Raw genomic sequence first — 61,590 nt, 5'->3', positions numbered from 1 at the left:
CAATGAGCTTGCGAAGTCTGAGAATTCACCCATTTCAGTATACAGTGCAAATGAAAAGCATGATTGCATGCTCCCCAAACTGCAAGATGTAAAAAGAAACAGTTAAATTCCCCCCCCCCCAAAAAAAAGAATAATAATTAAGGAACAAAAGAAGAACATGATGACATCCCCACAGGAACCTAAAAAATAAAGATAATACATATTCATCAAGTGTGCAACAAAACAGGCCAATCTTTCTGCAACACTGAGATAGCAACACCTTGAGGAAAAACCATCACAAGCTCCTTTAAAGTAAGTTCAAGCAATTAGTAATAGACTAATTAATTTTGAAATTCTGGATCCAGTCATGACAGGACTTGAACAATAGAACCACTAGACCAGCAATAGACTTAAACTCTCGATAAGATTGACACCGGGAGGTGTGCAGGTCACGCCCTTTCAGAAGGACTTGACTAATGACTATAGCTCCGTTGCACCACAGGTATCTCTACACCTAAAGCCACAGCACAAAGTTAAGTCCTATAGGTCAGGCAGGAACCTACTTTTCAACCACATTGGCGAGTTGGCAGCTTGTTACTCACCAGTATCATGAATCAACCTACTGCCTATCTGATCTAGAGTCCAGGGCAACTTTAAACCAAGTATATACCTTTTCTTTTGATGCTCTAAACCAAGTACATATTAACACAGAGGAGAGATGCAGATAGAAAAACAACTAACAAGCGCTTCTGCTGTGTGGAGTGAAGTTTGAGGAGGAGGAGAACGTCAGTAGCATTTTAATCTATACACAGTTTTTGGGGAGAATCAAAATTAAGTCCCAAATAAAGAAGTTAATTATTTTCTTAGTCCCATTTACAAGCGGTTGGGACTTGTGGGTGATTTACTTTCTTATTTGGAACATGTATGTAATTTTCCCTAATTCTTTTCAAGTTGTATTCAAAGTAGGAAAAGATGAAGGTGGACTCCCAGATAATCAAATAACCAGCAATCAAGGCTATTGCCTCAGCTGCAGGTCTGAAGATTCAAATTTAAAGAATTCAATCATAATTATTTAGCATGAGTATGAAGAAGTAATAAAAACCATATGCGATATCATTTGTAACTTACTCAAAGGGCAGTCATCCCCAGGATGTTTACAGTCTGGGCAACAGCCATCAAAGGCCATCCTACAAATCCCACATGTTTCATCCTGAGCGTCCCAAGTCCATGACGCAACAGCATGCCATCTATAATCAACACAAGGGGCAGGAATGTGAACATTTTAAGACAGGAAAACCATCAACAGTTAAATATGCCAAGGAGCTTCCATAATTAATTAATAGTCCCTAGCATTTACGTGCAAATATAAATTGCAACTACATATGACAAATTAAAAGCTAAAATTTTACATAACAGATCTTCAAGATAGAAAGAAAACATACTCTTTTTGGAAGCCCAGGGGAAATCCAGACAGAAAACTAAGTCAAGCAAAACATTCCGCAGAACATTTGATATACTTACAACAAAATTTTTCATAATTAAACACAAAAACAAACATGTAAATTCAAAACATGGAAATTCTGCTACAACCCAATATAAGAATTTTAAAACTAACTACATTGAAACCTTTATAGTTGCCTGCATCAGATGGGAATCTCAGTTTAAAAGTTCCTGATGCAGTTTGTGATAAGCTATTATCTGGCATCTCAGTTCTAAAAGGAGGTCATTTTACAAATCCCATGGTTCCCTCAAACAGATTTAAAATTCCCAATTTACATGCAGCACCAGCCACAGTGAACTATCTATATCTGCACTGTAATTTCAACATTCCAATCTAAAAGTAGAGTAAAACCACTCTCACAACTATATAAGACCCCAGAGAGGAAATAAGACTACTAAAATTCACAATCAAAAACGGAAAAAAAATAAAAACTGAAACAATGAACACAACAAAAAGTAATAATAAGACTAGCATTGCAAGGATACGCAAGACCTTGACTTTCATCTTCTTTCCCCGCAATCTACAAAAGGAAGCACAATCAAGGTTGGAACTTGAATTTATGAAAAATAACGTAACCAATGAAACAAAATAAAACGCTTACACAAGCCTATACAGTATATCTCAAACCTGTCCAAAACTAGTCTCAATCAAAAAGTGACCAAATCAAGAACTTAATATTTCCTAGCAACGGCGCCAAAAACTTGATGCTACCAAATATTAACGGTGTACAGGCAGTAAGAAAAGAGATAGTGGCATATCAAGATCGATTCCATGAAAAACTCAGTTAACCAATGATTAGGCAATAAAAATCCTCTTTTTGTTTGAGTTGAAAAAGTCAAGATTGAATTTGAATTAAGTGAAATAAAATTCAAATTAAACAATGCAAGAATTATGAAATTAACAAATACAAACGTCAAAAAAAGAACAACCCAGAGTTACAAATTAATTATTTGCTTCTTAGATATTATCCCTACTGAATTAATTGTACTTAAACTTAATTAGTTAATCTAGAGTCTTACTAGTTAAAAGTGCCTATCATCAACTTATAACTCTATCTCAATTAATTATGTAATCTCTCACAATTATCCAAGGCGCAAATTAATCCAATTTCACTCTAACTTGATTATGTGGAGCCTCTAGGTATATGTCTATCCAAGGTGCAAATTAGTTTAAATCCAATTCCACATTACTTAATCACAAGGCCTATTTCAGATTCCCCTCATCAAGTTCAATCCTAAATTCCCAAAACAAGCTCACTGGTGCCAAGCACTGAGCAAGTTAGAATTAAAAACAAGATTAAGTAAAACAAATTAAAATTAAGATAACTAAACAGTGGGAAGAATCTCTAAATCACAAACAACTTCATAGTTCCTCTAGGTTGCAAAGCAAACTAGCCACACATGACTTTGATCAATCTCAGCTCAACAACATTAACTCCAAAATCAAACATCATACTGGATAAAGAGAAAAGGAAAGCGAACAAAACACTGATGCAAATCTCTCTTCCTCAAGCTCCTCTGGTTCAGTTCGACGGGTTTCTATCTTCACGCCAGCACTGCTTCTCCTCCACCCAAGGCCGTCGTACTTGAAGAAGAAGATGAACAAGCCAGTCGCGCCTTCTCTCTCTTAATTCTGAACCAAAAACAGTAGAACTCTCTCCCAAACTCTCCTCCGTCGAGATCGCGTTCTGCAGCGAAGAAGAAGAACCCAACGGCGTCTCCTCCCACGCAAACTCGCCTTCGAAGGTTGAAGACAAAGAGCTCGAACCAGTCCCGTCCGTCTCTCTCGCTCCCTGAACCACTCAAGCCGAAGAAGATGATCGATGAACACTAATTTGAGTAATTTCCGCCTCCCCTCTTCGATGAACAGCGCTCCCTGTCTCTCAACTCGATGATTTCGGATTTCCTTCTTTGGTCTCCATCAAACGCTGCGTCCCCTCCCGAAGCACGTGTAACTCGTGTTTAGGATTCAAAACCATCAGCCCCAAACGGTGCGTTCTACTTCTGAAAGGAAGAAAAGAAGAGAGAACAAATAAAAGGAAAAACTGAAAAGAAAAGACAGATAAAATAAAATAAAAAGAAAGGAAATAAACTACTCCCTATCTTTCAACTCAGTGAACCAGTCAACTGGCCGGTTTGGTTGTCCCCTATAAGGCAAAAAAAAAAAAAAACCAAAATGACCTAGAGTAACCCAATTAACTTGACTAATTTGGTGGGTTAATTTGGTTGTCTCTTTTTTTTTTTTTTAAATGCTATTTTGATGACCTTTTTTTTCTTTTTTTAGGTAGTTGATAATTCTTATTTAGTGATTGAAGGGTTGTGAGGAGGAATATTTTGTTGGGAGAATTACAATCAAGTTCTAAGAAAGGAAAATAATTACTAAAATGTCCAAATAACAACCTAAGCAGTCTATAATAACAAGTTCTAAAGTAGAGAATAATAACCTCTTAGACTTGTTTTGTAATTTTTTTTTCCTTACTTAAGACCTTATTGTAATTCTCCATATTTTATTATCATTTATCTATTTTGATATTTTGCTTGGATCAATACCTAGTAATTTTAGTAATATGATATTATGATTTCAATTTAGGGAAGGCATTGCATAAAAGTTGACAAGAAATTACAAGTATATGATTATTTTATTAATAATTCAATGTATTAAATTGACATTTAATCCTGGGATGGTTTGGTGAAAATTTAAATGTTTTTTTTATTTTTTTATTTTTCACCCATTTGACTCTTGGTTGACTTTGATCTAACCTAATGACTCTTGACTTACTGTCTCGACTGGTCTGTGTCTTGATTATAATCCTCCAAAATCACTCAAAATACTCTTTAAATATATTAAAACTTGAGAGTTATCAATTTTAACACAGAAGAATATCACAAGGCACAGACTTGGGAATATACAAATAGTAGCCAAACCATATCAAGGTCAACATTTTACCCCACTAATTTAAATACCAAAACATATCGTTGGCAAGCAAGAAGATATTGACAAAAAAAAATCAAAATAAGCAGTCAAATAGTTAGACCCATACCTATTGCAAGAAATACCCCACACGCTGGAGCATTCATTGTTTAACATGTATTTTTTATCAACTTTGAAGAATACATGATGAGTTGCTCGCAACGCACAACATCTTAATCACATAAAATGAGGCGCGGAGCACATACCAACAAACTAAAAATTGTGATTATGCCTATTGGAGTAATGTGTGGAAGAAGAGGCGAGAATGGAAGACTTTTGCAACAAAATGAAGAGCTGTCAAAGTAGATTGGAGCAAACCGGATAGAGACGATGAGGATTAGAGAGCGGGAGTAGGAGGCTGAAGGAAATTTCGATCTGGCCTTCCTCCTGCCCTCTGTTATTATGGTCCACTACCTGTCCTCTGCCAGGAGGCTGAAGCGTAATGTTTAGTGAGTAAAATGAAAACTACAAGGAAACAATAAATCATGCAATGACAAAGTTTAAAAATTTTTATTAGGGAGCAAAAAAAAAAAAGAAGAAGAAGAAAAAAGTCTGGCATATATTCTAAATAAATACTAAAATAAATCTTTCTTGAGAAAATATAACCACAAATTTCTAGATAGAAATAGTAATTAGTAGGATTAAAAATATCGGGATTCAACATTTTATATATATTATTTTATTTTTTTAATAAATTCATATTCTTTTCATCTCTAACCCTCTGTTTGGACTGGGGAAAAAATTGGAAGGAAAGAAAATGGAAGGAGAGAAAATAGGGAAAAGAGAAAAAAATATGATCACCTCTCTTCTATGGATAAACAAGAAAAAATAGAAAGGAAAAAATGAGTAAATATTGAATAACTAAAATACTTTTCCTCTTATATCAAAATGTATCATGATTGAAATCAAATTAAATATTATAATGAAAAATCATATTAACATTAACATCATCAAATAATTTAAAATCATATTATTTGATAAAGATATTTTATCATGTTATTATATTGTAATATCAAATAGTTTTATAAAAAAATTATTTTTTTAGAAGAAAAAATAGTATTTGTTTAACGCAAAAAAAAAAAACAACATCTCTCCTTATTGTCCCTTTAACTTCATTTCAGAAGCATTTTTGCAATTTTAGTTATTTTACTGTTCAATCAAACAAACTTAGGAGAAAGACATGAAAATAATAAATGAAGTAAAAAATAAATAGGTATTATTTTACTAAAAAAACAGATATAGCGGTAGAAAGGAAAAATGTTTTTTTCCCTCATTTTCTCTTTGTATGTGGAGAGCAAAGTTTGGAGGAAAATGAGGTGTGAGATCTACATCATTTTCTCCTTCACTTTTCGTTCCTCACACTTTTTTCCCTCATCTAAATAGGAAAAAAAATCTTTTTTCATTTTCTTCTTTAGTTTTTCTTTCTTCATTATTTTCTCTCCACCCAAACATAGTATAAATCTACACATCCTATTAAAGTGAAAAAAAATAAATATTTCTTATAAAAATGTAATAATTATTTTTTTAAAGAAAGTATTGCTTTTGAGTTTTTTCCTTCAAATATTTCAGAGGGTAAGTAGTAAATCAAGAAGGTTGTTGTTATCCAAATCTTTCCCTTATATGTACTTCTAATTAAATATGGGTATTTTAAAAAAATTGAAAAATTCATTGAAAAAAATATATTGAATTTTTCATTTTAAATATATAACAATTTTTTCTGAATATTAGAATGGTATCAGATTCATTAAAATTCAAATTAATTATTTCAACCCTGTCACTATTAATTAGAATTACAATTAATTCTATAAATAATTCCCAATAATAAGGATAATTAATCTTAAGGTCCTTATAGTTTTATCTGATTTTTAATTAGATCCCTGTTAAATTTTTCTTTTTCTCATATCCTTTTATTTTCTCCTGTTTTTAATTAGGCCCATCTATTTTTTTTATCATGGCCGTCATCAATGCAGCTGATGGTCTGAGTGCGGTAAGGGTCAACACCTCTATCCATTATTGTAATATCCTAAATTAATTTTTAGGATTTATGTAAAAATATATATAATAATATTTTATTATAATATAAAAAAATTCAATAAAAAAATAAAAAAATATTTTATTATTATAATAAAATAATAATATTTTAATATATTTTTTTTTAAAAAAAAGGTCACAGCTTTCCATCGAATTCGGTGGAAAGCTGAAACGTTGAAAAGGGAAGGAAGAAAATGGGGGAGAGGAATTTAATGAGGGAAGAAAAAAATGAAAGGTAGTTGGGGAAATGAAGAATACAAGAAAGAGAGGGAAGTTGAAAACGTGAGTGCGTGCTACGCAGGAGAGAAAGAGAGAAAGAGAGCTTAGTGTGTGTGCAAGAGCGAAAGGAGCTTACCGGTGAAGGAAAGAACGAGTTTTGAAGATATTTTAGGTACATAAAATTCCTTCTTTCATCAAACTTTCTTTACAAATATTTCCTGTATATTTTAAGCTTCCTATTTACATTATTACTATAGTGATTGGAGAAAATTTTGAGACTTATATATATATAAGTATTGAGTTTTGATAAAAGATGACTATAGAAATTTAGAAGTGAATGAGTTGTTAATTTTAATTAGTTAGATTTGTCCATTTGTTAGTTTTTAGTATTTAAATTAATTTTTCTAGTTGAAAAATCTGTTATATATGATTTATATTATGTTTTTACCGATTAAATTCAAGTTAAGCAATTTATTTGGATTGTTTGACATATTATTAAGATTTTAATCGGTCTAGTTTTATTTATTGGGTGACTGGAGGTTTTAAAATAATTATTGTAGCTAAATAGTTTATTATTTACAGAAATATATATATGGTAGTTATACCATTAAAGTTTTGACTATATTATTTAGTTATAAATATTTAAAGTATTATTAAATTTTTAAGAGTTTGATTTTGAGGTTTAAACTTAAAAAGAGAGTTTTTAGAATTTAGAAAATAATAATTTTATATATTTAGAATTGTGGAAAATCCTTTTTATTAAGGTAAATAATTTGGAGGTGGTAAATAAATAAATTTGGGTTGTTAGAAATTTTAAGTTGTTTCTAAAATACTTAATAATTTTTGAGTTATGAGAGTTGCGGGAATTTAGAGTAAAAATTTAATTAAATTAGAAATTTAAATAATATAGAGAAGTTTAATTAATTAATTAATTAATTTATATTAAATGTGGTTATATTAATTGTGTAGATTAATTATTGGTTGAGCAAAGGATTGACCTTGTGGTAATCCTTAGTATTGCTTTGGCGAGAGGTAACCACTTTCCACTTGTTATATGTGCTAATATGTTGTTTATGAGTATTTTGTTATTTTTGAATAATATTTGTTATTTGGAATTCGAGTAGAGAAGTTATATCTTTTGAGCTATGAAAATTGTCTTGTGGGATTTTTGGAATTGTGATTGAGAAGTTTGGAAAAGATATATGGTTTATATTTATGGATTATACTGGGAAAAGATTGAGATATTTTTGTTATATTGTGAATGGTTGGTTGTTATTTGGATTTTGGATTTTGGATTGAGTGCTATCCGACCACGTGGTAAGGCCGCCATTGGTGCACATTGGTTGGCTTCTTCCTTCATTCCTAGAGTAAGGGATAGACCCTTGTGGCTTTTTATTCGTCCCCCAAAGTGTGGGATAGCCTGTAATAAGGAATGGATCTTTGTGACTATTTAATCGTCCCCCAAAGTGTGGGATAGGCCTATAGGTCGGTTTGATCCCCTATAGTGAGGGATAGACTTATGTGGCTTGTGTGTTAGCTCCCGTAATGAGGATTTGGATGATTGAGATTATTTGAATATACATATTTGTATTTTCATTGATATATATATTAAATTTAATAATTATCCCACTTGACACCTCACGAGCACATGTTAATATGTATGATGAGTTGGAAAGTTGGTTACTGAGGCGTTTGTCTCACCCCGTGGTTTAACATTTTCAGGCGATAGTTCAGGTGGTGGCCCATCAGGGAAGGCTCCAGAGGCATAGTGTGCTGTTATAGCTTGTATAGCCTCCCTGCTTTTGTTCTATGTGCTGACTTGTTATATATTGCCACATAGGGCTCATCTACTATCATGATGTAAAATAATACTTTTAATTACTACTATTTGGTATGACAAGGCCGCGAGGAGGCCCGAGACATCTTAGACTCTGCATGTAACGCTCCTTCGAAAGTGTTGACTTTTGACTAATGAGCTCTCTAGTTTATATTAAACTGATTTATCAGTTCGTATGTTTGAAAATATAAGTTTGGGTTGGGCTAATGGTTGAATGATATTTCTGAACTTTGAAAGTCCAAAGCCCAAGTGAACGATCGATGTGACTCGTAATATAAATTTATTCCTTTTAACCATGATAGCGATTTTAAAATTTTAAGGTTTTTTCTTTTCTATCATGGTTAATCGTTCGAATAGATTGAAAATTTTGATCTAAATGGGTTTTAAAAGAACGGTTGTCACAATTATCCTACTGCCACAGGTGCGCGATGAAACTGATTAGTTTGAATTTATTTTTCAGCAAATCTTGACACGATATTTGGTGTAGTGACTTGAGTACAGCCTCTTTCTATTTTACAAAGAGAAACAATGTTTGTAATGTGGATAAACCCGCCATCGGAGTGTAAACCCACTAGCAATTTTGTTTCACTTTCATAAAGGATCACCTTATTTTGTCATTGTCGTCATCAATACCACTGATGGTTTGGGTGCGGTAAGAGTCGACACCCCTTTCCATTATCTATACATTGAAAAATTTGAAAAGGAGATTATGATAGATGGTGTAGAGACTTGAGTACAACTTGTTTCCTTGGTGTATATAGAATGCATTTATATAAACATACTTTATTAATATAGAGTAGTAATATTCATACATTGTGGATAAATAAAGCCGCTAACGAGGTTTAAACCCACTATAGTACACTTGTTTCTATTAAGAATCACCTTGTTTTGTCATCGGTTATAGTTTCAGGAGTAAGACACTTTTGGAAGAAAGTCATTCTTCCTTCTCTGAGAATCTCAACTATGAACGCTTGGAGTTCATCGGTGACGCCGTCTTGGGCCTCGACCCTAGCAACTATCTCTTCTATGTAAACCCACTCTTCTGCGGGTGTAGTTAAGATTCTCAGAGAATGAAGAATGGCTGAAATTACCCCACACTACACTGTACTTCCCCTCCATTTTGACATCTCAACTCTATCGTGTGTTTTTTTTTTTTTTTAACCTGCCTCTATCGTGTGTTTGCACATAGCAAAAACTACACCCGCTTTAGGGTCACGTGAATGGCTTAAGAAATCAGAAAGGGTGGGTTGCACAATGTGAGAGAGGAAGGCTCCAATTAAAATATAAATGTGTGTACATTACACTCTGTTCTCATTAGGGGCATTTTTGTCAAAATACGAGTCAATCTTTAGAAAAAATTAATAGTCAATGCAATGTAGAGAGAAAAAGATGAGTCTATTTTTACAAATCTGGGTCTATTTTTAATTTTGTGTCATGCTTGGATGAAAGAATATTAAATAGTGCCTCTAGTCTAAATTAATTTGTGAATGTTAAAGAAGTTAGTTAACTTAGTTATTCGTAATAAACAAATATTACATTTTTTAAAATATCCTTGTTAATCATATATGAGACAAAGGGTATGTTTGGATTTGAGATCTTAAATTTTGGACAAAACTTAATCTCCAACTACTATAGTACAATTATTTTAAGGTAATATTACATAACACGTTTTCCTCCTATTGTTTGAGAAGGTTTCTTAATGATAAGCAGCTTAGTGCTAGGATGTAAGATGACTAGTTTTATAGTTTTTTATTCAAGTTGAGGTTGCCTTTGTAATATTAAAAAAAAATTTCTGTAATAAAATCTTAAGCATCTTGTTTTTGTTCAATAATTCCATAAAGGATCACCTTATTTTGTCATTCTGTCATCAATGCCACTAATGGTTTGGGTGCGGTAAGAGTCAACATCTTTATTCATTATCCTACTACCATAGGTGTATGATAAAACTGATCAGTTTGAATTATTTTTTCAGCAGATCTTGACACAGAAGGTGTAGAACTTGAGTAGAGCTTGTTTCCTTGAATAAATAAACCCACTATTTGGTTTTTAGGTTACACATATAGCCCTGATCTGTCATTACGTGCGACTATCTCCATCATATTTAATATAATTAATATAATCATTTGGTTATTAACAATTAATTAGAATAATCAATTATACTTAACTATAAATTATTTATAATTATATTCTAATTTTAGAAAATTTTATTATTATAATTTGAATTTTATAATTATAAAAATTAGAATTGAAAAATAAATAATTTATATGTTTAACTAAAAATTTAAAAGAATATTAACATAAGATTGTTGTAACAATTTATTATTTATGCAATAAAGAGTAAAAACTACAAGGACCTAATTAAAAATAAAGTAAAACAATAAGGTCATGATAAAAAAAATTATAATGACCTAATAAAAAGAAAAAAAATTATATGGACCTGATTAAAAACCGGTTGAATTATTTTTCCAGCAGATCTTGACACAGAAGGTGTAGAACTTGAGTAGAGCTTGTTTCCTTGAATAAATAAACCCACTATTTGGTTTTTAGGTTCTACATATAGTCCTGATCTGTCATTACGTGCGACTATCTCCATCATATTTAAACCTAAACTCCCTTTGAAGCCGACTTGAAACCAATTTGGAATCTTGTTCGTGCTTCGACGCCACTTTCCTGATGGGAACTGTTGAACCTGAATTAAGCAAGACCCTCCTGGAGCTGCTTCACATCAATGGTAGCGCAGGAGAGTTGCATTTACAGCAGTACCCTCATCAATGCCTTCCGTGCTGCATTCAAGTCTTCACACCTTGCCGTTGGTCTACAATAGCACTTTGATTGACTGATTGAGGGGATTTGTATTCATTGTTATCTGGGGAGAAAAGTTTGGAGGAAAATGAGGTGTGAGATCTACCTTATTTTCTCCTTCACTTTTCGTTCCTCACACTTTTTTACGTCATCTAAATAGGAGAAAAAAAAGTCTTTTTTGATTTTCTTCTTTAGTTTTTCTTTTTTCATTATTTTCTCTCTACCCAAACATAGCATAAATCTACACATCCTATTAAAGTGAAAAAAAAACTAAATATTTCTTATAAAAAATGTAATAATTATTTTTTAAAAGAAAGTATTGCTTTTCAATTTTTTCCTTCAAATATTTCAGAAGGTAAGTAGTAAATCAAGGAGGTTGTTGTTATCCAAATCTTTCTCCCATATTTACTTCTAATTAAATATGGGTATTTTAAAAAAATTGAAAAATTCATTGAAAAAAATATATATTGAATTTTTCATTTTGAATATATAACAATTCTTTTCTAAGTATTAGAATGGTATCAGAATGGTATCAGATTCATTAAAATTCAAATTAATTATTTCAACCCTATCACTATTAATTAGAATTGCAATTAATTCTATAAATAATTCCCAATAATAAGGATAATTAATCTTCAGGTCCTTATAGTTTTATCTGATTTTTAATTAGATCCCTATTAAATTTTTTTCTCCTATCCTTTTATTTTCTCCTGTTTTTAATTAGGCCCGTCTATTTTTTTCTCACACCCTTCCATAGGTCCTTTGTAGTTTCTAAAAAATTATTTATTAATTTATTTTTTAAAATTAATTTCATTTTTAAATTAATAATTATATAATTAAAAAATAATTAATATAATCATTTGGTTATTAATAATTAATTAGAATAATCAATTATACTTAACTATAAATTATTTATAATTATATTCTAATTTTAGAAAATTTTATTATTATAATTTGAATTTTATAATTATAAAAATTAGAATTGAAAAATAAATAATTTATATGTTTAACTAAAAATTTAAAAGAATATTAACATAAGATTGTTGTAACAATTTATTATTTATAGAATATTATTATTTATGAAATAAAGAATAAAAACTACAAGGACCTAATTAAAAATAAAGTAAAACAATAAGGACATGATTAAAAAAAATTATAATGACCTAATAAAAAAAAAAAATTATATGGACCTGATTAAAAATCGGTTGAAATTTTAAGGACTTGCATATGAATTATCCTTAATTATAAATCCAAAAACAAATTTTAAAATTTATATGTAAATGATTATTTTCAAAATTAATAAATGTTTTTTTTAATAATTTTACTTTTAAATTTTTAACAAAATTTTTTTAATAATTTCTTAACTTTCATTTTGTATCAGGATGATCTTCATTTAAAAAAAATAAAAAAGCATAAAACAGAAAATAACTGCAAATTGCCAACCTCATTCAGTCATTACGTGTGGTATGTTCACTAGGAAAAAATCATGTACCCTTAAATGATATTAAATATAATATAAGCTATGAAATAAAACTTTTTTAATACACCATTTACACTAAAGTGCTAAGTCTTCGTTCTCGCTTAGTCCTTCTTCCTCTTTGTATATACTTATCATTTTAAGCCTTACTCATTCATTTCAATTCTTCTTCAATCTTTTGTTTTAACGTTATCTTAATTTTTTGTTCTAATTGTAATGGCCATGATCCTATTTGCTCCTGTTCTTTCTCTTTTTTCGCAGTAGAACAGTTTTTTACTTGTAGGTATGGGAGCAAATGCCTTGTGACTTTTCTAAAGCTTTACATTATATAACTAAATGGAGGTCTCAAACTCTACATCAAGACAACTATTTAGCTCCATAAATGAAGACTAAAAGGTTATTTATAACAATTTTTTCTAAGTATCAGAATGGTATCAAGGTAATATCAAATTCATCCAAACTCAAATTAATCATTTCAACCCAATCACTATTAATTAGGATTGCAAGTAATTCTGTAACTAATTCCTTATAATTATAAATCCAAAAACAAATTTTAAAATTTATATGCAAATTATTATTTTCAAAATTAATAAATGTTTTTTTTAATAATTTCACTTTTAAATTTTTAACAAAATAAATTTTAATAATTTTTTAATTTTCATTTGTATAAGGATGATCATCATTTAAAAAAATAAAAAAAGTATGAAAATAATTGTAAATTGCCAACTTCATCTAGCCATTATGTGTGGTATCTTCAATAAAAAATATCATGAACCCTCAAATAATATCAGGTATAATATAAGTTATGGGATAACACTTCTTTCACATACCACTCACACTAAAGTTTTAAGTCTTCATTCTTGTTTTGTCTCTCTTTTTTTTGTGTACATACCTATCATTTGAAACCTTATTCATTCATTTCAATTCTTCTCCAATCTTTTCTTTTAGCAGTCCCTCATTTTTTATTCTAATTGCAATAGCCATGCTCTTTTTTGCCTCTATTTTTTCTCTTTTTCCGTAGTAGAGCACTTCCTTACTTGTAGGTATGGGAGTAAATGACCTGTGACTCTCCCAAGGCTTTACATTATACACCTAAATGGAAGTCTTAAACTCCAAATCAACACATCTATTTAGCTTTGTAAATGAAGACTAAAAGGTTGTTAAAACTATCATATGACGCCAATCATTTGCAGTGTAATTACTTTGACATTTTGGGTTTGAATCTCCATTAAGGAAGTGCCCATAACTTAATAATGTCTTGAACATAATTACTTCTAATAGAAAGATACATATGCTTAGCAAAAATAAAAGAATTGGAAATGATGATCCAATTAATCCATGAACAGAGCAAATAAGGCAGTGAAACGAAACTCAAGTTGCTTACATGACAATTTTAATGAGTCAAATTCCAATCTATCAATCCATGTATGTGCTGACTAATGGAATTTTAACCTTGTTTTTGTCTCATTTCGGTTTTGAGGATGAAGGAGAATAAAACTATAAGAATATAAGAACCTTCGAATTAATTTTTTACAATTATAATGACTGAATTAAAATAATGATAAACTATTAACTTTTCTAATTAGTCCTTATTTTGTTCGCTTCTTCTTTATTTTTCTCTGCCAACTGTAGCAGGGGGCACCCTGATCCTTGGACTGAATCTCCTCTCCTTGATCCTTAAGGGAACGCCGTTCTTTGATCCCCGTTCAAACTGCAATTCTCTTCTCTGCCTCGATATTGTAGAAATTACATGTAACTTGCATGACTGTTTATTGGCGTTTCATCCACCGTGTTCAAGAATTTAAGCTTTTCCCCCCGTAAACGGTGGGCAAGGAGGTAGTTGGTACTTTGGAGTTTGAGCTTTAAATATATATTGTTGAGATTATCGCTGAATTATGGCTGTTTTACTTGTGTATTAGATTGTCGTAGAACCTAGAAGGGAAGCTAGCTATATCGGCGTTTCTTCTTTAACGTCATAAGTATGGAATTCTGTAGTTATATTCTTTTTTCTCTGTTATTATGATAAAAATAGCGTAAGTTAGAGTTTGAGATTTTGAAATTTTACTCGTGTAGGAGCTGGAGGCAATTGCGTCGACTGAAATTAGAGCAGAATGTATTGCAATTTTCTGGAGCATGCAGCAGAGTATGTGAAGCAGGCGGTTCATGAGGATGATGCTGGAAACTATAAGAAGGCATTTACTCTTTATATGAATGCATTGGAATACCTAAAGACCCATTTGAAGTATGAGAAGAACCCCAGGATCAAGGAAACAATAACCGAGAAATTTGTTCAATACTTGAGGAGGGCAGAGGAGATACGTGCCATTCTTGATAAAGGAGAAAGTGGGCCTAACTTGTCTGGTGGTGCAGCTCAATCTAATGTTGTGAGACCAAATACAAAGCCAAAGAGTGGGGAAGCTGGAGATAAAGATGATCCAGAGAAAGCAAAGCTGAAGGCTGGTCTTGATTCTGTAATAATCAGAGAGAAACCAAATGTCAAATGGAGTGATGTTGCTGGGCTTGAGAATGCCAAACAAGCATTACAAGAAGCCGTAATATTGCCTGTTAAGTTCCCTCAATTTTTTACCGGTAAGTTGCTTGAGTAATTTTCTTGTATTTTTTTTTTATCTGTTATATCCTAAAGTTAGGACACTCTTAATATGACGGATATCAATGCTGCCATGAGATTCTTCCTGTATGCTTACAGAATTATATCAATTAAATATTTAACAATGAAAAAACTGTCCTCAATGATCGTATATTAAGTAGAAAAAACCACTAATCTGATAAGCAATGAACTGAGTCTTCCTAGTCAGATGGTTCAACGGTCATCAAATCTATTTATGTTTTCTCCAAGTGAGGAAGTTCATTGGTGATAAATAAGTACCGACTCAATTGAAATTTTTTAGGCGAACTCTTGATTGGAGATTTGAGTCTTCTAGGATCATCCTCAGTCAAAGAATTTTTAGCGTATGAAGTATCCGGCCATTTTTCAATTTTATTCATTACAATTTCATGTAATCTTATACTTGCTTAGGGAAGAGACAACCATGGAGAGCATTTCTTTTGTATGGTCCCCCTGGAACAGGGAAGTCATATTTAGCAAAGGCTGTAGCTACAGAAGCAGACTCAACATTCTTCAGGTATTGTATTCATGCATATTAAATGCAACCAAAGGATTGTATTCCTTGATTTTATTTTTCACTCTTTCAGATAACCTCTGAGGAGCACGCAGATTTATAGAGTTTCTTAGCTCATCACAGCAAAACTTAGGATAGGACTAGAAATCAGCCATTTATTTGCATATGGCACACACAAAAAGGAAAAGGGAAAGGGTAGTTTACTTTTTATAGTAAATTTGTTGTTGTAACTGCTTGTTTTTCAACTTCAAACCTTAAGCTATCTAGTCATAATGCGTTTAACTTTTTATTATTACAAGTAATCAATTTAGCAGTGCTCGCATCACTCTCAAGTATCATGCTTATAAACCAACGGTGGATATAACTTTCATCTGCATAAATGATTTTGGGGTTGGTTTCTGTGTGATAATTCTTTTTGCCATTCGTATGCAGTGTTTCATCATCAGATCTAGTCTCTAAATGGATGGGTGAAAGTGAAAAGCTGGTTTCTAGTCTTTTCCAAATGGCTCGTGAAAGTGCTCCTTCAATTATTTTTATTGATGAGATAGATTCTTTATGTGGCCAACGAGGTGAAGGCAATGAAAGTGAGGCGTCTAGACGCATCAAAACTGAACTTCTCGTACAAATGCAGGTAGATTTTGTTTATTGAAGGGCCCATCTTACATGGCCACAACAAATTATATTTTTATTGTTTAGACCTTTTATAATTACATAGTAGAGGGTTATTTCTAATATTGACAGTGTTTTAGTCCTTTGGATTTTGGAAATGTTTTCTTCCACAAGAAGGAAGAACCATACTGCCCAGTATATCTAACAACGTGCATGCGGCAATCATTCTTTCATGATTTGCAATGGCACAAAGTCAAATTAAGTTTGCCATATGCTTATTTCTTGTGCCTCTACCTTATATATTTAGATGATAATCAGCACAAGTATGAAATACTTTTGACTGCTTGTAATTCTAGATGAACTAGGGTCTAATTAATTGCCCATCCAATAGGATAATAGCCTCAGCAATATTAATATTCTTGCTTCATTTTCCCTCAGTCAATTACACGCTTGGACACTGAAAATGCGACTGCTTTTGAACTCAAAATAAATTGAAATTTTGATATCTCTTCTCTGTGAATGGTTTTTGTGATGTTTTTATTTCTCTATACAACAAGTTGGCTGGTAACATATGCATGTATTGTATACATTTTTCTTGATTCAAGAATATCCCAACTTATAAGTAGTGATATATTTTAATGAATGGAAACTCTATTTCAATTGAGTATGTTTCAGGGTACAGGTAAAGAAGATCATAAAGTTCTCATTCTTGCTGCCACCAATACTCCTTATGCTCTGGATCAGGTTGGAAAACAAACCTATGAAATTCTGTTGGCAGATACTGATGAAAAGAAGTTCCATTGCAATTATTGTTTGATTGAGACTAAAGTAAATATATGTAGGCCATCCGACGACGTTTTGACAAGCGAATCTACATACCTCTCCCAGACATGAAGGCCAGGCAGCATATGTTTAAGGTGTGAAAAATTTACATGAAGTGTATATCCTTGTGTGTCCACAGAACATGATAACGATGGCAATGCCTTCCATTTCTACAATTCCATCCCTTTAAGCGTATTCAATATGGGCAGGTGCATCTTGGAGATACCCCGCATAACTTAACTGAAAAAGATTTTGAGGAATTGGCTCACAAAACTGATGGATTTTCTGGTTCAGACATTTCCGTTTGTGTGAGTAGTACTCGCTCGTTTTGTATTTCTTTGGATTTCTTGATAGGCATTCTAAGTGTTGGCTCCCTGTTAAGTAGCAATTCGTGCATAACCTTTTGGCATTGCTAACCCTTTTTTCCCCCTTTTTTGCCCCTTTCAGGTTAAGGATGTACTTTTTGAACCAGTTCGTAAGACCAGGGATTCCAAGTTCTTTAGGAAAACCTCCAGGGGAAAGTGGATCCCTTGCGAGCCTACTGAAAAAGGCGCTGTTAACATTACCCTGCTAGAACTTGATGCGCAAGGCCTTGCTTCAGAGGTACATAACGGATGAGGAAATGAGGTTTTCTAAAAGTCTCTAAGAGAAAATGTTGGATTTGGTTTCTTATATGACATAATGGCTATGCAAGGAGAGATATGGATTCAAAAACAGACTGCATCTATAATCTTAAGTGGGGGAATTTTATTAAAAAATCTTAAGCAAGGCCTCTGAAGGAATTTTATTCCGTCTGAAGGAATTTTATTAAAAAATCTCATGTGAGTGGCGTAACTTCTCTTTTGCCGTTTGAGACCAATTAGAAAGTTTATTTCATGAATCCTTATTTGAATTCATATGTGATATAAGACAGTAAACGTGTTAGGAGGAGGATGCCTAAGAAGAAAAAGGAAATTTGAAGTTGAGAATAGAATATATTCATCTTCATATTGTGTTCATGGTTATATGATCTGATTTGATTTGATTGGTTATTCAAAACAGAATATTTGTTGTTGGTTACTCTTTGTTAGTCCTGACAATAAATTGTGTTCTTTATCAAATGGAAAAATGATTCAACGTCTCTCCTGATTTTCTTCATTTTAATTCTGGCAACCGTTGCAGATTGTGCCACCACCGATAACAAGGGAAGATTTTGATAAAGTATTAAGGAGGCAGAAGCCAACAGTAAGTAAAGCTGATCTTGAGGTGCATGAGAGATTTACCCAAGAGTTTGGAGAGGAGGGTTGACTGCTATGTGGTCACTTTTGGACATTATATGTACCCATTATAAAGTAGACAAGCCTTGATAAATAGAATAAATAGCTGGCACGGGGTTAGGCTTAGCTTAACCAGTAGTTTCAGGTTTCTAAATACTTGTCGGGAGAACTTTGCCACCCTTATGGTCTTTCCCCGCTTGACTCAAATTAGTTTGAGTCTAATGTAATTTCTGAATATTGGTTGATTTGATACCATAATTGTGTAAATTGTTACCACCGTATAGAGATGAAGTTCTAGTAATACCCTTGGTAACTCCCATTTCCCATAGCAGTGAGGGGCAATGCTTGGTGACACTGAACTTGTGAGTATCAAGCCACTATCAAGGTGACTGCAGGGCACTCATGAACCTTCAGATTTAGGCGTTTAGCCATGGCCGCATTAATGACATTGTGAGTACTGCCAATGTCGACCAAAATGACTATCGACTGGTTAATGTGCTCGAGAAAATGACTATCGACTGGTTAATGTGCTCGAGAAGATTCAAGGGGACAGTATTTTCCTTGCCCTCAATAGCTTTGATAGTTTCTCAGATGGTACCACCTCCAGAGCATCTTCAAAATGGTCATCATCTTCATCGATCAAAAGAGAAAATAGATGCACTTCCTTACATTTATGGCTCGGGGTATATTTCTCTGCGCACTAGTAACACAAGCCTTTCCACCTCTGCTGATCCATTTCTTTCTTGGTTAGATGCTTAGTCGGTTTTGATGCAGAGGAAGCCATAGATGATGGGTAGGACACTGATGGAAGCAAAGACCTAGAGGTCAACAGATTGTGTAATGTGGACTTATCAGCAACCGACCCATCAACGATGAGCCCAAGCTTAGAGCCCATTGGCCTAGAAAATTTGCTTGAATCAACCCTACCAGTAAACAATGAACGACGGTTAGGGCATTATCATGGAGAGCCTAAATCGTTACCTCCTGCATTCTAGCAGAATAAGTAGCGCTTGGCACACAACTTGGCTGTGCTTGGTTGGAATGACATACAAAGAGGGTGGTTGCTGGAACAACTCATTCAACGAACCAAATGTGGGCGTGCGAGAAGATGTAGCAAAGTGTGAGGCCCCCTCCCCAATCGATGGTCGTTTTCCATGCTCAGAGAGAGAAGAGAGCTTGGAATTAATTTCCCTAAAGTAATGCTCGAATCTGGCAGAAGAGGTTTTAAGATCATTTCGAAGATCAGAAAGGTCCTGAGAGTGTTTGTCCAATCAGACGTTAATGGAGTCGATAGTCCCTTGCTGCAAGTCAAGATGCTGTTCAATGTCACTGAGACGTTCGGAGGATCGCGTCTCCGACATCATGGACCGGAGAGAGGGCTTTGATACCTTTATGATAGCAGACAGAGAGAAAACAAAGAATATTTCATTCACAAAAACGAAATGGTGGATGGTACATCAATATATTTCCCTCAATCAGCCCACGTGAGCAACGTATCTCTTTCTCTCTCTATAACAGACCTATAACTAAGTCAATAGGAAAGGTTTACTTGAATGCTGAAATAACCGCCCATGTATTATTATGTATCATTTACTTTTTACCATATACCATATATCAATCATGGTGGGTATTTTGTATGTATCATCACTGGAGCTTGCAGACCTTCCTAAGCCGTGCGAGGACAGGCTTGTTCCTTGTATTGTATATATACAACGGATAGGTAGTTCTGACTCTTCTGGAGCGTATTTGTATCAAAGAGAAAGTAATAACTGACGATTTTCCATTTCCCTTCTAGCATAAAACAAAAGTGTGTTTCATTTGCTAACAAACTCCCTTAAGTGTTGATGTGGGTGGTAGATATTAAGTCTATGTGACAAAACATGCTTAGAAGGTTATTGCTGTTATATGCGTAGAGTGCACTAAAATTCCAGTTGGATTTTCATATCAAGTGCCGGAGCATGCCCATGAAACTGGTAGAACTAAGGAGCTGAAGGCTATGGAAGAGTTATACGGTCGAAGACTTTAGAAGGTAGCAAAACTTGTTAATGTGTGAATTCTTGAAGGGTAGTAATTGCAGTTCTAGAGTAAAACTAAATACCAGAAGATTATGCCTGTTATATAAAGAAGTCTCACAGTTTTGTATCAAACATTTTACGCGATGCCTAGATACGCCTGTAGGTTTTCATTTGGTGAATTTACATAACGCGTCAAAGTTTGGCTGTAGAATATGTCTATCTGGGAAGGAGTTTTTTCCCCTCTACCACAGACTGGATTTAATTTGGACATGCTAATCTCTGATTTTTGGTGATGGCATGATTATCTTATCAACACCAGGCTAGTTAGATTTGAGATATACATTTTCCCCCTTGACATTACATAGATTTTACATTTTCACACTGTCTTTGTTCATTATATAAGTTATTTAATGTGCATTTTTTATTTTGAAGAAAAACTTTTACGCTATGTTTGGTACGGGGTTTTCGGAGGGGAGGGGAGGGAAGTTGCTCCCCTCCCCTTGTTTGGCTGGTATAATTTTTTAGGAGGGGAGGGGAGGAGCTCCCCTCCCCTCGTTTGGTTAAGATGTTTTTTAAAGAGGGGAGGGGTTCTTCTCCCCTCCCCTCCCCTTCTAGCCTCCCCTCCAAAAGTGGGGTTTTTTGGAGGGGAGGTAAGAGATGATATTTTAATTCCTTATATGCCCTTTCGATTTGTTAACCTCTAATCAATCATAAACATTTCTACATAATAGAGTTCTTTTGAGCATCTAATAAGAGGTTATTAAGATAATTATCTCCAAAATTAGTGAGCATTTGTAAACTTTTTTTCTCTTCTTCTAATTCTAAGAGGCCGTTGGTATTTTCTTTCACCTTCAAGGTCTTTTCTCTGATTGAAATCTATCACTTGTGACTTTTTGTCTTGATATTCTATAAGTGTGTGACTGTATCTTGTAAATCAAAATTAGTGAATTGTATTATATATATAGTTATATCTTAACAAAATAAAAAGTGAGAAAATTCATTTAAATTTTATGAGGCTAAAATAGTCAATTTTTTTTAGAACAAAATAAGGTATTATTAAAATTGCTCCCTCCCCTCCCCTCCAATCAATCCAAACAGGAGATCATTAAAATCCCTCCCTCCCCTCCCCCTCCCTCCCCTCCCCTTTGTAGCTACCCTCCCCTTCCCTTGATTAAAATCCCTCCCCTCCCCTTCCCTCCGTCAAGCCAAACATAGCGTTAAGGTTGGGAGTTTACAATATGCTGATGCTTGTGTTTCATTAGGGAATGTCTACCGTCAATCATCACATTCTGTTTCAGTGATAATGATTTCAGATATAGTTTTTTGATGCAGAAGAAGAGACCGGGAGATTCTTTTATCATACATTCTTCTATATATCGAACACTAAAAACACAAGAATTAGACAGTCGGGGACATCTATCATTAAATTTTAGGTATTTGGAGAAAAATGTTCTCTTTTGTTATAAACTTATGATTTTGATGCCTACGTATTTTCAAATCATTTTCTTTAAATAATGAACTTCAAATTATATTTAAAATTTTCTATGGCAAACAACTACCTAAGTGAGGTGAAATAATAGTTTGACTTTACTAGATTGCAGCAGCTAAGAAGCTCTTACACATTGTTTTATGCTGCATCATCCATACCAAATGCCCGTCCTGCATGTTTGCCCCTTGATCCTCTCAAGTTGTTAAAAATTCAAACTGTTTTGGACAATACCAAATCAGTTTAGAACACAAAAAGCAACGGAAAAATAAAAATATAATCATTTTAAGATGTAACATAACAAAATAAGACGAGATATTCTTGAAAAGAATTGAAACTAGCTGGCCGGGGGGGGGAGGCATTGAAACTAAACAAGATGCTTTAAAATACTCAAAAATGCGTGTTCTATAACCCGTCAAAAATTTAATTAATTAATAGAAATAGATCTCACATTCATACTGACTTTGTTCATTGAATTCTAGTGTGTAATAAATTAAAATTATGTTGGCAAAAGGAATAAATTAAAACTTTTAATTAAAAATATACATATTATGATTTTCAAAATTAATTAATAGATTTTTTTAATAATTTCATAACAAAATGATTATCAATAGTTGTTTTAATTTTCATTTGAATCCGTAGGAATAGCTGTCAAAATTAATTCTGTTAAGCGGACATGCAGGTATTTTCAATTACAGATACGGCACGTGAAATTTAGAACTTCTCCTCTTTTCTTCTCATCTTTTTCCCTTCTCTTCCTTTTTTAATCGTTAGATTAATATCTTAACGGTTTAGATTTAAATCTTTTTAAAACTATTATTAAAATATTAAATTATAAAAATAAATAAATAATAAATTTTAAACTATATTAAAATTTAATTCTAATGATTTGCAAGTACACTAAATGTTTTTAAAATTCTTTTATAAATAGTTTATAAAAAAATAAAATCTAAACTGTTGAAATATGCTGATCTAATAATTAAAAAAAGAAGAGGAGAAAAGAGGATGGGAATGGAAGGGGAGAGGTTCCAAACCGCATGAAATTTAGGGGCGCATTCGCTAATGTGGTGTGGAGGCGGGGAAGGCTTCTTTCTCGTGAGCCTCACGGTCCTCTCTCCCCCTCCCTCTCCCTAGTCTCTATATATAGGTATTATTTGAAATCTTATTCTCATTCATTCCGTTTTTGCATTTCGATCTTCAGCATTCCTGTATTTCACTGACTGTAATGGCAGCCATGATACTTTCTGCTCCTCTCTTTTCTGTTTCCTTTTTCCCTAGGGAGAGGACTGCCTTCCCTCTCTCCATGGCCAGAGAACGTAGCCACAGATTTGTACATTCGATTCAAGCTAGTAGTTATTGGCCTTCTTTAATCTGGGAGGAGGATGAGAAAATCCTTGCCCTGTCAACTTCTATGCTTGTACCTATAGCCCTTCTGCAGTCCTTGCATTCGACGGCTCCATGAGGGAGCATGTCATGAAGGAGACAGAGTGTCTCCATGCATAGGTATCAACACAAGATGAGATAATTTTTTTGTCTTCAAATTTTTATTGACTGTCTATCGGTTTTCATTTCTGGCGGGGAGGTATCTCGTTACCTATGAGCATATGTTTTTCCTTGAGCACTTACTGGAGCCACTGTCACCGACTCTAAATCTTGATTAGCATCAGGTATAATATGTTTATATAATTTAGTTTGTTTATGTATTTAATGAAGCTTTGTGTGTGCAGATCCTCTATCCGGCTACTGGTAAGGTCACTGTTAATCGCCAGATCTGGGACGCATATTTCACAAATTGATGCCTCCGCTGGCTACGAGAGGCAACAGTGCCCATTGGTTGGGCTCAATTGTAATATGAGACGTAGCCTGCTTGTAGGTTTTCTTTCTTTATTCTCACAATTTTGCAAACATAAATATTCTATAGGCTTGATTTTTTTATTTTCTAGGCTTGATTTTTTTATTTTCTTTAGACTAGGCTATCGCGAGGGGAGTACATGCTGAAAAGATCGAGCAGTGTAGCCATACCTTCTTGCCAATTTATACATGGAGTTCATCATCTCTTTAGTGAAGGAGCTCCAAGCCTCCTATCTGCTGAGGAGGCTCCACTGAGGATGGCCGTTGATTTTTATTTTTATTTTTCCAAGTGAACTATGATGATGGATTGATGTTGCTCCGTAAAGCTTGATCTTACGTGGCAATTTGAATAAGCAAACTTCTAAGTTTTCAATTGATATATCTTGCCTCTGGTTTATGATGGCAATTAATAAAATCTTTAGTATATATTAATTGGATGTTATGTTGAAAATATAAAGAAATTGTTAGTTAGTTAGTTGCAATTATTTTGTTTTATTTTTCTGCACCTAGAACTAGCCGCTATAATCATAGGGGCTAACCTATAAACATGAGATTCCTAGATCATTTGTACTTGTCAATTTTTGCTACTGATTGACTACAATCCAAAATTCTCTTCTTTGAATCTCTCGCCATCTCTCTGTTCTCTCTTTCTCTCTCTCCTCCCTCTTCTTTCTTAATTTCCATAACAAGTGCTATCAGAGCTAGGTTCTCGGCATAACCCCCTACATTTTTGAACCTTTATGCCTCAAACTCAATCGATGGTTAACAAAAAGGTCATGGATGAACGCTTACAGCTCATCGAAGGGCAATTGGGTTCAGTCACCATGTTGCAAGAAACGATTCATGATGTCATGAATCAACTGCAAGTTCTGGCTCAAAGTGTTGAAGACATCCATGCGGTCATATTGACTCACAATGACAACCAGGTTCCACCTAGAATTCAGAATCGGGATTAAGAAACAAGAAATCAGGACGTGACACAACCTCAGTAGATGCAATTTACACGGATGGAATTTCCAAAATTTACCAAGCAAGACATACTCGCATGGATCCTAAGGTGCAAGAGCTACTTCGAGTTGGACAATACTCCAAAAGACGCAAAGGTGAAAATAGCGAGTCTGCATCTCGACGAGGAAGCTTTCCAATGGCATCTGGCAAAAGAGCGACGTTGGCATGGGAACATGCCAAGATGGGAGGAATACATGGCAGAGCTTAGAGATTGTTTCGGACCCACCTATGAGTCTCTGATAGGTGACTTGCTCTTGTTAAGGCAAAAAGGGTCTCTGCTCGAGTTTAATGCCGAATTTGACCTGTGCTCTTCAAAGATCGATCTTTCTGAAGAATTGCTGGTAGATGCGTATATGTCTCTGATTCGAGCAGATATCTATGGGCCTATACTCATGTTTCGACCCAGGACCCTTAGAGAGGCCAAGAGTTTGGCCAGGATGTAAGAAATCACCAATGAGAGAGTTCGTGATCCAAGAATAAGGGATAAGGGTGCTAGATATGTGGCTCCAACTCTCTCGGTGTCTTCCATGGCCCCTGCCACGACAACCCCTTACAAGAACACTCTGCTTAATGGCAACACACAGAAGGAGTTAGCCATTACTGGACCTAAGTACTCGAATGGAGCTTCCAAGAATTTTAATAAAATGCCAAGATTCTCACAACTGAAGAAGAAGCTGATTATAGGGCAAAAAACTTATGTTTTTATTGTCATGAGAAATTCTCTAGGAACCATAAATGTCCTTAAAGACAGAAAATGCAGTTCCATTTTATCGATCTAGAAGAAGTAATTGAGACCAGTGGTTACGAAGAAACTGAAACAGGCAGAGATGATCATTCTATGCCACTTATATCCCTCCATGCAATAAATGGGATTGAAAGCACGGAAGCTATGAGGATCCAAGGCTTTGTGGGCAAGAGAAGTATCCAGGTTTTAATTGACAATGAGAGTACCCATGATTTTTTAGAGTTTGATCTTGCTCAAAGATTGGGTTGGAAAGAAAGTGGCACTGATTATTCTTTTATTCAGGTTGCAGGAGGAAGGAGACTAAAAGTACATGGAATTTGGCATGGCTTTAGGTGGCATATGCAGGGAATGGACTTTACTTGTGACTTAAGAATCATGGAGTTACAAACCTATGACATTGTTTTAGGTCTAAAGTAGCTTAAGACTATTAAGAGCGCTTTTTGGGAATATAAGACTCTTACTATGCATTTCTGGTACAATAGACAGCTTTGCAAACTCCAAGCTACCCTTCCTAATTCAATGATGATAGTGCCGCCAAAGAAGCTTGATCACAAGAAGGATCAAGAGCAGCAAATGTTTTTGATTCACTTGCTGCAACCCTAAAAACAACAATTATAACAGTGTTTTTCAATTCAGGACATAGCAGATGGGGTCCCAAAGGATGTACAAAAGGCCCTAGACGACTTTTTTGATCTGTTTGAAGATCCTAAGGGTCTTCCCCCCCTTACGTGAGGGTCAAAATCACCTTATTGTTTTGCAGGAAGGAGTTGACCCTATAAGTTCAAAACCCTATAGATATCCTTCAGCTCAAAAGGATGTTATTGAGAAATTAGTTGGGGAACTACTACAGAATGGGGTCATACAAGACAACTCCTCACCATTTTCAGACCCATTGTTTTAGTTAAGAAAAAGGATGGCACACGAAGGATGTGCATTGATTATATGGAGCTAAATAAGAAAACTATTAAGAATCAATATCTAATTCCTCTCATTAAAGATTTGCTGGATGAATTACATGCTGCCAAATGGTTTACCAAACTAGATTTAAGGGTTGGATACCACCAAATCAGAATGGTGCCTGAAGATGTGGAGAAAATTGCCTTTAAAACTCATGTAGGGCATTATGAGTGGCTAGTAATGTCATTTGGGTTAACTAATGCCCTTGCAACTTTTCAGGGAGCTATAGATAGTATTTTTAAACCATTTTTAAGAAAATTTATTTCAGTTTTCTTTGATGATATACTGATTTATAGTTCTTTCTTGATAGATCATGTGAAGCACCTGATTCAAACTTTCAACACCTTAAAGGAGCATCATTATTTTGTGAAGAAGTCTAAGTGCACCTTTGCTAACAAGAATGTTGAGTATTTAGGACATATCATAAGCAATGGAAAAGTTTCTATTGACCCTAAAAAGATTCAAGCAGTTGCTGATTGGCTTACCCCTCAGTCCATTAAACAGTTAAGGGTTTTCCTAGGCTTAGCCAGCTATTATAGGCGCTTTATTAAGGGCTATAGGGGATTGGCTAAATCCCTAACTCAACTTCTCAAGAAAAATGGCTTTAAGTGGGATGAATCTGCCATTACAGCTTTCAATAAGCTAAAGAATGCTCTAGTCACAGCCCCTGTTCTTGCTCTACCAGACTTTTCTAAGCACTTCACTGGTGAGATTGATGCATGTGGCTTGGGTATGTGTGCTATCCTTATGCAACATGGCCAACCAATAGCTTTTTTCAGCAAAGCTTTGGCTTTTAAGCACTTAAATATTTCTATTTATAAAAAAGAATTACCGGTTGTGGTGCAAGCAGTAGAACATTGGCACCAATATCTGGAAAGGACCAGATTTGTGATCAGAACATACCAGTAAGTCTCAAGTTTTTGCTTGGATAGAAGCTAAAGACCCCTTTTTAAATGCATTGGATTGCTAAATTGATGGGGTATGATTATGAAATTTAGTACAAGAAGGAGAATGACAACTCGATAGCTGATGCATTGTCAAGATCACGTAGTTCTCAGTTGTTGCAAATGTCCCTTGACACTGCTTCTCCTACATTAATGAACTAGATTCAGGAAAGGTGGAAAAAAGATGTTGATTTGGTTGCTATCATTTCTAAAATTGAGAGAAAGGGGTCTACTCTTGGGAAGGACACATGGGATGGCACTTATTTGAGAAGAAAGGATAAAATTCTGGTGGGAAATGATGCTACATGAGGCAGAAACTATTGGAATCGCTTCATGCTAGTCCACAAGGTGGCCATTCAGGAGTTCAAGCCACCTATCAAAGGGTTAGAGGACTGTTTTGGTGGAAGCATTTACATAGGGATGTACAAGGTTCTGTTAAGGGATGTGATACTTGTGCTCGCTGCAAATATGATACCATTGCGTCTCCTAGTTTGTTGCAGCCTTTACCTATCCCTAGCAAGGTTTGGGAAAGCATTTCAATGGACTTTATTGAGGATCTATCCAAATCTAGAGATAAAAAGGTTATTTGGGTTATAGTGGACATAATGACTAAATATGCCCACTTTACACCCCTTTCTCATCCCTATACAGCATCTACCCTTACTCATTGTTTTTTAGATCACGTGTATAAGTTACATGGAGCCCCGGTCGAAATCATAAACGATAGGGATCCTATCTTCATCAGTAACTTTTGAAAGGAGTTCCTTAAAGTTCTAAAGGTGGAACAAAAGCTTTCCGCTTACCATCCTCAAAGTAATGGTTAGACAGAGGTCTTGAGCAGATGTTTAGAAGGCCATTTACGTTGTATGTTTTGGGAAAGCCCTAAGGAGTGGAATTCTTGGGTATCTCTAGCAGAATGGTAGTACAATACTAATTTTCATACTTATACTAAAACTACACCACATGAATTGTTGTATGGACAGAAACCTCCAATTTACACTCCTTATATTCCTAGATCTGCTATAGTTGAAGTTGTTGACAGGAGTTTTAAAGCTAGGGAAAGACTGATAGCTGTTCTAAAACATCATTTACACAAATCTGCCAATACCATGAAGCAAAAGGCTGATTTAAAGCGTTCAGATAGAGAATTCCAGGAGGCTTAATGGGTATTTTTAAAGTTGCAACCGTATAGATAGATTTCAGCTGCAACTAGAAGTTCTCAAAAACTAGCTCCTAGGTTCTTTGGACCTTACAAAATTCTGAAAAGGATTGGTACTGTTGCTTATCGTTTGGAATTACCCCTTAAATCCAAAATTCATCCTACATTCCATGTCTCAATGCTTAAACTATGTCCAGATCCAAGTGTAAAGCAAAGGCACCCACCTATTGACTAGCCTATAGTCCCTAGTACTCTTCACCTGATGAAGATATTGAACAAGAGAGTTGGAGGGGGGGGGAAGATTATTACAAAAGTCCTAGTTCAGTGGAAGGACTCCCTGATGAAGAGGCACTTGGGTTTCATTATTCAGTTTGCAAAAGCACTTTCCAGATTTTCAGATTGTTGATCCTTGAGGGCAAGGATCTCTTGAAAGGGGGTATTGTTATGTTGAAAATATAAAGAAACTATTAGTTAGTTAATTGCAGTTATTCTATTTTATTTTTTTGTGCCTGGAACTAGCCGTTATAATCAGTAGCCTAACCCATAAATATGAGATTACTAGATCATTTGTACTTGTCAATTTTTGCCACTGACTGAATACAATCCAGAATTTTCTTCTCTAAAACTCTCTGTTCTCTCTCTCTCTCCTCCCTTTTCTTTCTCAATTTTCATAACATCGGACAGTTCATTTTTAATACTTATATGGAATAAAATTAGACATGGGCAATGGAGTTAAAAATCGAATAAACAAACAAAATCGCCTTGTTCTTCCACACGAAATCGCCGATTTGTGCAGCGGAAAACCTGCGAGGTGGTGTGCTGCGCGAAGACTGCAGAGATTGAAAGCATTCAAGCATGTATCATCCTACCAGAGGCATCGTTCGCACTGGGCGAGATCGTAAGTCTTCATTTTTCTCTGGCTCTTGATTCAATTTTTTTTTTGAAATTAACCTTACCTAGAATTGCCCTATTTCTTCTTCATCTCCAAAAGGCCTTGTGATTTTTGTTTTTAAAAACAAAATTCTGCGATGTATCAATTGGGCATCTTTTCCGCAATAATTATGTTTTGGAATTAGAAACTAGCACATAGGGTACTCTATTTTTGTTTTTCTGAATCTGTCAAATTGGCAACTGCTATCTCTTCTCTATATCATTAATTTTCCGCTCTTCTCGCTGATGATGTTGTCATGGTTGGTCCGAAGTGCTTTGTTTTTTCTTTGGGTTTTCTTTTTAACAACCTTTGTATTTTATAAACTTAAGTTGAATTGGGGGATCTGACATGAAGAGAAGTGCTTGGTTTCAATTGCCAAAATGGATGAACGATTTTGTCTTTGAAATGCTTTGGGTTTTCCTTTCGCTTACCATTTAAAGGACTTTTAGCCTATATTGTAGTTCCGCTGGCTTCTGTCAGCTTGCGGCCAGTTTCAGCTTCGTATTTCCTTGTAGTTGTTTATTTTACACAACCTAAGCTTCTCTTATGCATTCTCTATTTATAATAACATCAAATTGTAATAGTAAAACAAATAGCAATTTTAAAATAAACAATCACAATGCGAACAAGGTGGCGAATGGGTGCTTTTAACATGAAATCACGTATATCTCCCCACTGTCATATTCTGCTCATAACTTTCCTCCTCCCCTAGTTGTCACTAATGGACTACAGTCACGTGGTACTTCATCGCAATTTGTCTTTTTGTGCTTTTCTTGTGATGTACAGAGTTCGTTTGGGATGATGTTAAAGTTGATAAACATGGGGGGAACTATCTTGGTCACAGTATCAAGGGGTTGGCAGATGGCAGAAAGGTAAAATTGATTATTCTCTCAAGTTTACAATTTCATGGAGAATGCTGTATATCAATATCTGAATGTGTGAGATGTGGTGTGATGTCATTGCTTAGTTTCAAGGTCATACACGTATTACTGTTATTGCCTCAAGATGGGATATGGTGGTTGAGGATTTGTGTCATGCTGTTTATTCTTTTGCAATTCTAACTTTTATGAAACAATTAAACTCTGGCTCAAAACACGTGTTGATACCATGATTGGAAGAGGTTTTTTCTTCTTCTTCTTCTTCTTTTTTAAGTTTATATTTCCCATCTCCCATTCCCCTGGCTGTTGATGACACTTGTTGGAAGGTTACTTTACCCTTTGGGCAGTCCTATTGCTCTTTAATTGTCTTTTCTGTCAGGCAGCCCCTTTTCACCATAGCAATGCCTTCCATTTCTACAATTCCATCCCTATAAACGTATTCAATATGGACAGGTGCATCTTGGAGATACCCCACATAACTTAAAAAGATTTTGAGGAATTGGCTCGCAAAACTGATGGATTTTCTGGTTCAGACATTTCTGGTTGTGTGAGTAGTACTCACTCGTTTTGTATTTTTTGGATTCCTTGATTGGCATTCTGAGTGTAGGCCTTCTGTTAAGCAGCAATTCGTGTCTAAACTTTTGGATAAGCCTTCAAGCTTTCTCATTTCCATTTTTTTTCTTCTTTGCCCTTTCAGGTTAAGGGTGTATTTTTGAACCAGTTCGTAAAACCACGGATTCCAAATTCTTTAGGAAAACCTCTAAGGGAATGTGGATCCCTTGCGAGCCTACTGAAAGGGGCACTGTTAACATTAGCCTGCAAGAACTTGATGCGCAGGGCCTTGCTTCAGAGGCACATAACGGATGAGGAAATGATGTTTTTTAAAAGTTTCCAATAGAAATTGTTGGATTTGGTTTCTTGTATGACATAATGGCTATCCAAGGAGAGGTATGGATTCAAAAACAAACTGCATCTATAATCTTAAGTGAAGGAATTTTATTAAAAAAATCTCAAGGACTAGTATTGTGCCAACTGAAGGGATTTTATTAAAAAATCTTAAGTTGAGAATAGAATATATTCATGGTAAAAATTAGAGGTGGGATTGGGGAGTGCCACTCCCCCATTATATTTCCAATCCCACATACTTGGTTTAGCCAATCTTATATAACAAGTCAATCTCTAATGCTAGTATTTTTTTAATAGATTTTTTCAATTCAATCACAATCCTTATCTTTAATTTTCAATACTTCTTACCAACACTTAGGGTCTGTTTGGTATGAAGGAAACTGAGGGGAGGGAAAAATTTTAATGAACTTAATTTAAAAAATTAGCGAAGTGAGGTTAAAAGCTTTTAGTTAAGTTTTATTACTTTTTTATCTCACATCTTCTATTTATTAAAATTTTAAAACCGTTTTTTTAAATTTTTAAATCGAGCTCATTAAAATTTTTTTTCCACTTCCTTTCATTTTTCTCATGCCAAACATAAAGTTATTTCTGGAAAGAATCCTATTGTAAGAAAAGGAAAAGTAAAAGTGAAAGAGGATGATTTCTTTTTGTATTAATATAACCTGCAATGGATCTTTTGGTTGGTTAGATACCTGTATAGAAGCTCTATTCCTTGGAAGCAACTTCGAATTCGTTTGCGAAAAAGTTGCTTATTTTCTCAAAAAGAATTTCTTTTATGTGTGTATATGTTTGGCTACGAATTTCTTCTAAATATAAGAGTATATTCTTTTAATAGAAAATTCGACAGAACCAGCGAGGGTTAACAAAAAATATTAGAGAGGGAGACGCTGAACAGAATTTAAACCTTCAAATATGTTTTCCACTATTTAATATTTTTGTTGGTAAACTTTTTTAAATATTTTGTTATCAATGAAGCATAATATGTAGATAATGTTTTCTTCTTAATTAGGATAATCTTTCACAACTCATATTATAAAAGCTATAGTCTCAATTTCTTGTTTGAAATATAAATGAAATCATGATTTATTAATAATTTAATTTTTCAAATAAATTTTATATTAAATATATAATTATATAAATTCTTATAACATTTCTAAAACGATTTTCGCAATGGGTAAGACCTGGTAGCTGTGCCAATTAGAGTAACTTCCCTATATTTGAATAGAATTCAAAATAAATTATATTTTGTATATATTTATATATGATGAAAACATCTTAAATCTTTCTATATTATGTTAACATCCACGTCAAAAAATTTAGAATACAAATATTCTTAATTAAGAGATTTAATTAATCGAGTAATTTCAATAGTTCATATTCAAAGAATAAAAACCTTTTGCAGCGTAATTACTTTCTTGCTTTGGGTTTTGAACTCTTAAGCAGTGAGGTCTCCAAAATGTAGTTTCACTGCTCAGCAGCATTTACTTTGGAACGATCACCTGAAACATACTTGGAGAAATGAGTGCATTGGCAGAAGTCTCATTGCAGTTTTTTTTCCCCCCCAAAAAAACTAGTCTGAAAATAGCATGAGTAACCTTGGAAAGCAGGATGCAAAGGTGCTATTTCTCTTCCAGCCAAGTTTACTTTTACCAAGCATGCATTGCTTATAACTATAAGATCAGCAAGTCAATCATGAAAGAGTAGCTAACACGAAGCAGCTTGTAAACGGGATTATAATAAAATCGGTCATGGGTCTCTGCCTAATATGTTGAGCATTTGCGTGAAATGGCCTTTCCGCGGTACAAGTTTCAGTGACCAAGTGGTGAGTAGTTCAATCTTTCCACACTTCAATTTGCAAACTGGAAGGGCTTTTATGTATGTAGTTTTAAGGCAAGCTACAGACAAGAGGTATTGAATTCAAAAGCATAAGGACCTCCACTAGGTTTATTTGTGAGTCAACACACCAATTCAATCAATTCAATACATACAATTCATGGAAAATTGCATCAATAATATGCTATATACATATGTAAATTGCCTCAAATTCTGTGCAATGCACAAAATGCACGTCTAATTATGTCAACAGAGATGTACACAAGTCATAAAATAAGAGAAGGTTGTCAATTTTGTAACAAAGCTCTAGATAGCAAATTAATGAATCTAATTTACGATGCCAATCCTTGAAATCAACGGCTGACCTCTACAAGTATGTGAAATCAATAATGCATTTCCAGGGGAACTGCTCAATAACATTGTTACAGCACAGATGAAAAATAGTTGATACCTCAGACAGACATGATTTTTCACTTGTCAGGCTCCAGGTCTGGCACGACCCCCATTATATTTTGGTCGGCTAGGTTTGGCAACATCCACAACTATCATCCAGCCATTGATAATCTGTCAAATTAACATCTAAACCTTCAAGACTTTTTCTTGCTATGCTGTTTATCGCTTTCTTTTTTCACTCTTTCTCATTGACACATCTGAAGCAAAATAAATGCAAAGAAAAAAACACTTGTGCATGTGCCCACGCATGTGTGTGTGTGTGAGAGAGAGAGATTTACCTTGCCATTCATCTCTTTCAATGCCGCAGCTGCCGCCTCCTCTGTTGTGTATTCCACAAATGCATAGCCCTTGGACCTTTTAGAAATTTTATCCATAATAACTTTAACTGTCGAGCATAAACGTCCATCAGTAAAAGCGTCTCATTCACCTACACTGTGAGACAAAGGAGGAATGAATATAAATATACACATGCAAGCGCATGTAAAGATACCTTCAACAAGATCACCAAAGCCTTCAAATGCTGCACGTAAGGTCTTCTCAGATGTATAAAATGATAGGCCTGTTAGAAAGGCAATAATTGGCAACTGGTGTCATCTTCGACAATAGGCTTTGCTGCCCCAACGAAGGGAAGCATACTTTAGAAGATAATTTAACATGGGAGATTTTTCAAAAATCTGAGCGACTAAAAACTCCTAATAAAGTGATATATTTTCTTTGGACACTGCATTTTGTCCCATAATTAGCATTTTTTAAAAGAAGATTCCTACAAAATTACAAGCTCTTGACTCAATAATATGCATTTGATTTTGAATTTTATAGGTACCATGAGATCAGCATGGTGGACAGAAGATGTAAGAGTACAAATAAAAAAGTTTACTTGAAATAGCATACCTGTCACAAAAAGCTTTTTTGTCTTCAAAGGAGCTGCCTCACTTGCTTCAGAAGAGTTCAGCACATTCAAACTGTTTCCTAAGTTCACACCTGTTAGATATGTAATAAGTTCAAAATGGAAAAGAAAACTGCTATAAGAGAAAGGTCAGGGTAGAAAACCACAAACAGCATTAATAAAATATTAGTGTAAACTAACAGTAATTTAATTTTTAAGGAAAATCAAATCATGAGACCATAAGGAGTCACACCGTTTTCAACTCTATCATATACATAATACCCAGTTTACAGTCACTAAACTTCATTGACTAAACAGAAAGCGTTGTCTAGGGCACTCTAACTGACTAGTACTTGAATAAACTAGCCTTACCACCATTTTCTTTATCACGACTCCCCCAGTGGTTTATTAAATGGTGGGATTACTTTAGCCCAGAAAAAGACTTAGTCAGGTATTAAAACCATCTCTAAAGCATTCAGATTCATCTATCCTTAGAAGTTATCATAAATTGCAGGTAGTAAGACCTCTGATCTTCCCCATGTATTCTATTCCAGAAGAGTAAAGACCATTCAATATAATAAAAACAAATAACTAAACAGAAAGATAATACTGATTAGTAACAATTTTCTTTGCTAGAGCCTCTACTGTTGAGTAAGCCTCAATAAAATATAATGCAGCTACTGCCATCATTGGAACAATACATACAATCTGACCTATTCAGCAATACCCTATTGGAATATGAATTCAGATAGATATGTGGCTCCGCTTGGGTAAGCTGTTCAAACGCTTATATATGTAGAAGTATGGACATCACCAATTGGGTCCCAACCTAAAATTACTTGGACTTTCACTAGGCAAGGCTGGGCTACATGTTGCAAAATGCAGCTCATTCATTCTTTGGGTAAGGCTTCAGTCAAGGGTCTTGCCCTGCCAACTATGCCCATGAGCAGCCAAACGGTACTACTGCAATCTCAGTCATATAAGTAAAAAATTTCTAAACCATTATGGTCTGTCACAAACCTCCATAATCTTTAATTTCTGACTCAAAATTATTGTCCGGCTGAACCGATAAGACACCAGAGACGCCTGCACAACAAGAAGCATTGATCAAATATGATAAACTCCTAATTAAGGGTGGGAACTGGGAAGCGAATTGCATTCATAGTTGATGGTTTTATAATAATAGTAAAGTTTCACAAGTCTAACCAGCTAGCTCTCGTGCACAATCCTCATCAAGTTCACAGCAAAAGCCAAAGTTGGATTTCCAAGAAACATGGTATATACACATTTGTGCATCCTTCTCACTGCAAACATTACTGTCATATGAGGAAAGGAGAGGTAATTAAGGCAAAACAGAAGAGACAAAAAATTCCTCTTACTTTCCCATGACTTTGGTTAGAATTTGAGCATAATAATCCACGATTTGGGCCTTCGTAACAACACCAACCCCAGGTTTATCCATTCGAACAAGCCAATGCTTTGAATTCCCAGCAGGGAACAACAAAGTGACTCCAGTTTGTAGCTTTGACAAATTATCTGCCTGGCTATTTGATGACCTATAAATATAATCCTTTTCCAGAGAGCTGAAATCTGGATCAGGCTTAACTGAAATGACCCCAGGTAAACCTAGAAACATGGATACAAAACAATTAATTTGATTTTAACAATGCCTCTATGAAAAGTTGGCTACACCTTTCACAAACCAAACTTTCAACTTCCATTTTGAGGGAATAACAAGCACAAGAAAATGCAGATAAATTCATCCTAAGATGAATTTCATCATCCAAGAGCCAAGCTAACTAGACTGTAATTTAAACAGGAGAATGCTAACACCTTGTTAAATTGTTAGGAACAATTAGCTTTAATCTCCAAAAATTGAAGTTCAAAAGACGATCTTTTAAAATAATAACTCTTTTTCCATCGGTCTATCATTAAGTAAACCCAGAATCCCAAAGGAGAAACATACAATAAGTTTGTTACTTCCAAAAACAACTTATCCACCCCCAAAATTTGAAGGTATAAAGCTAAACAGGCAAAATAATTATTTTCTCAATAAAAAACTTACGAGCGAGCTGGGAAGAAGTTTCTTCATCGATATCACAACAAAAACCGTAGTGGGCATCCCAAGAAGCATCGTAAATACACATTTGAGCGTCTTCCTCACTGTTGGTCCATCAAATTCATCGTACTTTTAGGACTAGAAAAAATCAAAATATCCTTTTTGATGCAAAACTCATGATACATTTACCTGCCAATAACTCTTTGAAGAGTTTTTACATAATAATCAATTACTTTCTGCTTGGAATCTACCCCTTGTGGAGGCTTTTCCATGATTACTATCCAATGGCGATTCTCAGTGGTGGAAGAAGCTAAGGGAGTGTAAGTAGTTGCTGAAGTTGCCGCTATTCCATAACAGAAACTGGAGGAAGAAGAAAGCTTGAAATGGGTTGCGTTGTTTGATGAATTGCGCAATCTGGCGTTTAAGGGAAGGTGGCGAAGTTGGAATCTATGAGGTTTGAGAATGGAAAAGGCTATATGTTCATTTAACGTAGGCGAAATCGATAGAACATCCATGTTTTGATTCGGCTCAAACCTCTCCTTCAACCTTGATTTTCATGATAGGAGTTCTCTAAATTATCACTCTCCCTTCAGCTCCTTGTGCCTCGTGAGCAACAATGGAGGCAATTATCCAAACTTGCTCAAATTGTGAAATAGTGAGCGTGCCTATTTATATGGAATCCTTTTTATTTTTTATTTTTTATTTTTATCCTTCTATTTTGAAGCCAATAAATTTTCAACGTCGGTACAAATTATACTAAAATTTTCAACATTATCAAATTTTAAGTAAAAAATATAATTACTAAAAAATTCTAATAATAAATACTTGTTTGTTATTGAAACTTATTATTCCTATGATTTTAAATATAGAATCCATTTTATAATATATTATAAAATAAATTTTATATTTAAAATTATAGGAGTAGTAATTATTTTCTTTTATATTTTTTTGCCAACGTTTATATTTTTTTAATCTTTTGGCGGGAAAAAATACTTTTATCTTAATCACTATATGCATGTTGGAAATTAAATACTTTGATTTGCTATTCTTTTAAGTTCTATATTACTACCTCCGATCCTAATTATAAGAGTCAGTTGACTAATTTGAGAAAATTAAAAAAATAAGTTGAATTAGTTATTTGTCCTAAATAGGTGTCATCTTTCTTAAAATATGCTTGCTAATTAAGTATATTGACTAAAACTATCATTATTAGAAGAACTATTTTTTAAAAAAAATGTATAAATATGAGAGACAAAGTGAATTTGGGTCTTATATTTAAAACCAAAATAAAAGTCAAACAAAATCTTATATTAAGGATTAAAAGTGGCATCATCCTCCCTCTGGTTTTTTTTTTTCTCATAAGAGAATTTTCGGAAAATTTTCCTATTTATAAGAGACAACAATTTATTGTTTGTAAGACACGCTATCCAAATTCTAAATTCAAAGGCGTTGTGAAAGATGGCTTAAAAACATATGCTTACAACGTTTCTCTATAGTTCTTCTTGAATAATGATAATAATAATAATAAAGAAAATTAATTTCTTTAACTCTAAAATAAATTTGAAAATTTTTTAATTGCTAACTATACACAATTCTTTTTCAAATTATACCAAAAAATATACATATGTGGTCGGAATTTATTGAGTGATCAAACACGTTTGTCATGGTTCTAAGATAAAAGGAGAAGAGAAGTTCATGAATATAATATTACTAACAAATGCTCAAATTTCAATATATAATAATGAGATTGATCCATAATTAATTAAAATAATTATCACTAATTAAGAAAAGGAGTTTCAAGATCGGCTTGGACTTCATCGATTGAATGATGAGATTGAGGCTCCAATAGGCAAGCGAAACAAAGAGAAATCATCTGATCAAAATCAAACACCAAAGAGTTAAAACTTAATTAAATTAAAACACACAAAGGATTAAAAAAAAAGGATTAGTAGAGAGTGATCGGTTAGTTAACTAATAATTACCATGATTATGGAAGCAAATATTAAGCTAAAGCCTTTGCATTCAAATGGAGCACTGCCAGATAAAAACCACGCTGAAAATAACATAGAAATGTGTGAGTAGTAATTACGAGGTTAATTAATTTGAAATATGTGATTAAGATGGTTTCATAATTAAACAAGAATTGATTGAAGTTGATTTCCTCTTACATGTCAGTGAACTCATCATCATAGGAGATAGCAAATGAGCTATGGATTGGACACCAGCAATAAATCCTTGTGCTTTTCCCTGTAATAAATAAATATTAGTCATTTTAGTAAATTATACATTTTATTATTTTAAATATAGAAGTCACATAATTAATCTATAAATATTAGAAAATTATTTAAATTATTAGTTATTTATAATAAATATATGTTAATTTCTTTAAAATGCCCTTAAACCATTGGTATTGCAAACTACTCCCTCCGTTCCTTATTATAAGAGACATTTGATGCTTATGGTATGTTCCTATATATAAGAGACACTTACAAGTTGTCTCTACTTTTTTGTGTTGATTTACTATTTTACCCATATTTATTATCTCCAACTCACACTCTCTCTCCCTCCCACTTCTCTTTCTTTTAATAATTTAATTATTCTCTCTCATGCTCTCTCTCCTTATTAATGAGAGCATTTTTGGAAAAAAAATTATACTTTTTACACATTAATTGTTCTTAACTAATTTTAACTGTTTTTTTTATCAACGTACTTCGGTTATTTGTCTCTTATAACAAGGAACGGAGGGAGTACCATTCTTGACCCAAAAAAAAAACCTCCTTTACTGTGAGAAAATAATATGATTATTTTGAGAAAAAATGAGTATAAATTTATGAGACAAGATAAACTAATACTACTTCTAGTTTTTAATATAAGATTTAATAGACTAATTTGAAAATATTAAAAAAATTACTAAATTATTTAATTATAATATATGTTACATGATCTTTCTAAAATATTTATGTTAATAATTAGATAATATACTAATTTATAAGTAAGACAAATTAGTTTTAAAAAACAATAAATATAAATAGTTTTAAATATTTTAATAACTTTTTTAGTTTTCTAAAATTATTTAACTAGTCTTATATAAAGGTATTATTTGTCGGAGAAGACAGTACTTTTTTTGGCCATTTATATTTGTGGGAGGCCTTTTTTTTCATGATATTTGCTGGAGTTAAGCAAGAGGAACAAACCTGATTGGCTGAGCTTGATGCCTTTGAAATAATAGCATAAGTCTGCATCCCAAGAAACATAAATAATCATGATATTAATTTAATGGCTATAAAATTATTATTAGTATATTAAAGCCAGTTTTTCATTTTTACTACATTATTTTTCAATTAAAATATGAAAAATTTATATTTCGTTGATTAAAAAAAACTAACAAACATATGGATTTAATTGAAGAACTGTATAGGTTGGCAAAGAAAAATTAAAGAACTGTACAGTTGTTCAGGAAGATTATACGCATGACGCTTTAATTATTAAATCTAACATGCGCAAAGATAAATATTTTGGCCAAAAAACATTAATTAAAGATAAAAAAACATGCAATTTTTATAGACTGAACTTATCACAATATTTGCACATTAAAATCATACATAAGGAGTATTAATGATGAAAAAAATTTAAATCACGTATGAGATGGGTAGATAATGTAAATTGAATTTATAAAAAGAATAATAAGTGATGGAATACTCACAAATGGCTTCACAAGTACATAGAACACACCGAGAGAGGCACTCAAATATGCTACCTGCATTTATTGAACGACTTCAATTAACGAAACAAAAATTTTGGCCAACAGAGAAAATTAAGAAAACAAGAAAAAATTTATATTATCAAATTGTGAATAATATGATTTTTAATATTGAAATCTAGCTGTAAAAATAAAATTGCAAAAACACGAGTGGGAAAATTTTACCCAAGGAGCCCACGCCAGTCCATAGAGCAGTGCCTACACATATTTAAAAAAAAAAAACAAAGAAACTTTAATTAAGATATTCTATTTTGTTTTTTTTCAATATAAACAAGGCAAGGGAAAATTGCTAAAATAATATATCTATATAGTTTCTATAATTCCAAGGGAAAGAAAGAAAACTTACATAGGCTATGGATGCAAGCAAGGCAAAGCAGAGCATCAATTTCTCTCCAACCAATGGATTAATCAGAGGAGCCAACACAATCTGCAACCATACTCAAATTAAAGCTATATGATAAAAACTGGAAAACATAAAACTTCTTTTAAATTTTAAGAAAAATAAAGGAATTAGTATTATCCTTCATTTATTATTTAATGCACATATAAAAGGGGAGGATTCCAGGGACATGTCAGTTAGACAGTTACATACCTGGGAAAAGATTGAACCAATGCCCACCAACATTTGAATTTCTGTGAACTGATTTTTGTCAAAACCGAAAACTGCTTTCAGATAGTACTGCATCGCAAAATTCGTGGTCTTAATTACACAAATACAATTGATAATATTATCTCACAGCATTTAATATTCCTCTGATTCTTAATATAGTACTCTTTTCGGATCAAAATATAAGCTAAACTTTCTTAAAAGGATTATTTTTTTATAAGATAACATTCACTTTTGTCCAAGTATTTAATGATTTTTTTTCTAATTTTACCCCAATGTATTCTCTTTCCTCTTTAATTTATTTATTACATCTTTTACTTATTCTTTTCATTAATAAGGATATATAAGGAAAAACAAATATATACCTTAAACGTTTATTGTTTTAAATTGATTTTAATTAGTTTCTTGAAAAACGTAACGGATAAAGTTTAGCTTATATTTTGAACCGGAGAGAGTACCTAATTGGGAACTAACTAGAGAATTGATATTGATCCTAAGACTTATTTCATATGTTTATTATTATTTTTCAAATTAATTGTATTAATATTCCCTCAACAATGATAAGGAGAGGGAGAGGGAGAATTGAGAAAGATATTTAGAAAGTTAAAAAAAAAACATATCATATTAATTAATTTAAGAGTATTGTTTATATAATTAAAAGAAAGAGATACCAGCAATATGGTGACAGAGCCAGACATTCCCAACTCGTAAAAGAAAGAGACGAGAGCCATGCCTCGCAATGTAGGACTGTAACACCACACATATTCATCAGTTCTTTTCTTCCTTCACTTGTACAAATTCAAAGTAGCAAGATATTTTTCAATTGTGAGGGACAACCTGGAAAGGACAAGGTGAGCAGCATTTGTCATAGAAGAGAATCGTTGGCGAAGAATATGAATGAGGTTAGGGAAGCGAAGCGAGGGTGGTCGATCCTTTGTGGGAGGCAACCTCAAAGTTTCAGAAAGGAACATTAGCATATAGAGTGAGCTAAATATCAAAAGGCTCGTCGAAACCTGGAACATCATACATATCATTCAACCACAATCAGCACATGCAGTTCAACCTAATTCACGATGTTTTATGAGATAAAGTCTGGTTAAGTTATGGTGATGATGAAGAAGAACATAACATACCCCAAAAATGATGTGCTCAGGAAGGAAGCGAGCCAAGGCCTCTCCTATGAATTGGGAAGCAGAGTGTAGGCCAGTGATCCATCCAAACACTGCTGCTCTTCTGTTCTCCCCAACAATATCTGCCTGAAATATGTTGATTCTTATGTCATATATATAGCTTCTTCTTTTTTCTTTTCTCTTTTTTTAAAAAATTATTACTACTATTATTATTATGGAATTTGAAAAATTTTAGGTCCTGTTTAGTACACAACATTAAAAATAAAGGATAGAGACTGAGATTGTAATTGCAAAAAATTATTAAAAAATATTTAACATGAATAATTGTTTATTGTATGGGATCCAGCAAACTCATAAAGATGAGATTGAGAAATACCAGTTCCCCTATTCCCCAATCCCACATACATGGGTTTATCTAATCTCATATAACAAGTAATTTCTCATACTAAATACTTCTCCGGTCCTTAATATAAGACCTATTTAACTAATTTGATTAGATTAAGGAAGTTAGATAAGTTAGTTAATTACAAGAAATGTGACACGTTTTTCCTAAAACGTTATAATCATCTTTCTTAATATCTTATCTCCCTCTTCTATTTGATTATGGTTGAGGGAGTATCCTTAGGGATAATTGAGAGAAAATTGATAAATATAAAAAACGGGTCTTATATTTATAACCCAAACTAACTCAACGATTGGGTTTATATTAAAGACTAAAGGAGTATTATTTTAATAAATTTTCTCAATTTTAATTCTAATCTCTATATTTTTATTTTCAATACTTCGTACCAGAAAATACTGGAAAAGGGGAGAGAATAAAATGAAGGGGCTGACCGACCACATAAGCAAACATGACGCAGTAAGTACTGCCCTGACTGATAATGGAGGAAACGGTGCGTAGCGCGTAGTAGGCATACACATATTCCTCTGACTGTTTCCACGATATCACAGCTGTATATCAATTCCCAACCAATTAAGTTAATCACAATTAATTAAATATTAATACTGAGTATGATGAGATGTGAAATGAGGAATATAGTCTACCAAAAGGGAAGATGGAGGCAGAAAAGGTGAGAAGAAGCAGCGGTTTGCGGCCGTACTCGTCGGCAAGCTGACCTATCAGCGGCAATACCACCATCTTGAAGATTCCTACCACCTGATCCATATAACAAACACTTAAACACAGGGTCTTATGATGATAGATAACTAAGACTTCAGGAGATGTTTAGTGTCAGTTGGATCAAAACGCCCCAAGGGATTGCCGGGAACACACAAGAAAGACGAAGGTAAGTGTGTGCATATATATATATATATATATATATATGAGAGAGAGAGAGAGAACCGTTTGTTGAAGGGCGACGATGTAGAGAGATTTGGAGCAGGAAGAAGTGTGAGGAGGGCAGAGAGCGGAAGTGGTGAAGTCGACGAGAACGGAAATGGGCATTTCCTCGGCGATGCCATGTATGAAGAACGGCAACAGCAAGTGTACCAGTGGCCTTAACTCTCTCACCCCACTCCTCCACCCCATTTTCTCATTCCCCTTCTTCTTCCTCCTCCTCTTCTTCTTCTTCGAATCTCCACCTTCATGATATATATTTATATATCTTTTTTTTTGTTTGACTCTTTTGTGTTTTTTTTTTAAAGGAAAAGCTTGGCTGGATATAATGACTCGTTAAAGCTAGGGCATGCCTTTAAATTCAAAAAATATTTACAGAAATATTTACATATAGTCTGCTAACAAAGTTTTTATATTAATTGACAGTGAGATTCAAACTTATATATTAGCCACCAACTGGATCAATTTTTATTTACCTTTTTAATTAAATGACAAATTGACAATAATGGCCTCTTTTATCGGTTTTGATTCCCCCCTATTAATTCCCTAACCCCCTTCTATAACTATTAATTAATATCCCTTCCTTTTATTTTTCTGCCAAATTAAAATAACGTTAAATCCCTACGTTTCTCTTCTATAATTTTAGATGGTAGATCCAATCTGGTTCATTTTCTAAATTCGATACAGCGCATTTTGTTTGCATCTGGTTTTTTTCCTTAAAGGAAACAACCTAAGAACTAGTCTCGCGCCCTTAAGTAATTATGATATGGACATGTGATAAGGTTCATTTGTCAAGCAATAGTATTTAATTTATCAATGAACACGCATGGGACATGCCGTTTGCCCAACCTCCCCTGATGTCCTTCTGGCTTCTCGGCCTATTTGCATGAAACCATCCCCTTCGTCCTTTTTTTTAAAATGAAAATTTAAATTTCAAATCATATATTTATTCCCTCAATTTTTTTTTGTTTAAAGCATTTGTCCTTATAATTTAATACGAACATGGATCATTTTACTCTTAGAAGTGCTAAAATCTTAAATTTGAAACTTAAGATACTAAAACCAAAATTCGTACAAACTTGATGGACTAAAGATTGTATTAATCCAAATTTAAAACATACATATATAATTAATTAATTATGTAATAGAAAATTGATAACTATTTTTGCTAGGGGGAAAACAGGCTTTGAATGAGTTAGTCCATACCAGTTTAAATCCACATGGGCTGCCTCAACCTTACAAGCTCCTGATGTATTATCTGCCCATGAATCCTTCTCCTCACAAATATGGCAGCCTCCTCCTAGAGAATGGGTAAAGTTAAATGTTGGTGGGGCTGTTTCTTCGGCTTCACATAGAGCTAGATGTGGAGGAGCTTTAAGAGATCACAATGGCTTTTGGATTGCAGGTTTCACTTATTTTATAGGATCCTGCGATGCATCAGATGCTGAACAATGGGCTGCTTATAAAGGATTACAATTGGCTTGGGATGTGGGGTTTAAAAAGGTGATATTAGAAACTGATGCCCAGAATCTGGTTTAATTAATTTTGAGGAATGGTGATGATACTTTGGATAGTCTCTTGATTTTGCAGATCCAAAACCTCTTGGCTCTTCCTTGGCATGTGGAAATTCAGTATATTTCCTGGGAGAGAAATCAAGTGGCTGGTTCTCTTACTAAAGAGGGCTTACGTAAGTCCTCTTTCCTGGGCTCTTGTCCACCTTGGCTAAGCAGCTTAGGTTACATTTGGTAGGAAGTATTAAAAATAAAAGATTGAGATTGAGATTATAATTGAAAAAAATCTATTAAAAGAGTGCTTAGTATAAGAGATTGCTTGTTATGTAGGATTAGCTAGACTTATGTACGTGGGATTGGAAAATACCATGAGAGGAAGTGATATTCCTCAATTCCACCTCTATGGGTTTGTCTAATCCTATATAATAAGTAATTACTCATGCTAAATATTATTTTAATGATTTTTTTAATTACAATCCCAATTCTAATTCTAATAAGCACCTTAGTTGCTGCAGACTGTATGGGATTTAATTCTCCTATTGATTAACTGTTTGTAATTGGTTGGGTCTAGCCCATTCTCTCATACCAAAAAAAAAGGGACTTCAACAGGCGGGCTTTGTGTTTATCAGTTTATCTAAATAACATCAAGTGTGCATCAAAAAAAAAAATCAAGTGTAGCATTTTTTTTTTTTGGTTCTCAGAAAACATGTAGTGTAGAGTTAGCCCGTAAAGATATCCCAAACTATGAAAGCTATGTAGGGTCCGTTTGTTATGAAGGAAATGAAGAAGAGGAGATCGTACCAAAAAAATGAAGAGGAGATGGGAAAAAAATTTTAATGAGATTAACATAAAAAAAATGGAGAGGGGAGGCTAATAATTTTTCTTTTTACTCTTTTACCTTACATTTTTTTTATTAAAATTTTATAACCTTACCTTTTTAATTTTTTAAATTGAGTTTATTAAAATTTTCCTCTCCTTTCTTTCCTTTCATTTCTTTTGTACCAAACATGTGCAGCCAATGTGGCCTAATGAAATGAGAGGGATTAATTTTTGACAATCAAGATTTAAATTCCTATTAAAAAAAGTACTCACGTTTAGTACTTAATAATATCTTTTTAATAGAAAAATATGCATGCTTAGAAAAAAAATTGTGATTAAAAAAAATCTGTGATGATGGGCATCGTGCATCACACCCATCGACTCAATGACAAAATTAAGAATTGAAAAACACCATACATAATGATAATATAGGAAAATTAAATTTGATCGTTAATAGCGCCCTTTCACTACACACACACACACACTCACACACCTTTTTAAACCTGCCTCCTTGCCTCCCTTCCCTTATGTAATACTTGAATTTTAAAATTCAGAATTTTAATGTTAAGGATTAATTCATTAATTACACAATCAGTCAGTTTAATAATTAACTTTTGGTAAAATATCAAATAATTAACTAATACTGTACTCATAGTAGTAACTTTTTATGAACATTTAAAAAATTGTCACATTATATAAGTGTGCGCATTTTTTTTTTTACCAGCAATATGTGTGTGCATATTATATCATATAACTTTCTCAAGGAAATATAAAATATGCTTGTTAAGATTATAATTATAATTATAATATAATAATAACAGTACTTTTTTATGCAAAATAACAGTACTTTTTTGGTCTTATTCATATGAAGACCGAAAACTCCCCCTCAAATGAATTCTCTCAAATCCTCTTTCTCCCTTTTTTTCTTTTCTTTCCAAAATTCTTTCTCCACCCTTAAATTGAAAAATGAATGATTTAAATGTCTTTTCTCTTTTTTCGCCAGCAGTATGATTTCTATGTAATATCTTATAAAATATTATTATAATATTATTAAAATATAGATAAATAAATTTAAATTATTAAAATTTAACTTGAATAATTTATATCAGTCTTCATCAAATATTCTAATACAAATTTTATAAAATATTATAACAATTTATTACTTCAATCTAAGGATAGAAATGGGATTACGTGCGGGCAAGACCACTGTTTTGAATGACGTTGATAAGTATTTATAAGTATTTTTATAAAACTTATGTCATCTATTTATTTCGTATTTTATAAATTATAATTAAAAAACTAATTATAAGTTATTTTAAACATAACCATCACATTTTTATCATTATAGAGTGGATTGGATCCGGAAGTCTGGTCTAAAAAGTGTTTAGATAAAACCAAGTTTCTTATGAAATGGAACCAAAATGAAGCCACAAAAGTAGAAAGATGAAGACAAGAGAATGAGAGAACTTTTTGTATTTCTTCACTTACATTACAACACAAATGACATGCCCTATTTATAGGTATAGTTTTACAAATAGGTTACAATTGTCCTTAAATGTCAAATAGTGGATAATCAATCCCATGAATGTGAATGGAGGTGAATTACAAGAGTGAATAGGTAGTGGAAGAATAATGGATGGTGGAGGTACTGGAAGTTACTTGAAGAAGATGAAGAGAAAGAGGTAAATGGACATCCATACAATATTCATAACACTCCCCCTTTGATGTCCATTATACAAATATGTGCCTCGTTAAAAAACTTCAACTAGGAAAAACCCTGTGGGATAAAAACCTAGAAGAAGAAAAAGAGTACACATTTATTGATATGCTATTCAGTGCTGCCTCATTAAAAACCTTACTAGGAAAAACCCAATGGGATAAAAACCATAGTCAAGGAAAAAAGAGTACAACATATGTTAACTCCCCCTCTTGGTAATATCAGTTGATATCTCTGAGTCTACGGCATCCGATATCATGAATAAGCTTTTCAAATGTTGTACAAGGAAGTGACTTGGTGAACAAATCTGCTAGATTTTCATTGGAACGGATTTGTCGGACGTCGATTTCACCATCCTTTTGAAGATCATGAGTGAAGAAGAATTTTGGTGAAATATGTTTTATTCTATCTCCTTTGATGTACCCTTCCTTTAGTTGCGCAATACATGCAGTATTATCTTCATACAGAATTGTCGGGATCATTTTGTTGGAAGACAAGCCACAAGTGGTTCATATGTGATGTATTATCGATCTTAACCATACACATTCTCTACTTACTTCATGTATTGCAAGAATTTCTGCATGATTAGATGATGTGGCTGATATGGTTTGTTTCATAGAACGTCATGAAATGGTTGTATCACCATATGTGAACAAATAGCCTGTTTGTGATCTACCGACATGTGGATCAGACAAGAATCCAACATCTGCATAACCAATGAGGTTAGTTTTGGGTACATTTGAGTAAAATAACCCCATGTCCATAGTACCCCTGAGGTAACGAAGAACGTGCTTAACTCCATTCCAATGTCTTCATATTGGTGACGAGCTATATCTTGCTAGTAGGTTAACAGCAAATGATATATCACGTCGTGTGCGACTAGCAAGATACATGAGTGCACTAATTGCACTAAGGTATGGTACTTCTGGATCAAGTAGTTCTTCATCATTTTCTTGAGGTCTAAAAGGATCTTTATCTTTCTCCAAAGACCTTACAACCATCGGAGTACATGATGGATGTGATTTATTCATATAAAAATGCTTTAAGACCTTTCTTGTATAGGTTTCTTGATACAAAAAGATCCCATTTCTTGAATATTCAATTTGCAATCCAAGACAAAATTTTGTTCTTCCCAAGTCCTTCATTTCAAATTCTTTCTTTAAGTAACCCATAGCTTTTTCAAGCTCTTCAGGAGTTCCAATGATATTTAATTATTTATGTCATCAACATAAACTGCAATTATCACAAACTCATTTTTAGATCTTTTCATAAAAATACATGGGCAAATTGGATCATTCTTTTATCACTCATCTAACAGATATTTGTTTAAATGGTTATACCACATACGCCCTGATTGCTTCAATCCATATAGAGATTTATTTAACTTAATTGAGTATTGCTCTCGAGAATTTGAATTGTATGCTTCCGGCAACTTGAATCCTTTAGGAAGTTTCATATAAATATCATTGTCAAGTGAGCCGTATAAATAGGCTGTAACAACATCCATCAGACGCAAATCAAGTCCTTCTTTTATTGCCAGACTAATTAAATATCGGAAAATAGTTGCATCCACTACTGGTGAGTATGTTTCTTCAAAATCGATACCAGGTCTTTGTGTAAATCCTTGGGCAACAAGCCGTGCCTTATGTCTTACAATGTCACTATTTTCATTTCTTTTTCGCACAAAAACCCATTTGCATCCGACTGGTTTTACATCTGTAGGTGTATGGACTACAGGTCTGAACACTTTTCGCTTTTCCAGTGAATTCAATTCAGCTTCAATTGCGTCTTTCCATTTTGGCCAATCTTTTCTTTGTTTACATTCACTAATAGACTTTGGTTCATGATCCTCATCATCATTCATCACATCAAGCGCTATATTATATGCAAAAATATCGTCAACATTGACTTCATTTCGATCCCATCGTATTCCATTCATAACATAATTTATTGAGATCTCATCATTTTCGCACATTTCAGGTAGTTGAGTTTCTTTTGGAATTGAGACATTAGCATTATCTAATGACTCCTCTTGAATTGCAATTCTTTCTTGATTATCCTCGACTTAGCCATCTACATTTTTAGCTCCTTTTCTCTTTCAAGGATTTTTATCTTTGGAACCAATGGGCCTGCCACGCTTCATGCGTGCTTTAGATTCATTTACAATAGCAGGTTGTCCAACAGGGACATTAATTTTGATAGGAGCATTAGCAGCTGGAACATGTGATTTGGTCACTTTCTTTGGGTCAGTAAATGTGTCTGGCAACTGATTAGCTAACCTTTGTAAATGAATTATCTTTTGAACTTCTAATTCACATTGTTTTGTATGAGGATCAAGTTGAGATAATGAAAGTTCCTTCCAACTAATCTCTTTTTCCAACTGCTTCTTTTCTCCCCCTAATGTTGAAAATTTTGATTCATCAAAATGGCAATCGGCAAATCGAGCCGTAAATAAATCTCCTGTTGATGGTTTTAGATATTTTATTATAGAAGGAGATTCATATCCAACATATATTCCCATCCTTCTTTGGGGACCCATCTTAGTACGTTGTGGTGGAACAATACGAACATATACTGCACTTCTAAAAATTCTTAGATAGGAGATATTAGGTTCCTGACCAAAAACCAATTGTAAAGGGGAGGACTTGAGATAACTTGTTGGCCTGATATGAATTAATGTTGCTGCATACAAAACTGCATGTCCCCAAGCAGAATTTGGGAGATTTGATCTCATCAGTAATGGTCTTGCAATTAATTGTAGTTGTTTAATTAATGATTCTGCAAGTCCATTTTGTGTATGAACATGTGCTACAGGATGTTCAACATCAATTCCAAGAGACATACAATACTCATTGAAAGCTTGCGAAATAAATTCACCAATATTATCCAAACGTATTCTTTTGATTGGATAATCAGGAAAATGTGCTCTTAATCTAATTAGTTCAGCAAGCAACCTTGCAAATGCTAGGTTACAAGAGGATAATAAGCAAACATGTGACCATCTTGTTGATGCATTAATTAAAACCATAAAATATCTAAATGGTCCACATGGTGGGTGTATTGGCCTACAAATATCCCCTTGTATACGTTCTAGAAATGTGAGAGACTCACTTTCTACTTTTGCTGGTGATGGTCGAATGATTAACTTTCCTTTAGAACATGCAGCACATGAGAAAACATATGATTGTGGAATCTGTTGACTTTTCAGTGAATGTCCACATGAATTCTCAATTATTTTTCGCATCATAATAGTCCCGGGATGGCCTAACCGGTCATGCCAAATGTTAAATTTATTCTCACTTGTAAACTTCTGGTTTACAATAGCATGTGTTTCAATTGTGCTAATACGTGTGTAGTACAAGCCTGAAGAAAAGGCAGGTAATTTTTCTAGAATGCATTTCTTATCAGAAATTAAATTTGTAATAACCAAGTATTCTTGATTTCCTTCATTTATTGTTTCAACATGATATCCATTTCTGCGGATATCCTTGAAGCTCAATAAATTTCTATTAGACTTGGGAGAGTAAAATGCATTATCAATATGTAATTTTGTTCCTTCAGGTAGCAATACATCGGCTCTTCAGAGCCTTCAGTAAGGTTTATACTTCCAGATATAGTATGAACATTGGCTTCTCGCATTACCAGAGAAGAGAAATATTTCTCATTTCTAAGTATTGTGTGAGTTGTTGCACTATCAACGAGACACAAATCTTCATTATTGAGGTCAATAATGGTCATTCTTCATGAAAAAAACATAGGAAAAAGATTAAAAAGAAAACATGATTAATAAAAGAAAATTATAAATTTTATTATGAGTAAAACTCATAATTATATTTATTTTGGAGGTAACAACCTTACAAGTATAGAATTTATTGTGGTAGATGAAAGAGCACACTTATAAGCAAAACATGAAATATACTCAATTATAAAAACCCAATTACATCAAGATGACTCATTTTTTGACACTTCCATCACCAATTAAGTGATCAATTCTTCCATCAGGATCGGCAAAGAAATCAGCAACATCCAAATGAGTAACATCCATGTTGCCATAATCAGAATCGCCTTCTTCTCCCACAAAATTTGTTTCCACCTTTGGCTCTTTGTCTTTATTTTTATTCTTATTCTTATTTTTCAGCGATTCTTGATAGAAGTCAACCAAATGCTTTGGCGTACGACAGGTACGAGACCAATGACCCTTGCCACCACAACGATAACAAAGATTTTCAACATGATTATTATTTCCACTAGATTCTTTTTGGTGATACTCATCATTATTTGCCCACTTTTGGTGGGAACGACCACCTCCACGACCACATCCACGGCCCCGTCCACGTCCACGACCATGGCCACGGGTTGATTCAGTTGCCACTACATTTGCTTCTGGGAATGGAGTGGAGCTCGTAGGACAGGATTCATGATTTCTCATTAAAAGCTCATTATTTTGCTCAGTCACAAGCAAGCAAGAAATTAATTCAGAATATTTTTTGAAACCTTTCTCACAGTATTGTTGCTGCAGGAGCACATTGGATGCATGAAATGTGGAAAATGTTTTTTCTAACATATCTTCATCAGTAATCTTTTCTCCACATAATTTCAGTTGAGAACTGATTCTAAACATTGCAGAATTATATTCGATCACAGATTTAAAGTCTTGTAAATGTAAATGCATCCAGTCATAACGAGCTTTAGGAAGGATTACAGTTTTCTGGTGGTCATACCTCTCCTTTAAATCGTTCTAAAGAACAAGTGGATCTTTTATGGTCAAATATTCAATTTTGAGCCCCTTATGCAAATGGTGACGTAAAAAGATCATGGCTTTGGCTTTATCTTGGTTGGATGCTTGGTTGCCTTTCTTGATTGTGTCTCCTAGACCATTGGCATTTAGATGGATTTCCGCATCTAATATCCATGATAAATAATTCTTTCCAGTAATGTCAAGAGCTATAAACTCAAGTTTCGTGAAATTTGACATGATGATACTATCATATAAAAAGTTAAATGAAATATCAAGAGAATAGAATAGTTATGAAACAAATCAATATGAATAAGAAGATGGAATAATTATAAAACAAACCATTATAGAAGTGATATAGAAATTTACCTTCTAGTTGATTAGCCTTACTACAACACTTTCCGATTACAAAAGCGCTTCGTGCTGATAACGTCTTATGAAATAGAACCAAAATGAAGCCACAAAAGTAGAAAGATGAAGACAAGAGAATGAGAGAACATTTTGTATTTCTTCACTTGCATTACAACACAAATGATATGCCCTATTTATAAGCATAGTCTTACAAATAGGTTACAATTGTCCTTAAATGTCAAATAGTGGATAATCAATCCCATGAATGTGAATGGAAGTGAGTTACAAGAGTGAATGAGTAGTAGAGGAGTAATGGATGGTAGAGGTAACGAAAGTTACTTGGAGAAAATAAAAAGAAAAGAGTAAATAAACATCCACACAATATTTATAACAAAATTATAATTTTAAAAATATTTTTATTATTTATAAAATAAATATATAAAAAAATTTTTCTCGTTTTACCAAAAACTATTCTTTAGAAACACTTCAGAGGGTCTCGATAGCATCTGCATTTGTGGGCACTGTGCGGCGCATCAAGCAGCTTGAGTTTAGACATATAAAAGCAAATCGTGCCGCGGGGACACGTGGGTGAGAGTAACTCGCGCACGCATCCTCATTCCTCTGGAACCTCCATCGGTGTCAAACCCTATCTGCCTCCCTTCCTCCTCCGTCTCTCTTCTGATTACTATCCTCTGCTCCTCGATTCCCAGCCTTCTCCCTCAATTGAATCTCCCCATGAAATTCGCTCTTCCAGATTCTATGGTTTCGTCGTTGATCCCGTTTTCCGACGCAGTTCTTCTTTAATAAATCGCCCGAATCCCTAACCCTAGAAATTTCTGTTCCCTTGCCATGGAGGGCTCTGCAGAGGATCTCGGAGCCCCGGAGTCATGGGAAGCCGCCGATTTGGACGAGTCCATGCGGCGCTTGATGCTCTCCTCCAGCAAAGACTCCAAGCCCGCGGAAGTGCCTGACGCCTCATCTTCGTCAGCTGCCTTCGGGCTGGCCACTGCGTCGTCTTCTTCGTCAGCGTCCACTTCCTCTCCTGGAGAGAAGGTTCTGGAGGATCTCACCAACCAGGTTGATCAGTTCCTCCGCGAAGCCATTCAGAACCCTCGCGAACGGTTATCAAGTATGTTATGTGTATGTAGGCACATTAGATAGATGGTTAGATATTGAATCTGTGCGTCCATATGTACTGGTCGAAGAAAGACCTTTATATGCGCATGCGTAGGAATTTGGATAGTTTTATAAAAATGTATTCGGGCTTGACGGGAGCCGTAATATGTGAAATTCTGTGGATAAATGAGAATGCCGGTTTCATGGGACGGTCTATGTTTTAGGCGGATGGTTCTTGTCTTTGTGTAGCTTGACTATATTTTAGAATTATAAGCTGTCTGTATGTTCATTGGTGACCACTTTTTTGTGTCGATGATAATAACTTGCCCATTTAGAATTTAGTGACAATGTGTTGTCTGTGTTCCTGGTTTTAAATTTAATCTCTTAAAGTAAAGGGCGAATTCTTCTTCCGTGAGGATAAACGAAAAAAATATTGCTCCTTCAAAATCTGACAGTATTATGCTTTTTTGTCCGTTTTTCGTTTCTTTCTGTTGGTACATTCTTTTTTTTTTTTTTGGCACATTGTTTTATTGCTGCTGACAATTTCAGTGATTTTGTTATAACTGAGAATGATATGTTGGTCTCATCTGATAAAGTTTGTTAAATTCAATTTCTCTAGTTTTGAGGATGGAGCAAGATGTTGAGAAATTTGTCCGGGATCCTAAACAACAGCAACTTGAGTTTCAGCAGCTGCCAACCTCCTATTTACGGTTGGCTGCACACCGGGTGGCGCAGCATTATTCACTGCAGTCAATGGTTTTACTGGATAATAGTTTGCCAGATGGGTCTGGTTCCAAAATAATTGTCCGCAAGACTTCTGAGTGTCGGCTTCCTCCTATTCGACTTGCTGACATTCCTGTGAAATTACCTTCTGAAGACAATACAGTTATGAAAGTTGCCATCAAACAGAGGCCGCAGAAACATTCACAGGTTGCTAATAGCTCAAATTCAAGCTCAGTAAAGAGTAACAACTCTAAAAGTGTGGAGGAAAGGAAAGAGGAATATAATAAGGCCCGTGCTAGGATATTTAATTCTGGCAGCAATACTGGTAACGTTGGTGGGAAGCCTGAATGTGAAGCAAGGCAGCACGATAACTCTTTGCCTGTTTCCTTAGGAATTTCTAGGGTGGAGGATAAATCTCCTTCTGTATCTGATGCAAGCTATGGAAGGGGGTTGGTTGAGTGTTCAACAAATACCAGTAGGGCTAGAAGTAGGGCAGCAGAGAAGGAGCCAGCTGTTAGGTACAAGCAAGGTAGTAGGGTGGCTATTTCCGGGATCGTGAGACTGAGCGCAAGGATCCTGATTATGATAGATAGAAGCTATGATAGGTATGTCTTGTTTTTTCATATGCATGCTTGCTGGCATTGTTTATGACCTTAAGTCATTGTTTCCTCTTTCAAGAAAAGGGGTTATTTGGCCTTAGATATGAACAAACTGATATCTCTTTGAAACTGTTAGTAGGCATTTCATTTATTTATTTTTGTTTAATGTTTTTAGGTGTATCTTTCGTTGTGTGATCCATATAACCAACTCCACCTAGTGGGACTTGCTACTGAGGCCGTGCTTGGTGTCCATAAACTTCTTGACCAATGTAGTCAAGGATCCTGCATACATGATTTAGTCTAGTCTAGTCTGTGGTGTATTAGTAGTTAGCCAGCCACGAATTCAAATTTGTTAATTGACTCTGTTTCTATGTCAAATTCCTTCGTCATTATTCATCAGACTCATTTCTTATGCTTCAACAATCCATGCTTGTCTTATAAATCATCCACGCCATTTTTTTAGATGTCTCTTACCCTTGACGTAGTCACTGACTCACTGTGGAGTTTGTCTGATACTCATTTCATTGATTGTGATTAATAGAAATTACTGTGTTTTTAGGTTGTCTATAAGTATGTTTTTAACTTATCTATACAGTTTTTTAAAGAAAGTATGCACTTTGATGCTACATTGCGCATGCTGGATATATGGAAAAACTTATCGGAATTCAGAGTGGATCAGAATAAACTGCAGTTATCTGCTCTTCCTTCCCTTTATCAAGGCGTTATTGAAATATGTTCTACCAACATATGCAAAAGTTAGTAATGGCACAAGTCATGCAGATATGGCAGACAGATTAAAGCTGATTTTTAATGGAGAACATCTGCAGTTGTTTAGAGATGAACATTAACTTGTGGATAATTTGGCCAAATCATTGATATTTCGAAATCTATTGTTGAACAAACTGGTCAGTATAGTCCTGGGGTAAAATTGGGACTGATGACAGTTGGACCAGAAATAAGTAGTAGTAGTAGTCATTATAGCTCTGCTGTCAATTGAAGCCGAAACTTTAATCAGCCTCATGGTATACAGAAATGATGATGCAAAGTATGCTGGCACATTCGTTGAGTGAAATTAAGATAAATCCTCGGGTATATGAACTATGTAACAAAACTTTAGAGCCATGCTTATGTATTTCTTTTTAAAAGTTTTAATATTTGTTCCGAGAATAGTTGAAAGCCACGACTATGGAAGTTAAGTGCAGTATGTTTAGTTTGCTTAGGTTGTGATGTGTTCACTTGCATTCAGGTACATGCAAAGATTTGATCCTGGTTTTGGGTTCAATGGAGGGTCATACGCCATTCAGCCAATGTATACCCCTATATTGAATTACAACACTGAGTTTCCTCAGCTTGGATCTACACATGGACCTCAACTTTCTACTGAACATCAACCACGACCAATGCCCCAACATCTTCCTGGGCCATGGGCTGCCCCATCAACACCTGCTGGGATTGGGTATGGACATCCAGAGCCTATGATGTCACCATTCAGTCCCAATCAAGTTGGGGCTCACTCCTCATCAACTATGTTCTTGCATTCATCTCAGTATCCTTGTCAGCGCCCTGGGATGCCTTTCATCCATCATGAACATGTTCACCAGCCGTTTACACAGGTAAGCAACCCCCATGGTGTCCAACTTATAGTTGGTTAAATTTTGTTGAATGTTTTGGCAAAGTCTATGTCAGTGCGTATATGCATGACCAAGAGCTGTTTATTTTTATATGAACCAGTGTTTACTCGAAAAAAATATGTATGAACCAATGCCACATTAGGTATTTGAATTATTATTAGGATTTGATTAATTTCTTCTGACCACTTTATACTTGCTTCTTCAGCCTCATCAACAACCACCTGATGCGAGTTTTGGATTGGCCCGGCCCCGGTGAGGGGCTTGGGCCATGCCTGCGCCCAATCAGCCAGAGCTTTATGATGTAGGATGATGGGCTTTCCGTAGCTCCATTTTCACTTTAAGCTGACTGAAGTGCAGGCATGTTGGCCGAGTTGGATTGGAATGGACCTTTAATTCTGAAACACCACAATCCATTTCTCCATGCTCGGTTTTTGCAAGGATGCGTTTGCATCTTAAATGATTGATATTCCTTGTGGGTATTCAACTTATTTTGAGCTTATTAATTGCTGCTGCTGATGAAGAATGAGTTGAAGGTGTTTTCGGAGCTGAGGAAGAATGAGCTAGACTTCGACAAAGGTTTGTCCTGTTAATTGCCCAAGAGTACCTTGTAGACATGCTAAGCTGCAGTTTTCCATCTATTTCAAAAGTTCAATAACTTCTACATCTTAACATTGGGAGAAGTCATTTGAGTAATCAGAAGACGTTTGCCAGCTTAACTTATCACTAGCAAACTAGCAGTTCTAATTCATAGATTCTGAGTGCTTATTCTTCCCATTACTACAAGTTATTGCGTTTTTTCCCCCCTCTGAAATTTTCTGGAAATGAGTATTTGATTTTTCCCCATCTTTTCCTTCTTTAAACTGCAGCTACCCTCAGCGCTCAAGGAATTGCGATAAAAGAGCTCGGCAGGTCAATTGCTGCTGCGTTGCGGGAGCTTTGATGCTTGTCTAGCGGGAGTTGTTCGAGCTCCAGTTGCGAACTATAGATTTTACAGTAGCCCGGTGAATAATCCTTAACATGTACTATATATACACACAAACATATGGCGGACTTTTTCTGGATTTTAGATTGTATATTTAATTCGCTTTCTGCCATTCATTTGAATGTCTGTCGTCTATTAGTCGCATACTTACATTTCCGTTATGGGTATTTTTTATGCATGGATGTTGTAGCTAATTTCCGATCGCTTTTAATTGTTCTCTCACGAGGAAAATAGTTTTCCAACGGAAAAATAGTTTTCCGTTAGTGCGAAGTGCAGCACGGGTACTGAAAGCCTTTGAATGCAGTGATCTCTTCGGTATTCTCTGTTCCCCACTTACGTAATCAAAATCGAAGTTCCATCATATGGTATTGGTGGGCATGAGCAAGCCCCAGAGAGGGAAAAAAAGAAGATGAACGTAAAACATTAGCTAAACTTTGGCACTGGAAGAGAACTATTGGCTGCAAGTCGATTGTTTTAACTGTTTTCATGAAATAAATTAGCTTTTTAAAAAAAATTTACGATTTTTGTTTTTAACTTTTTTTTAGAAAGAACCTAAAAAGGTGTTTGGGAAGTCATAAAAGTGTTTTTAAAAAGTGTTTTCTAACAAATCATGATAAATTTATCTACATATTTATTTTGTAAATTGTAAAATTATTTTCAAAATTATAATTTACTTTCATCCAAACATCTCTTAAATCATAAAAAATCCTTTTAACTACTCTAAAAATAAATCAGAAGTTAGAATCACAAGTTGACGTTGTTTTTATTGGACTTCAGTACTAATTACAAAAGGAATGACTTTGAGACATCATCAAATGCATAAAAATATCAAAATTTAAAAACAACTAAATGATAAATCATTTTTGATAATTGCTACCAAACACAATAATTTTCGCTTTTATTAACTCCTTAGGTGATAAATAAATTTGCAAAAAATCTGTAAATTATCAAAAACACTAGTTATTTCTTGATTTTTTATGGTTATGCATAGATATTTTTTTATCAGAAATAATTATATTTAAGATATTGTTAGATACTAAATGTAAATATATTTTTTAATGAGACTTCAAAATTTAGTTTGTTATGGTATGTTACGAGAAACAAACCTTTTCACATAAACAAACGTGCGCTAGCCTGTTGTAGAATTTTTGACAATCTCGCCTTTCATCCTTCTGATGGCCCAAAGGGGCCAAAAAAAAAAAAATCGTTGCCGTTCAAAGTGTGGGCAAGTATCCTTCACAACAGTCAAATTCTCATCATTCATCAGTTTGCGGAACTGTGGCATAATCCAACAAAGAGAATAGATAATAGATAAACAAGACAATACAAATGCTTCAAGAATGCAAATAAAGCTTTATTGTCAAGAATTAAGCAGAGATCATGAAGTCCAATCAAATTTAGAACAAAAAAAAAAAAAAAGGAAAAAAATGGGAAGGAACGGAAAAAAAAAAGCTTAGTTCTGATTCACAACGAGCTCCAAACCGATTTAGATGCATAAAATTTTTTACCTTGAAGCAAGTTCTTATCCCCAACTTACCATATAAAAAATTTAATTTAGAGCAATGTTGGGGGATGGGTCAATGGAGCTAAGGACTGCGCACCTTATGAGCTCAGAAGTGAAGCGGAACTCTTTCATGATAATGTCATGGTACCAAAGAGATCAGGAAGCTCAGAAATTCGCACAGATCTTCTTGTTTATGCTTGAAAGGGTTTTGTTGAATGCCTTGAGAGGCTATGTCATGTTACCAACAAGAACCAACAAGCTCAGAAATCCACACTGATCTTCTTGTCTATGCTTGAAAAAGATTTATAGAACGCCTTGAAATGCTGGTAAGCTATGTCTACATCTTTCGTTCCACATATTTCTCTCACACTGCAATTGGAGGATTGATAACTGTTAGGAACAAGCCAAAGATTGAATGCAACAGCAAGCAACTAAAAGCAGCATTCTTTTAAGACTGAAATTTTACTAGAAATGATGAAAAATACACAGAATCTCAATGGGATCAAAATTGGTCACAGATAAAAAACATGCTCTTGGTTCTTAAAATTCAAGTGAAGGATGCCACACAAAAATAGAAGCGATCATCACTCCTGAAGTATGAATAGTGCCAACCAGTACTCTAGATGGGATTAAATCATGTGTTTATAACATTAAAGGACCTAATAGTTAAAACATGTATTGTTCAAGATTGATTGCTTACTTCTAAGGATCAGGGACCAAAATTTGATGCAACTTTTAGAGATTAATAAGGACATTTCCTCCATGAAACTATTGGTTATATTTAGTCTATGTCGAAATTTTACACAATGCTTATAAGTTGAAGCAAAAAGCATTTGATGCGTGTGCGTTTTTATTGAAAAGAGATACCTGTGCATTGAGAGTTGACCAATTCCACAATCAACAGTTCGGATGCCAACCCCAGATGCAAGTATGGGACCTATGGTCGATCCACATCCCATATCATTTCTAACCACAAATTCCTACATTAAAGGGAGACAAATATTTACTTTTATATGTTTCAATTAAGTACAAAACTCAACGGCATACAAAGAAAACATATATATGTCACATTATCAATCATCCTGCAACTGAAAAGGCACATAATTTCTTCCTGTATAATGATTTAGAAACTTGCTTTCAGACCTGCAGTTTCTTTGAAAATCCACACATAAATCAAGCGCCTTAGCTTCAACGGCTGAATGCCAAATCCCCATTATAGAAAATTATAAGGAAAATGCTTATCAAAATGTATCAAGAAGAAAAGCAGATGAGAAAAGCAAATTCAAACAAACATTTATAATCTTCTGAGTTTCAGGCTACCAAGTCCTGGATGGCCAATATCTAGAATTCCTTTTGGATTGGCACTTTTTATTTTTTGATATGCCAATCGGTTTTTAGAAGCCATGTTGGCCTGTATAATTCAGATTGAGTGAGGAGGGACCACATTAGCATAAAGCTTATGTTAAGAAATTATGAAACTTTCAAAAAGCTTTACACACACATGAATTCACCTGAGTTGGAAGGTTATGGATTTTTCCGACTTCCTTAAAAAGAAAAGATGTTATTCCACTGGTAGCATAGCGCTGGTTTGCATTGTGCTTGATGACAAGTCCTTTTTGCAATTCAGGTCGATGATGTTCTTCATGCTTTTCAGTAAAATTTGGGTGAACTCCATGGGCCATGTCTGCAGACACTATTAGAGGGAGAATGCAAAAGATGCTTTAGCAGTCCCATCCAAAAAGCTAAATTACACAACAAATATAGGATACTTCTTGTTCATAGAATAGAAATAATATAAATACAATTATTCATGCATATATTCCTAACTCAAGAAAGGAATATCACTAGTATATTATAGCATGGTCACTAGTGGCACACTATGGCTTGTAGCTCCAGACAATCCCAAGTGCGAATGATTTGAGTGATTTTACGAAGTTTACTGCTAGATATACTCAATCCATCCTTGGAAGAGTGAATAATTAAGTGCCCATTAATATAACAGGGTTTCGATGAAGATATTCCAGTGCAGCCACAAATTTTTATCATTATTATGCTCTTCATCCTCCTTTTGAGCCAGCCACTTAAATTTTGTCTTGTGGTTGAAGATATTTATGTGACTTGGTATAGATGTAGCATTAGCTAGGATCTGAGGTGTCTGCCTGTGTAATGTGTTTGCTTGGTCGCAATCCAAATACGCTTCAGTGATAAAGAGGGGCAGCGGCATCCTCCTCTTTTATGCTTTTAATAAGGTTGGTGAACGAACAACAAAACCCAGAAGATGAACTTGAAATCGAGGGATTATTTAAGGGTAATAT

At 34.2% G+C, this 61,590-nt stretch overlaps 4 protein-coding genes, 1 long non-coding RNA gene and 1 pseudogene across 8 annotated transcripts; 2 read left to right on the top strand and 4 right to left on the bottom strand.

The window, feature by feature from the left end:
- LOC114725994 (uncharacterized) lies at positions 1-3,430 on the bottom strand. Its single transcript, XR_003738466.1, has 4 exons — positions 2,936-3,430; positions 1,966-2,000; positions 1,108-1,226; positions 1-79 (listed from the first exon to the last, which is right to left on the bottom strand). It is a non-coding gene; the product is annotated as an uncharacterized LOC114725994 (long non-coding RNA).
- A 10,997-nt stretch (positions 3,431-14,427) lies between these two features.
- On the top strand, positions 14,428-31,127 carry LOC114725998 (protein SUPPRESSOR OF K(+) TRANSPORT GROWTH DEFECT 1). Of its 4 annotated transcripts, none has more exons than XM_028912553.1 (10): positions 14,431-14,640; positions 14,736-14,795; positions 14,890-15,405; positions 15,854-15,959; positions 16,389-16,587; positions 17,241-17,309; positions 17,408-17,482; positions 17,597-17,695; positions 17,835-17,990; positions 18,549-18,967. In XM_028912553.1, the coding sequence occupies exons 3-10, from the start codon at positions 14,928-14,930 to the stop codon at positions 18,672-18,674; spliced, it is 1,308 nt and encodes a 435-aa protein (XP_028768386.1). In that variant the 5' UTR covers positions 14,431-14,640; positions 14,736-14,795; positions 14,890-14,927; the 3' UTR covers positions 18,675-18,967. The 4 variants fall into 4 exon arrangements, with proteins under 4 accessions (XP_028768388.1, XP_028768386.1, XP_028768385.1 ...); XM_028912552.1 differs by having other exon boundaries at positions 14,431-14,652; positions 14,891-15,405; XM_028912554.1 differs by lacking the exon at positions 14,736-14,795 and having other exon boundaries at positions 14,431-14,652.
- Positions 31,128-32,750: 1,623 nt separating this feature from the next.
- LOC114725995 (organelle RRM domain-containing protein 1, chloroplastic) lies at positions 32,751-37,388 on the bottom strand. The gene is made up of 10 exons (XM_028912550.1): positions 36,944-37,388; positions 36,761-36,858; positions 36,075-36,321; positions 35,902-35,999; positions 35,716-35,781; positions 34,701-34,790; positions 34,300-34,368; positions 34,088-34,194; positions 33,808-33,920; positions 32,751-33,022 (listed from the first exon to the last, which is right to left on the bottom strand). Exons 1-9 carry the CDS (start codon positions 37,267-37,269, stop codon positions 33,834-33,836), a joined length of 1,188 nt encoding a protein of 395 aa, XP_028768383.1. The 5' UTR covers positions 37,270-37,388; the 3' UTR covers positions 32,751-33,022; positions 33,808-33,833.
- A 1,118-nt stretch (positions 37,389-38,506) lies between these two features.
- LOC114725997 (hippocampus abundant transcript-like protein 1) lies at positions 38,507-43,779 on the bottom strand. Its single transcript, XM_028912551.1, has 14 exons — positions 43,594-43,779; positions 43,296-43,407; positions 43,090-43,202; positions 42,255-42,377; positions 41,959-42,134; positions 41,793-41,868; positions 41,107-41,193; positions 40,861-40,941; positions 40,680-40,712; positions 40,458-40,511; positions 39,949-39,990; positions 38,923-39,001; positions 38,737-38,807; positions 38,507-38,627 (listed from the first exon to the last, which is right to left on the bottom strand). Exons 1-14 carry the CDS (start codon positions 43,777-43,779, stop codon positions 38,532-38,534), a joined length of 1,329 nt encoding a protein of 442 aa, XP_028768384.1. The 3' UTR covers positions 38,507-38,531.
- A 9,571-nt stretch (positions 43,780-53,350) lies between these two features.
- Positions 53,351-57,965, top strand: LOC114725996 (cAMP-regulated phosphoprotein 21-like; annotated as a pseudogene).
- A 1,107-nt stretch (positions 57,966-59,072) lies between these two features.
- On the bottom strand, positions 59,073-61,058 carry LOC114726000 (probable aspartyl aminopeptidase). Its single transcript, XM_028912557.1, has 3 exons — positions 60,787-61,058; positions 60,143-60,255; positions 59,073-59,644 (listed from the first exon to the last, which is right to left on the bottom strand). The coding sequence occupies exons 1-3, from the start codon at positions 60,955-60,957 to the stop codon at positions 59,536-59,538; spliced, it is 393 nt and encodes a 130-aa protein (XP_028768390.1). The 5' UTR covers positions 60,958-61,058; the 3' UTR covers positions 59,073-59,535.
- Positions 61,059-61,590: the final 532 nt, after the last annotated feature.

Source organism: Neltuma alba, unplaced genomic scaffold (genome assembly GCF_004799145.2).
Source record: "Neltuma alba isolate B1F8T4 unplaced genomic scaffold, ASM479914v2 tig00012321_pilon, whole genome shotgun sequence".
NCBI lineage: Eukaryota > Viridiplantae > Streptophyta > Magnoliopsida > Fabales > Fabaceae > Neltuma > Neltuma alba.
This window is presented reverse-complemented; position numbering and strand designations above follow the sequence as displayed.

What these genes read in the sequence shown, in the direction of transcription:
- LOC114725998 (XM_028912553.1), top strand. Translation starts at nt 14,928, where the DNA reads ATGTATTGCAATTTTCTGGAGCATGCAGCAGAGTATGTGAAGCAGGCG. An exon ending in CTCCTTATGCTCTGGATCAG is followed by an intron (nt 17,310 to 17,407) that starts GTTGGAAAACAA and finishes AAATATATGTAG; the next exon opens with GCCATCCGACGACGTTTTGA. An exon ending in GTTCAGACATTTCCGTTTGT is followed by an intron (nt 17,696 to 17,834) that starts GTGAGTAGTACT and finishes TGCCCCTTTCAG; the next exon opens with GTTAAGGATGTACTTTTTGA.
- LOC114725995 (XM_028912550.1), bottom strand. Translation starts at nt 37,269, where the DNA reads ATGGATGTTCTATCGATTTCGCCTACGTTAAATGAACATATAGCCTTT. An exon ending in CTAACCAAAGTCATGGGAAA is followed by an intron (nt 36,000 to 36,074) that starts GTAAGAGGAATT and finishes TAATGTTTGCAG; the next exon opens with TGAGAAGGATGCACAAATGT. An exon ending in AAAAAAGCTTTTTGTGACAG is followed by an intron (nt 34,369 to 34,700) that starts GTATGCTATTTC and finishes CCTTTCTAACAG; the next exon opens with GCCTATCATTTTATACATCT.
- LOC114725997 (XM_028912551.1), bottom strand. Translation starts at nt 43,779, where the DNA reads ATGGGGTGGAGGAGTGGGGTGAGAGAGTTAAGGCCACTGGTACACTTG. An exon ending in GCTCACCTTGTCCTTTCCAG is followed by an intron (nt 41,869 to 41,958) that starts GTTGTCCCTCAC and finishes GTGGTGTTACAG; the next exon opens with TCCTACATTGCGAGGCATGG. An exon ending in TTGGTTCAATCTTTTCCCAG is followed by an intron (nt 40,942 to 41,106) that starts GTATGTAACTGT and finishes GTATGGTTGCAG; the next exon opens with ATTGTGTTGGCTCCTCTGAT.
- LOC114726000 (XM_028912557.1), bottom strand. Translation starts at nt 60,957, where the DNA reads ATGGCCCATGGAGTTCACCCAAATTTTACTGAAAAGCATGAAGAACAT. An exon ending in TCCATAACCTTCCAACTCAG is followed by an intron (nt 60,256 to 60,786) that starts GTGAATTCATGT and finishes CCTTTAATGTAG; the next exon opens with GAATTTGTGGTTAGAAATGA. An exon ending in GGTCAACTCTCAATGCACAG is followed by an intron (nt 59,645 to 60,142) that starts GTATCTCTTTTC and finishes CTCCAATTGCAG; the next exon opens with TGTGAGAGAAATATGTGGAA.